The sequence below is a fragment of the Dendrobates tinctorius genome, unplaced genomic scaffold (assembly GCF_039654945.1).
Source record: "Dendrobates tinctorius isolate UK_male_01 unplaced genomic scaffold, ASM3965494v1 ptg000075l, whole genome shotgun sequence".
Lineage (NCBI taxonomy): Eukaryota > Metazoa > Chordata > Amphibia > Anura > Dendrobatidae > Dendrobates > Dendrobates tinctorius.
This window is the reverse complement of record NW_027361743.1, coordinates 47,024,097-47,096,185: the sequence shown is the minus strand read 5'-3', so window position 1 is coordinate 47,096,185 and position 72,089 is coordinate 47,024,097. Positions and strand designations below refer to the sequence as shown.

The 72,089-nt window shown below is 44.9% G+C and overlaps 3 long non-coding RNA genes across 3 annotated transcripts; 1 reads left to right on the top strand and 2 right to left on the bottom strand.

The window, feature by feature from the left end:
• Positions 1 to 4,857: 4,857 nt before the first annotated feature.
• Positions 4,858 to 5,854, bottom strand: LOC141096635 (uncharacterized). Its single transcript, XR_012233739.1, has 2 exons — positions 5,679 to 5,854; positions 4,858 to 5,516 (listed from the first exon to the last, which is right to left on the bottom strand). It is a non-coding gene; the product is annotated as an uncharacterized lncRNA (long non-coding RNA).
• Positions 5,855 to 12,853: 6,999 nt separating this feature from the next.
• LOC141096634 (uncharacterized) lies at positions 12,854 to 37,828 on the bottom strand. Its single transcript, XR_012233738.1, has 3 exons — positions 37,734 to 37,828; positions 15,100 to 15,205; positions 12,854 to 13,741 (listed from the first exon to the last, which is right to left on the bottom strand). It is a non-coding gene; the product is annotated as an uncharacterized lncRNA (long non-coding RNA).
• Positions 37,829 to 61,682: 23,854 nt separating this feature from the next.
• On the top strand, positions 61,683 to 62,685 carry LOC141096633 (uncharacterized). Its single transcript, XR_012233737.1, has 2 exons — positions 61,683 to 61,863; positions 62,026 to 62,685. It is a non-coding gene; the product is annotated as an uncharacterized lncRNA (long non-coding RNA).
• Positions 62,686 to 72,089: the final 9,404 nt, after the last annotated feature.

Genomic DNA, 72,089 nt, shown 5'->3' with positions numbered 1-72,089 from the left:
ATCCGCGTGGAATCATCGAAGGCACGCAAAACGAAGCAGATGTCCTTCATAGAGGCCCACTCAGTGGTGCTGAAGTGTGACCGGCGCACATTGCGACTTGTTTGCGCCTGATGCAGCTGGTACTCCATGACTGCTGCCTGCTGCTCACACAACCGCTGCAACATATGTAACGTTGAATTCCACCTGGTGGGTAGGTCACATATGATGCAATGTTCTGGAAGGCGTAATCGGCGCTGCAGAGCAGCAAGGCGCGATCTTGCCGTGCTGGAACGACGCAAGTGAGCGCACTCTATGCGGACCTTGTGCAGCAGTGCATCAAGATCCGGATAGTCCCTCAGAAAGCTCTGCACGACCAAGTTGAGCACATGTGCCAGACATGGGATGTGAGTGAGGTTGCCTAGGCCAAGAGCTGCCACCAGATTTCGGCCATTGTCACACACTACCAAGCCCGGCTGGAGATTCGCTAGCACAAACCACACATTGCTCTCCTGCTTGATGGCATTCCAGAGCTCCTGCGCTGTGTGGCTTCGATTCCCCAATTAAATTAATTTCAGTATGGCCTGTTGACTTTTGGCCGCGGCTGTGCTCATATCGGTCGTAACAGGCTCCTGCTGCGCTGTTTCAGAGGAACTTGAGTGGGAGGAGGAGTCAATATGTACAGACTGGATTCCTGCAATCCGTGGAGTTGGCAGAACACGTAGAGCGCCACTCTCCAGATCTGTACCCGGCTCCACAACATTGACCCAATGGGCAGTGAGGGAAAGGTATCGTCCCTGTCCATGGTTACTGGTCCACGCATCAGTGGTCAGGTGGACCTTGCTACTGACGGCGTTTGGTAGCGCAAGTTTTATGTTTGCCTCCACATGTTTCTGCAGGGCAGGGACGGCTCGCCTGCTGAAATAAAAGCGGCTGGGCACGGTGTATTGTGGGACTGCCAATGCCATGAAGTCCCGGAAGGTGTCAGTCTCCACCAGCCTGAATGACAGCTTTTCAAGAGCCAGTAGTTTGGCAATGCCAGCATTCAGAGCCTGTGCTCGGGGATGGTTTGCCGAGTATGGCCACCTTTTCTCCCATGCCTGTGCTACCGATGGCTGCCGAGTGGCGTGGGAGTGTGAGGATGACTTGGAACGTGGTGCTGTGGGTGAAATGTCACAGGGTCTCCGGACAACAGTGCCAGAGGTTCTTCCTTGGCGATCCTGTGAGGAAGCCGAACCAGCTGTGTGTGAGCTGGAGGAAGAGGCCCCAACACGAGCTGAAGAGGTGGTAGGTGGTGCTGTACGTTGGCCTACGTCTTCAGTGTGTCTGTGTAACTCCACCTCGTGCTTGGTCCGCACATGTTTCCACATATTAGTGGTATTGAGGTTGCTGACATTTTTCCCTCTTTTGACTCTCTGATGACACAGCTTGCATTTGACAAAGCAAATGTCATCTACAACTGTGTCAAAAAAGGACCACACACTGCAAGTCTTGGGAGTGCCCGTTTTGCCTTTTGAAAGTGGAATGCTCCTAACTAGTGTTGAGCGATACCATCCGATACCCTAAAATATCGGATCGGGTGGTATCGGCCCGATAGTATCGGGTATCGCCGATTCCGATACCGGAAGTCCCATTCATGTCAATGGGACTTCCGGTATCGGAATAAGAAAAGCCCTTTTCTGTCCTTGTACAGCCTATCGGGGCGGTGTACGGACCTTCCGAGGGTCTGTGCGGACTGCCCGGGGGTCAGTGCGGACTGCCGGGGGTCTGTGCTGGCCTGCCGGTGGTCTGTACCGACTGTCCGGGTGTCTGTGCAGGCTGTGGGGGGCTGTGCGGACTGCCGGTGGTCTGTACCGACTGCCTGGGGGGCTGTGCCGGCCTGCCGGTGGTCTGTACCGACTGCCCGGGGGTCTGTGCAGGCTGCGAGGGTCTGTACTGGCCTGTCGGGGGGCTGTGCCGGCCTGCCGTTGGTCTGTACCGACTGTCCGGGGGTCTGAGCAGGCTGCGGGGGTCTGTGCAGGATCGTCCGATGGGACTACAAGTCCCATCGGGTGATGCCTGCTACCATGACGGTGATTGACACATTAGCCAATGATGGGACAGTAGTAGTCCCATCATCCGGCCTATGTGTTGAATGTAAAAAAAAAAAAAATACATACTACATACATACTACATGCTACATACATACTTCATACATGCTACATACATACTACATGCATGCTACATACATGCAACATATATACTACATGCATGCAATATACATACATACTACATATATACCACATATATACTACATGCATGCAACATGCATACTACATATATACCACATATATACTACATGCATGCAACATGCATACTACATATATATCACATATACCGGAGGTCTGTGCCGACTGCCCGGGGGTCTGTACCGGCCTGCCGGTGGTCTGTACCGACTGTCCGGGGGTCTGAGCGGACTGCCGGGGGGGCTGTGCCGACTGCCCGGGGGTCTGTACGGACTGCCGGGGGTCTGTACCGGCCTCCCGGGGGGCTGTGCCGGCCTGCCGGTGGTCTGTGCCGACTGCCCGGGGGTCTATGCCGACTGCCCGGGGGTCAGTGCGGACTGCCGGGGGTCTGTACCGGCCTGCTGGGGGGCTGTGCCGGCCTGACGGTGGTCTGTACCGACTGTCCGGGGGTCTGTGCAGGCTGCGGGGGTCTGTACCGGCCTGCCAGGGGGCTGTGCCAGCCTGCCGGTGGTCTGTACCGACTGTCCGGGGGTCTGAGTGGACTGCCAGGGGTCTGTACCGGCCTGCCGGGGGGCTGTGCCGACTGCCCGGGGCTCTGTACCGGCCTGCCGGTGGTCTGTACCGACTGTCCGGGGGTCTGTGCAGGCTGCGGGGGTCTGTACCGGCCTGCCGGGGGGCTGTGCCGGCCTGCCGGTGGTCAATACCGACTGTCCGGGGGTCTGAGCAGGCTGCGGGGGTCTGTGCAGGATCGTCCGATGGGACTACAAGTCCCATCGGGCGATGCCTGCTACCATGACGGTGATTGACACATTAGCCAATGATGGGACAGTAGTAGTCCCATCATCCGGCCTATGTGTTGAATGTAAAAAAAAAAAAAAAACATACTACATACATACTACATGCTACATACATACATGCTACATACATGCAACATATATACTACATGCATTCAACATACATACATACTACATATATACCACATGCATGCAACATGCATACTACATATATACCACATATATACTACATGCATGCAACATGCATACTACATATATACCACATATAAGCTACATGCTTGCAACATGCATACTACATATATACCACATATACCGGGGTTCTGTGCCGACTGCCCGGGGGTCTGTACTGGCCTGCCGGGGGGCTGTGCCGGCCTGCCGGTGGTCTGTACCGACTTTCCGGGGGTCTGAGCGGACTGCCGGGGGTCTGTACCGGCCTGCCGGTGGTCTGTACTGACTGTCCGGGGTCTGTGCAGGCTGCGGGGGTCTGTACCGGCCTGCGCCGGCCTGCCGGTGGTCTGTACCGACTGTCCGGGGGTCTGAGCGGAATGCCGGGGGTCTGTACCGGCCTGCCGGGGGGCTGTGCTGACTGCCCGGGGCTCTGTACCGGCCTGCCGGTGGTCTGTACCGACTGTCTGGGGGTCTGTGCAGGCTGCGGGGGTCTGTACCGGCCTGCCGGGGGGCTGTGCCGGCCTGCCGGTGGTCTATACCGACTGTCCGGGGGTCTGAGCAGGCTGCAGGGGTCTGTGCAGGATCGTCCGATGTGACTACAAGTCCCATCGGGCGATGCCTGCTACCATGACGGTGATTGACACATTAGCCAATGATGGGACAGTAGTAGTCCCATCATCCGGCCTATGTGTTGAATGTAAAAAAAAAAAACATACTACATGCTACATACATACTACATACATGCTACATACATACTACATGCATGCAACATACATACATACTACATATATACCACATGCATGCAACCTGCATACTACATATATACCACATATATACTACATGTATGCAACATACATACAACATATAAACTACATGCATGCAACATGCATACTGCATATATACTACATGCATGCAACATACATATATACTACATGCATACTACATGCATGCAACATAGATACATACAACATACAGTCATATGTAAAAGTTTGGGCACCCCTATTAATATTAACCTTTTTTCTTTATAACAATTTTGGTTTTTGCAACAGGTATTTCAGTTTCATATATCTAATAACTGATGGACTCAGTTATATTTCTGGATTCAAATGAGGTTTATTGTACTAACAGAAAATGTGCAGTCTGCATTTAAACAAAATTTGACCGGTGCAAAAGTATGGGCACCCTTATCATTTTCTTGATTTGAACACTCCTAACTACTTTTTACTGACTTCCTGAAGCACTAAATTGGTTTTGTAACCTCACTGAGCTTTGAACTTCATAGCCAGGTGTATCAAATCATGAGAAAAGGTATTTAAGGTGGCCACTTGCAAGTAGTTCTCCTATTTGATTCTCCTATGAAGAGTGGCATCATGGGCTCCTCAAAACAACTCTCAAATGATCTGAAAACAAAGATTATTCAACATAGCTTTTCAGGGGAAGGATACAAAAAGTTGTCTCAGAGATTTAACCTGTCAGTTTCCACTGTGAGGAACATAGTAAGGAAATGGAAGAACACAGGTACAGTTCTTGTTAACCCTCCGTCAGGCGCAATATAGATTCTCCTCAGTTCATGCGCAATGTGCCTGACAAGCACAGGTCAGAAAACCACCTATAGTAGCTACATATTTCAATTTCAGGACTATAGAAGTAGTTAGTGACCTTCATAGGAATGTATTAAAAGAGATTACACCAAATCAGATGCAAAAAAAAACATTTATTAACCATAAACTTATTAAAACTAAAAGTACCACTTTTCGGTAGTACCGCCAAATAGGCTCCAGTTATCTTTACTTAACTATTTCTTAAATATAAAATTATGGAAAAAAACTTAAAGGATATTGCACTTAGATGTTACTTAATTATTTTCTACTCATCTTCAGTGGTTTCAATTGCAGCAGAAGCAGCACAGGTACACTTAGAAAAGCAAGGCTGGCAGACGAAAGTTGCATGGGAAAAGCAGATTGATTCTTTACATATTTTGCAGTCATATTTAGAAAGCCTTCTGAAACCAGATACAAATGAGCAGGTAGTACAACTGCGTCTTTTAGAAGGTGGTAGAGTCGGTGTTTGTTCTGGAACGTCCTTGGGACGTCCTTTGTATTTTTATCTTTGCCCAAATAATAAGCTAGATCTGTGTCTGTTTCCTCTATCAGTGTCATCACCATCCTGCTCTGTTCCAGAATCAGTGTTACATTCTGCTACCTCATCTTCAGATGAAATGTCACTAGATTCCTCTAAATCCTCAGTTACTGCTGGTTCTTCCTCATCATCTTCTAACAAAAAAATCTTCATTTCTTCTAAATGAAGGGGTTTAGATGAATCATACTGTTTTCTGGCCATTGCAGCAGAAAATCTGAAGCAAGAGAGAAAGAGTATGTGTTAGGGCGCAATGTGCCTTAGAAGCCACCCTCCTTTTGTCTAAGAAAACAGTACTTATGTACACTAACTTAGCATTAATCCTTCATAAAACAAGCTAAATACACAATCGTGATGAATAAAAAAAGAAAATACTAACCTTTCAATTTGTGTTGAAATCAGGCGCAATGTGCCTGAGAAGCCAAAGTGTTGATATCTGCTCACTAGAAGGTCTGCTGAGTCACTGTGATATCAGGTTTCACAGAGCCTGTAGAGTCAGGAGATAACTAGGAGGGGTGGGGTTTTCTGATAAGTGGGCAAGGAGAGAGAAGTGAAACTAATTACTGTGTGCCTGTCAGATCTATTGCGCCTGACGGAGGGTTAAGCCCAGAAGTGGCAGGCCAAGAAAAATATCACAAAGGCAGAGAAGAAGAATAGTGAGAACAGTCAAGGACAATCCACAGACCACCTCCAAAGACCTGCAGCATCATCTTGCTGCAGATGGTGTCACTGTGCATCGGTCAACAATACAGTGCATGCATAACGCCTTTTTGTATGACCAAACAACTCAATCTTTGTTTCATCAGTTCACAGGACCTTCTTCCAAAATGTAACTGGCTTGTCCAAATGTGCTTTTGCAGACCTCAGGCGACTCTGTTTGTGGCGTGCTTGCAGAAACGGCTTCTTTCGCATCACTCTCCCATACAGCTTCTCCTTGTGCAAAGTGCGCTGTATAACTGACTGGTTAAATCTCTGAGACAACTTTTTGTATCCTTCCCCTGAAAAGCTATGTTGAATAATCTTTGTTTTCAGATCATTTGAGAGTTGTTTTGAGGAGCCCATGATGCCACTCTTCATAGGAGAATCAAATAGGAGAACTACTTGCAAGTGGCCACTTTAAATACCTTTTCTCATGATTTGATACACCTGGCTATGAAGTTCAAAGCTCAATGAGGTTACAAAACCAATTTAGTGCTTCAGGAAGTCAGTAAAAAGTAGTTAGGAGTGTTCAAATCAAGAAAATGATAAGGGTGCCCATACTTTTGCACCGGTCAAATTTTGTTTAAATGCAGATTGCACATTTTCTGTTAGTACAATAAACCTCATTTGAATCCAGAAATATAACTGAGTCTATCAGTTATTAGATATATGAAACTGAAATACCTGTTGCAAAAACCAAAATTGTTATAAAGAAAAAAGGTTAATATTAATAGGGGTGCCCAAACTTTTACATATGACTGTATATACCACATGCATGCAACATGCATACTACATATATACCACATATATACTACATGCATGCAACATACATATATACTACATGCAACATACATACTACATATATACTACATGCATGCAACATACATACATAATACATATATACTACATGCATGCAACATGCATACTACATATATACCACATATATACTACATGCATGCAACATACATATATACTACATGCAACATGCATACTACATATATACTACATGCATGCAACATACATGCATACTACATATATACTACATCCATGCAACATGCATACTACATATATACCACATATATACTACATGCATGCAACATACATACAACATATATACTACATGCAACATGCATACTACATGCATGCAACATACATACTACATATATACCACATGCATGCAACATGCAAACTACATATATACCATATATATACTATATGCATACTACATATATACCACATGCATGCAACATACATATATACAACATATATACTACATGCAACATACATACTACATATATACTACATGCATGCAACATACATACTACATATATACTACATGCATACTACATATATACCACATGCATGCAACATACATATATACAACATATATACTACATGCATGCAACATGCATACTACATATATACCACATGCATGCAACATACATACATACTACATATATACCACATGCATGCAACATGCATACTACACATATACTACATGCATGCAACATACATATATACTACATGCAACATGCATACTACATATATACTACATGCATGCAACATGCATACTACATACAGTATATACCACATGCATGCAACATGCATACTACATACATACCACATATATACTACATGCATGCAACATACATACAACATACATACAACATATGTACTACATGCAACATACATACTACATATTTACTACATGCATGCAACATACATATATACCACATATATACTACATGCATGCAACATACATATATACTACATGCAACATGCATACTACATATATACTACATGCATGCAACATACATACTGCATATATACCACATGCATGCAACATGCATACTATATATATACACCACATATATACTACATGCATGCAACATACATATATACTACATATATACCAAATATAAACTACATGCATGCAACATACATATATAATACATATATACTACATGCAACATACATACTACATATATACCACATGCATGCAACATGCATACTACATATATACTACATGCATGCAACATACATATATACTACATGCAACATGCATACTACATATATACTACATGCATGCAACATGCATACTACATACAGTATATACCACATGCATGCAACATGCATACTACATATATACCACATATATACTACATGCATGCAACATACATACAACATACATACAACATATGTACTACATGCAACATACATACTACATATATACTACATGCATGCAACATACATATATACCACATATATACTACATGCATGCAACATACATATATACTACATGCATGCAACATACATACTGCATATATACCACATGCATGCAACATGCATACTATATATACACCACATATATACTACATGCATGCAACATACATATATACTACATATATACCAAATATATACTACATGCATGCAACATACATATATAATACATATATACTACATGCAACATACATACTACATATATACCACATGCATGCAACATGCATACTACATATATACTACATGCATGCAACATACATATATACTACATGCAACATGCATACTACATATATACTACATGCATGCAACATGCATACTACATATATACTACATGCATGCAACATACATATATACTACATACAATATATTCATACAATACATACATATAGACATACAGTACATATAACATAGAGTACATACTCACCATCACTTGTCACTTTGATCCCTGAAGCCATTGTCATCTATGGAATAAATATTAAAATAACAGAGCACCAATATACTCACCCCTGATCCGCAGAAGTCCACGGGTGTCCCACGACGATCTTGCGTGGAGAACAGCAGCATCAGCTGATGCTACTGTTCTCTATGGGCTCCAGGAAACCAGTGTCGGGAGGTAGGTATCCTTCCGCCCTGTATTCCTCCGCCACTGTAAAAAACAAAAAAAAGTCCCTAGTCTCATTTTATGGCATTGATGTGTGAGAAATTTCCCATGCAGCTTTTGCCATAAAGTGAGACTAGGGACTTTTTTTTTCTTTACAGTGGCGGAGGAATACAGGGCGGAACGATACCTACCTCCCGACACTGATTTCCTGGAGCCCGTAGAGAACGGTAGCATCAGCTGATGCTGCTGTTGTACTTATGTCTATATGTATGTATTGTATGAATGTATTGTATGTAGTATATATGTATGTTGCATGCATGTAGTATATATGTAGTATATATGTATGTTGCATGCACGTAGTATATATGTGGTATATATGTAGTATGCATGTTGCATGCATGTGGTATATATGTAGTATATATGTATGTTGCATGCATGTAGTGTATATGTGGTATATATGTAGTATGCATGTTGCATGCATGTGGTATATATGTTGTATGCATGTAGTATATATGTAGTATGCATGTTGCATGTAGTATATAAGTATGTTGCATGCATGTAGTATATATGTAGTATGTATGTTGCATGTAGTATATATGTTGTATATATGTATGTTGCATGCATGTGGTGTATATATATAGTATATATGTGGTATACATGTAGTTTGCATGTTGCATGCATGTGGTATATATGAAGTATGTATGATGCATGCATGTAATATATATGTAGTATGCATGTTGCATGCAGTATATATGTTGTATGTATGTTGCATGCATGTAGTATATATGTGGTATATATATGATGCATGTATGTAGCATGTATCTAGCATGTAGTATGTATGTATTTTTTTTTTTACATTCAACACATAGGCCGAATGATGGGACTACTACTGTCCCATCATTGGCTAATGTGTCAATCACCATCAATCACTTGTAGTCCCATCGGACGATCCTGCACAGACCCCCGGCAGGCCAGCACAGCCCCCCAGCAGGCCGGTACAGACCCCCGGCAGGCCGGTACAGACCCCCCAGCAGGCCGCTCAGACCCCCGGACAGTCGGTACAGACCACCAGCAGGCCGGTACAGACCCCCACAGCCTGCACAGACCCCCGGACAGTTGGTACAGACCACCGGCAGGCCGGCACAGCCCCCCGGCAGGCCGGTACAGACCACCAGCAGTCCGCTCAGACCCCCGGGCAGTCGGTTCAGACCACCGGCAGGCCGGCACAGCCCCCCGGCAGGCCGGTACAGACCCCCGGCTGTCCGCACAGACCCCCGGGCAGTCGGCACAGATCCCCGGGCAGTCGGCACAGACCACCGGCAGGCCGGCACAGCCCCCTGGGAGGCCGGCACGGACCCCCGGGCAGTCGGCACAGCCCCCCGGGAGGCCGGTACGGACCCCCGGGCAGTCGGCACAGACCACCGGGAGGCCGGTACGGACCCCCCGGCAGTCCGCACAGACCCCCGGGCAGTCGGCACAGACCCCCGGCAGGCCGGTACAGAACAGTCGGCATAGACCCCCCGGAAGGCCCGAACTGACAGCACATCATGATGCGCACAGACCACGCATCATGCTGACGTCATTTCGGCAGCCAATCAGAGCCACAGCAGTGGCTCTTTGCATTATGGGAACTTCCGATTCCGATATCCGATATTGAAAAAATATCGGTACTCGGTATCGGAATTCCGATACAGCGAATATCGGCCGATACCCGATATTTGCAGTATCGGAATGCTCAACACTACTCCTAACGGGTGCCGAAGTGGAGGCTACAGGCAACCAAGTCTGCCCCCTCCCTCTCCCTCCGGTTTTGGCCGTTCGGGGAATCTCTTCCTCAGAGCTGCTCCCACCACCTTCCTGTCCCTCATGCCATGATGGGTCAAGGACCTCATCATCTACACTCCCCTCTTCAAACACCTGCTTCTCCTGGGTTGTCTCGCCAGCACCGTATGCACCAGAAAGTGGTAACTGAGTCTCGTCATCATCTGATGCGTACTGAGGTGTGCTGACCATAGGCACTGGCCCACCCGCCTCTTCAGATTCAGAGGGACAAAGAAGTTGCACATCACTGCATACTCCCTCTTCTTCACATTCTGGAATGCTGCTTGGCTGGCCCCCTCTTTCCAAACCAACAGATTCCGAGAACAGAAGTAGAGACTGTGATGGCTCCTGTCCAGGGCTCTCTGACTGCCTGGGCACTTTGGCAGGTGGTGAAGAGACAGATGGTTGCTCTTCGGTGCTCTGGCCCTGAGAGGATGTGGAAGTAATTGAAGTCGATGCGTTAGCTGCCATCCATCCGACAACGGCTTCAATTTGTTCCTCCCGCAGCAGTGGGATACGGTGAGGTCCTACAAAGCTGCACATAAAGGACTGTTGCCTGCTAAAACTGGGGGATGCTGACTCACTGGTGCCAACAGCAGGCACAGAATCCCCATGTCCTCTCCCTGCAGAATCCCCACGTCCTCTCCCTGCAGAATCCCCAAGTCCTCTCCCTGCTGAAACTCCACGCCCACGGCCACGTGCCTTACTCCCTGCCTTCTTCATCTTGCTAGACTGAGAAAGATAGGCAGAAAAGTACAAAGGGGGGCCTTAGTGTGCTTATTCCTGAACAGCTGGTTACAGGTATAAGAAACACTAATTTTATGAAGTGTGTGTGTGTCGACTACACTTTAATGGGAGCTAATGTGGCCTACACAACTTTCAAATGTAGTGTTTGGTGAACTTTGTTGTTTTTTTGGGGGGAAAAAAACTAAAAGGATGTGACCAAAGATTTGAAAGTCAGAGTATCACCAACTTTCTGGAGCTATTACAATGCAGGCAGGTAACCTACAATGCAAAAGATGAGGCTCCAAAAAAATTGGGTAATACTTATCTGGCTGCAACTGAAGGGCACAAGCCAGAAAAAAGGCTCCTCTATCTACTCCTATATAGTGTTTGCAACCATCCAATGTAGATGGATATGGATGGATGCACACTAATAGGAGAAGAAAAAATGAGCTGCAATTAAAAAAAAAATATGTGTGAGGCAGTGACGCACGCTGAGCAGCCTACAACCAGACTTAGCTGCAGGACACACTACTCAGCGTGAACTGCACTCACACACAGTCAGAGACCTCTCAGACAGCCGTGAACAGTGCAGCTAAGTGTGCACTAGCACTGAAAGGCTGCAGAAAGGCTCCGCTGTCTACTACTAGTGTTTGCAACCAACGTATATGGAAGCACACTAGATAGAATTTTTTAAAAATAAGCAGCTCAAAAAGAAAAATATGTATGAGGCAGCAGTGAGGCACGCTGGGTGGCCTACAACCAGACGTGGCTGCAGGACCCACTCCACAGCGTGAGCTGCACTCACACAGCCCTTGCAGACAGCTGTGAACACTGCTGCTAGGGAAAAGAAAGTTACAGTGGTGGTTTATGTAGCCTGGGTAAAGCACAATATTGTTTTGAGAATCGCTATTTCTAACTGTCCCTCACAGTCTTCAACAGCAGCCTGTCCCTAACTGAATTCACAGCAGAGTGACCAGAAATGGCGGCGGCAGTGGCTTTTATAGTGCATCATGACATCATTCAGCAGCCGATCACAGCCATGCCAATAGTTAACATGCCTACATGCCTAACAGGATGTGCCCACACCTCTGAGGATTCCCATTGGCTGAATCAAAGCGAGCGGGCTGATAGCATTATGGGAACTTCCGATGCCGGTATCCGATATGAAAAAAGTATCGGAAGTCAGTATCGAAATTCCGATACAGCTAATATCGGCCGATACCCGATACTTGTGCTATCGGAAAGCTCAAGCTCAACACTAATTACCATTATTGATGGGTCTATTGTTTGAGGGATTCATAAGGAACTTGATCTTTGTTTTTAATAAATTCTTAAACTAAGGCAATGTGTGTGTTAATTTATAGTAAATAAATAAACAAATAAAAAAAAATTGTTTTAATTATATACAATATATATACATGGTATTCTCAAAAAATGGAGAAAGGCACACATATTAATGTGCTTTATGTGTTGTTATTTGCACAAAACAAAAGCAAATCTAAAGAAATTATAAGCAAGAGTACATGTGCAGGGATCTGGAGGGGAGGGGGGCCTGCTTGAAGCGCTTGGCTTGCTTGGTGAGTATGGTCTAGGCATATATGAAGATGAGGAGTGGCAAGGGTAATAAATTTGATGCAAGGGGGGTGGCTGCGATTGAGCAAAGGGAAATATTTCACTTTCCACACTTGATGGGTCATGGTGGGGGTGATGAATGTGGAAATGGGCCATTTGCCAAGCACTATAGGGTTGTTTGTTCTGCCCTTGGTGCCACCCTTCAGCAGGGGGTATGATGTGATGTCAGCTTTGTTGGGGTGCAGGATTAACATGGGATGGTGGTATTGTTGTGAGAGAGCTCTGGACACTTGGTGATGGTGGTATCATGTTGCCCCTTTTCCTAGTGAGATTCTGAAGGGTGTCAATCGCCTCCTGTGTATCACTGGGTGGAATAGAAAAGTCCAGAAGGTAGAGAATAGCGGCCTTTATGCTGAGCTGCTTATCTGCAGGCACCTGATGCAAATGGCATGCCAGGCTGCGGCAAAAGTCCTCTTCCCCATCGTCATTCAATGTGCGAGATACAGTAGATAGTCAATGACTCGACTATCTTCCTGGCAAGGAGTTTGGTGGCTGAGGACCTCCATCCTTTTCCGTGCCCTACGTGGTATGGCTGCAGCCTGGGTGGAGGTGGGTCCACTGCTCCACGCCTGCTCTTCCGGTCTTGCTTCTTCAGCAGATGTGCCGCCACCTCCTCCTTCTCTTGCCCTTCACCAACTTCCAATTCTGAGGGTGTGTCTGTGTCCCAATTGTTGCTTCTGGTACTGAAAAGATAATTTTATATTTTATGATATAAACATTTGTTAGTTAAACATACAAAAGGAACATATTCACAAGGGTTGAAACTTACGGCCGTAAGTACATGATTGGGGAAAGGAATTTGAGAAGGTCATAAATAATAGAGATATGGCCTCTTCCTACACACAGCATCTCCAGTATGACCACACTGCTGCCTCTCCCTCCTATATTGGTCCCTAGCCCTGCCGCTTCACCACCTTCTGGTAACATCAGTCACTGTTTGGTGGATAAATATTAACAAACTTTATAAACAAAAAAATATAATGTAAAAAATAATAATGCAGACTGTATGGCTAAGAATACAGCATATTTGCTATTTACAATATTGTGTTTGCATACATTATAAGCATTGAAGCGGCCTCAATTATGCAAATCTGTTTTCCAAAAAAACAACATGGAATTAGCGATTACAGACTTTACATACACTGTGCATTTACACTGAGAACACACACAGGTTGCTGTGACATTACTAAGAATTATATTAAAAACAAGCTGCAAATAGCTGCATTAAATACATATTTAAAACTGGGCACAAAAATGAAGAAGCAAAGATGATGCAATTTGTAGCCAGATTTTTGTTTTCTGCACGTGATGTAACTCTGTGTTATGTAACCTATTTTTTAATATTTGCAAATAACAGAAAAAGCAAATAAAAAATTCCTTGCTGGATAATGAAAAATGTTATGAAATAATGTAGAGTTTAAACCATGACTAAAGTGATCAACTAGAGCATAACAAAAGACCACTGAAGCCTAATGCCAAACTGAGTTCCCAAGATGTGCAATAATCAGTCAGTGCAGCCAGCTTTTGTGGAAAAACGTCCAATCCAGTATTTTACAAATTTGTGCAGAGACATCACAAGGATATTTTCTTCAGGTGACCACAAATAAATCCCATCTGACCAGTTTCAGTGTTTTTTTTAGACGTGAAACATTCTATGCTCTCCTCAATGAGAAAGTGCAAAAGTGCTACAACAAAGCCGCAATTTTGCACTATTTTTGCTGCATTTTTGTTGAATAAAGTCTTTGCCTCCACATCACGCTGCTTTCAGATTACATGGTAAAGTCATGCTGATAGATTAATTTTAAACAATGTTCCATCAATCTATATGGGACTGTCAGAGGGTCAAGTATAGCACTTGGCGTTCTTCACATTTGTGTATTCTCCAATTTTAGTGCATGTTACTTTAAGGACTAGATCTTATATGTTGCTGGAGTATTGAAATTATTTTAGAGAATTTGTTTTGTTAACAATATACTTTACTTATTCTAGAAACTTAAAATGATGGACATTTGTTTTTCGGCTGAATTAAAGAACAACTAACCTTTTAATATTTGTGGAACTTCCCTCTTTCATCTCACTGTCCATTCAAAAACATCAGGTTTTCCTAATGAATGGTGATGGGCAATTCTAGAATCTGAGCCAAAAAACTGAAAATATAAAAATATGATTTACACAATGAAAATTTAATGCACATGTAGGTTTGAGCTATCTGGTGTGCTTCTATTGTTTCCCTACCAGCAGCAAAGCAACAAAAAAATGAAAAATGTTATTTTATCCCCTTAGTGACAGAGTCAATTTGGTACTTAATGACCAAGCCAATTTTTACAATTCTCACCACTGTCATTTTATGAAGTTATAGCTCTGGAACGCTTAAACATAACCCTCTGATTCTACGACTGTTTTTTTCGTGATATATTTTTGTTCATGTTAGTGGTAAAATTTCTTTTATACTACTTGTGTTTATTTATGAAAATTTCGGAAATATGGAAAAAATATTTGAAAATTTTTCCATTTTAAAACTTTTAATTTATGTACCCAACTAGAGAGTGGTGTCGCATAAAATAGTTAATAAATAACATTTACCACATGTCAACTTTACATCAGCACAATTTTGGAAACAAATTTTTTTTTGTTAGAACGTTATAAGAGTTAAAAGTTGACCAGCGATTTCTCATTTTTCCAACAAATTTTACAAAACCATTTTTTTAGAGAACACCTCATATTTTAAGTGAGTTTGGTGGGTCAATATAACAGAAAATACCCAAAAGTGACACCATTCTAAAAACTGCACCCCTCAGGGTGGGCAAAACCACGTTTAAGAAGTTTATTAACCCTTCAGGTGCTTCACAAGAACTAAAGCAATGTGGAAGAAAAAATGAACATTTTACTTTTTTCACAAAAAATTTAATTTAGAAGAAATTTTCTTGTATTTTCACAAGGGTGTCAGGAGAAAATGGATCACAAAATTTGTTGTGCAATTTCTCCTGAACATGTCGATACCTCGTATGTGGGGGAAAACAACTGGGCACATGGCAGGGCTCAGAAGGGAGGGATCACCAAATTTTTGAATGCAAAATTGCCTGGGATCAATTGTGGGCGCCATGTGGCGATTGGAGACCCCCTGATGTACCTAAACAGTGGAAGCCCCCAATTCTATCTCCAACACTAACCCCAACACACCCCTAACTCGAACCCCAACCCTAACCATAACCCTAACCTCAACACACCCTTAACCCTAATCCCAACTCTAACCATAACCCTAGCCACAACCCTAAGTCTAACACACCCCTAACCCTTATCCCAACCCTGACCGTAATGCCAACCATAACCACAACCATAACTCTAACCACAACCATAACCCCAACACACCCCTAACCCTAATCCCAACCCTAACCATAGTCCCAACCCTAACCACAACACTAACCCCAACACAACCCTAACCCCAACCCTAGCCCAAACCCTAACCCTAGCCCAACCCAAACCCTAGCTATAACCCCAGCCATAACCCCAACCCTAGCCCAACCCTAACCCTAGCTATAACCCCACCTATAACCCCAACCATAACCCTAACCCTAGCCCAATCCTAAACCTAGCTATAACCACAACTATAATCCCAACCATAACCTTAACTTTAGCCCTAACCGAATGCACCATGCTGGTTTTTTTGTGCGCTTGGAGCACCGTCAAAAGGGCGCAGCGCACGCAAAATTCTACTAGTGCACAGTCAGTGCACAGTCTGCGCACCCTATGCTAAAGATAGAGTGTGCAGATCGCATGCAGCCGTGTGCGATACTAGGCGGAGATGACCGTAGGGGGCAGGCAGGGGGCGGGGCTTAGTAGCGGTGTGCACTGCTGGCAAAAAATGCTAGTCTGAAAGTAGCCTTAGGGGGTGATAAAGGGGGGTTTAATTTACTATTTTTTTTTACTTTGATCACTGTGATAGACCCTATCACAGTGATCAAAATGAACCAATAGGAAAAATTTGCTATTGTTGCCAGGTGCCGGCCGGGAGATCTCTGCATGCACACTGCGAATGTGCCCGTCATTTTCTTCCCAGAAGAAGACGCTGGAGGCCAGGGGACAGGACCAAGCATTGCAGGAGGGTCCAGGGACACCGGAGGTACTGGGGGGATCAGGGGACCCCATTTCTCTCTCCTCTGATGTGCTAGATTATATCAGAAAAGAGAGAAATTAAAAGGGAAGTCAGACTTTTTTTTTTTGCAGTCGCCGTTATTCCATGATTTTGTGAATAACAGTGATTAAAACATTGGAGTCGGTAAAAGCCAACCCGAATCATGTTCTCCGGGGTCTCAGCTAAGACCGGTAGCTGAAACCCCAGAGAATTTCCGACGCTGGAAGGCGCTATAACCTTATTTCTCAGGGTCGTTAAAAAGCGGTGCTGAGGAATAAGTACCCTTAACTGCAGTCATTAAGGCATATCAGCAGTTGTTAAGGTGTTAAAGTAAATTCTGTCATTGAGCTCTTGTGCCAGCAATGTTTGCAAGCCTTACGGTAAGTGCACACTGCATCATTTTCAGGCTGGTCCACTCGAAAACCCACTTAAAAAAAATATCCAGAATATGCTGAAAACAATGAACATAAGAATTTCTAGATAAAAAAAGCTTGCTTAGCAAATGCTCAGTCTTTTCAACATCTTTTAACCCCTTAACACCCAATGACATGCAGTATCCTTCATTGGGTGCCTCCCCTTGTTTGGTGCAGGCTCCGGCGATGAGCCCACACCTTTTGCAGCACATGACAGCTGATCTGATTGCAATCCACCCGCGGCTATTAACATGTTAAATGCTGCTGCCAATGACTCACCGACACCTGCGCAGAAGATCGATGAAGACTCTGCCCATAGAATAGCGGATAAGTTTCACATAACTGCGCAAGTGGACAGCGCATGCCTGTGATTACAGCGTTGCAACTTAATGTCACAGGTCAGTGTGGCGTACATGGGGGGTGTGCCATTATAATGAGGAGAGGAGGCAGGGATTTCTTCCAGGCACCACACACCATGGAGCCTGGAAGAAATCATTAACATATAACATTAAAACTGCTTTTCTGCTTTTCTCAACTACACTGCAGCTATGAGACATACAGATAAGACTGGTTAAGCCATTCTATTATCTGTCTGCCCATAGTCATAGCTTAAATTGTCCAGGAGTGACAGATTCTTTTTAAAAGATGCCAGGGTGACATTTTGAGCATTTTGCCAGCATTTTTGTTACAAAAAAACACTAGCGGTTTTTGCATTATTGAATACAGTTTTAAAAAAATTAGTAAAACACCAGTAAAAAAAAGACAGTGCAAAACTGCTGGAAAAATGATCTGACCATCCTTTCAACAATTACAAACATCAACAAGTGCTCAGGAAACATAAAAAAGCCCTTTAAAAAAGACTCTTCCTGATACCTCTTTCTATTGAAAGGCTTGTCAGGTTTGCCTGCCTGAAAAAGATGTCATGTGCACATACCCTTCCTCTCTTATAAGCTTATTTATGACCAAATAAAAGTTGTGCTCAACTTTGATGTGGTCATAAATCAGCTTAGCAACTGCAGTCAAAATAGATCTCTGACAGCTTTCATGGTGAACTCATTCTGACGTTAATTATTTTCTGACATATATAGAGGTTGTAGAAGCTAACTGGTCCAGATGTTTTTACAAAAATCCGATTACAAAATTTATTTTTAGCCAAAAATGCAAGTAAAAATAAGGTATAGGCATCCGAGCATAGGCATCCATATCATTTGAATACCAGGTCCCCTGATGCTTTCAAGCTGCCCCCGGTCAGAAACTGGTGAGAGGAGAAAAATACATTAAAATAAGCACTAGAGATGGACAAGAAGTTCAGGCATGGACCAGGAGGAGAAGCAGCCATCTCCTGCTGGCAGAGGATAATCTGAGTAAACTAAACCCTGAAGGATACAACATGGTTAAATTCCAGTAGGATTTGGCTGTATGTCCCTATAGTTAGGTGGAGAAATATGCAGCAGCGTTGGAAGTGCTGCATGAGGTTTTTAGCATGGCTGCCTGACACGGGAAGGAGCAGAGCAGTAAACACAATGAGTAGCACAGCGCTGGGAACATATGCAAGTTACCGCCGTAACTGCACTCCCCTTTATGTCCCTCACTTACTTGGCCAGACTGATGGAGAAACCTATCCTATAAGACAGAGCGACATTTGTTCTCTTCAAGCTCCCAGGATTTCTCTTCGGGGCCAAAGCTCTTCCAGTCCACCAGATAGAACATCCTTTCCTGAGAAATCTTAGAATCCAGGATGTCCCTAACCTCAAAGACATCCAAGGGACCCTCAGGAACAGAGGTAGCAGAAGTAGAATGGGATGTGGACAAGCAATTCGCTTTAGGAGCGAAACATGAAAGGTGTTTGGTATCTGTAGATTCTCTGGGAGTTGAGGACAGTAGGTCATCGGATTTAGTTGATTAAAGATTTTGTATGGACCAAGGTACTAGTGATCGAACTTGTATGTAGGCATCTTCAGGAAAATATTACGGGATGACAGTCATGATCTCCATGATCTCCAGGGTGATACTGAGGCTGCGAACCTCTCTTCTTGTCCGCATGAGACTTCATCTGAGACATAGCCTTAAGAAAGAAGACCTGAATCTGCCACCAGATCTGTAGGAAGTCACCATTAGAGGAATCAGCTGCTGATACCCTGGAGAAATCGAACATAGGAGAGGGCATTTGAGGATCCTGGGGGCACACAACAAAAATTGGAGATGCCCAGGGGAGTAGTTGTACCCAATCATCCTGATGAGCAGAGATGAGTGGTGAAAGTAGTTCGCAAGGATCTGATTAACCCCTTCCATTTGCCCATTGATCTGCAGATGGCAGGTGGAGGAAAAATCCAGCAGTACATTCAGCAGCTTGCAAAGAGCTCTCAAAAATTTCAAAGTGAACTGGACTCCGTTATTAGAGGCAATATGGAGAGGAAGACAGAGGAGATGAAACATAGAAACACATTTTGCAAAAATTGTATAGCAAGCTTGGGCACAGAGGGAACACTGGACAGAAGAATGAAGCAATCCATCTTAGAGAACCAATCCACAATGACCCAGATGATACCATAACCCTCGGAGAGGGGCTGCTCCATGATGAAGTCCATAGCAATATGTTGAGAGGGCGTGGAAGGAACTGGCAGAAGCAGAAGGAGATAAGCAGGCATATTTCTGGCGCACCATGGGAAAGCAATTACAAAGTCCTGAACCTTTTGTCAGTGAGGGTCAAAAGAAGTGTCAAGTAATCAGTTCACTAGATTTGCGTGTGTCCACATGGCCGGCTAGCTTGGATTTGTGTCCCGAAAACAGAATTCTCCTTCTTCCGGGCAGTAGAAACAAAGGTCTAACCCCATGGAATACGTTTCAAGATAACAGAGGCTCCATCAACATTCCTGGCCGGGTTGATGATGTGCTGTGACACCTCTATGGAATGAGTTACGTAAAAGGATCAAGACAGGGCATCTGCTTTGACATTTTTTTCGCAGGATGGAAATGCAACTCAAAGTCAAAACTAGAAAAGAAGAGTACCCACCTGGCTTTACGAGGATTTAACCATTGGGTGGACTGTAGAAAGGTCAAATTCTTATGCTCCATGTATAAAATTACCGAAGAACAGGCAACTTCCAGTAGATGTTGCCATTCCTTGAGTGCCATCTTAATGGCCAGTGGCTGACGATCCCCAATAGTATAGTTTCGAAAACAGTGTACAGAAGAAACCCCCAAGAAGTTCTTTGCAGGAGAATTACCCGAGCACCAGTAGAGGAGGCAATTACATCGAAGAGAAACTGCTTGTTAGGATCAGGTGATGCAGCAATGGCAATCACAAAGGCCTCTTTCACATACTGGTGGGCCGACGCAGACGACTCAGGCTAGACCTTGGCATTAGCCCGGGGCGGACACTGAAAGCTTGGGACCCCTGTGCAAGAGATGTGTCTGGGCCTCTCTCCCTGCGGGGTACACTGCTTATGATGAGAGCAATCTGACCCCTTGAGCCGCAGCTCCGAGAAACAAGCCAGATCAAAAGTTCTATTTGGAACTCCTCACACTTCTAAAAAATATATCTATTTATATTTCTTCACCGAGATGGAGACATATATGCTGCATGTATGTGGGTAATTATATATATATATATATATATATATATATATATATATATATCCATTAGCATGTGGTTCAGCTAGTCCAGCACAGTCATACTTGCAGTCAAGTGACAACTAGTGTCCGTTAAGCTTGTGAATAGGACACTACAGATGTGGCTGACACTCTAGTTGGCACATGACAGCTAGTGTGCAGAGTGCCTCTTCATGATTACTGCTGGAACTGGCATAGCCCATCCATGTATATATTATATTACATTATATGTCTGGTATCTTTAGCATCTAGTAACTGCTCTATTCATTGTCTATGGAACTGATGGAAATAGCTGAGCGCAGTGCTCAGCAGCTCTATAGATAATGAATAGAGCAGAGGCCGAGCATCTGCTCTATCTAGGACGAGACTGCAGACCCCTGTTCTCAGAATCTCTGGTGGGCCCATTGGTTGGATACATACATACACACATACCGTACATACACACAGATACACATACATATACCGTTAAAAATACATACATACTATATGCTTATATAATATACACATATCGTACACAGATATACATACACATATATCGTATATACACACACACATACACAGATGTCAAGACACATACATACACACATAGATACACACATATACTGTACATAGATACACAAACATAGATACACACATACACACACATAGATACACATATACCGTACATACACAAACATGCACATACCATACACACTTACAATGTACATACATATACTGTACGTACATACATACACACATACCATACATACACACAGATACACATACATATACCGTACATACATACACACTTATATACTTATATAATATACACATATCGTACACAGATATACATACACATATATCGTATATACACACACACATACATAGATGTCCAGACACATACATACACACATAGATACACACATATACTGTACATAGATGCACAAACATAGATCCACACATACACACACATAGATACACATATACATATAATGAACATACATACACACACAGATGTACACACATATATAGATACACACATATGCCCATGTGTTTGTGTCTAATTGGTTTCATTTTTCGGGGGAGGTTTCCATTACTCCCTCATGGGCCATGCACACAAAAGCCATCTTCCATAGCATGTCCACATCGGACATTACCTGCCTGAATTCGGCTCATACAGGTACTATACACATGATCAGGTTTTTAAATACATCAGTTAGGTACTGCTCTGAGATGGGTATACCTTGACATTTGGTAGAGCGGCTTAGTATACATTTTTTGCAAAAAACGTATCAACCAAATACCCTGTTTTGGTATCATCTTTTTACTAGCACTTGCTGTTTACTGTCACTTTTTTACAACAGAGTATTTTTATACGTTTGTTTTACTGTGTGTTTCTGTGGTTCATAGATACACACATGTACATATACTGTACGTACATACGCACAGATCGATACACACACATACTGTACATACACAGATGCACACACACATACATACATAGATGCACCCACATTTGCTGTACATACATACACACATATACAGTATATACTGAATATGCATCTACATACACATACATACTAATTTATGGCCTCAGGTATTCAGCTGAGCCCTGGAGGAGGTCAGCCACATAGTGCAGAGATCAGCTGGAAAAGGCTGCGAAACCCACTGTGGGGGATGGGGACACAGCAGAGGACTGATATTTGCTCCTTGCTGCTGCTGTGCTATCCTGTGCAGTGAGCCTCCTCCCCCGACCTCTTCTCCGTAGGGAGATGTTGTAGCCTGCTGGGAAAAGAACAGTGGAGGGAGCACAAGACACAATGTAAGTCCTGCTCTTCCTCCACTGTTATCTCCTGTGTGCTGTGCGACCCGGGCCCCCTGACTACAGGTGAACATTGACCATTATAGAATCATAGAATCATAGAATCGTAGAGTTGGAAGGGACCTCCTGGGCCATCTGGTCCAACCCCCTGCTCAAAAGCAGGTTTCGCTAAATCATCCCAGACAGATGTCTGTCCAGCCTCTGTTTGAAGACTTCTATTGAAGGAGAACTCACCACCTCTCGTGGCAGCCTGTTCCAATCATTGATCACTCTAACTGTCAAAAAGTTTTTTCTAATATCTAATCTGTGTCTCCTCCCATTCAGTGTCATCCTATTGCTTCTAGTCTTTCCTTGTGCAAATGAGAATAAAGATGATCCTTCTACAATGTGACAGCCCTTGAGATATTTGTAGACAGCTATTAAGTCTACAAATATCTCAAGGGCTGTCACATTGTAGAAGGATCATCATTGTGAAGCACCAATCAGAAGGAGAGAGATGGCAGCTAGTGAGCACTCTCCTTAATCTGGTGAGGAAAGCTTAATTGCCCTTTTTGAACTCCTGCACTCTACTCGCGCTCTCTCCACGGTTCTGGGTATTTGTATAATTATGGAAGGGAGTGAGAGGGGCCCAATGCTGCATGACACTGGGCCATAATCTTCACCCTGTGGCCCCATAGCAGCTGCATACTCTGCAGGAACCCCCCTCACCTTCGGGCACCAATGCAGTTTCACCGGCTGCACCATCAGTATGTCCGCCCCTGAACTAGCCTCCTTTTTAATTAAGGCAGAGATTGATGCTGTGAGGGATGAGAAGTACTGAATAAATTGTCTGTAGAAGTTGGAAAAATCCATGAACAGCCGGATGGCCAGCAAGCCTAGGGGCCAAAGCCAGGAGTGGACAGCAGAAATATTTTCAGGATCCATTTCGAGACCCTGGCTGGAAACAATATAGCCGAGGAAAGGCAAGATGGGTTTCTCAAAGACACATTTGGACAACTTGGTAAACAAATTATTCTCTCGTAGATGCTGCAGAACCTGATGGACGTGCCTTCTATGGGTAGGTAGATCAGGAGAGAAAATCAGAATTTTGTCAAAATATATGGCCACAGAAACTTAACCCCTTCCTGTCATGCACTGTACAAATACTGCTCTTTGGGAGGTATGTTCCCACAAAGAGCAGTATATGTACAGAGGCAAGACTGCACGGCCTCACGCTGAGCGCTGAGGCAATCACGTGCAGGTGTCAGCTCTATGTGACAGGTGACACCCCGCAGCAATGCCCACGATTGGTGCTCGCACCAATTGCGGGAATTTAATCCCTCTGATGCCGCTGTCAGTAGTGACAGTGGCATAGAGAAGCATCGTGAAGGGAGTGGGCTCCCTGTGCTCTTCCATAAGAGCAACAAGATGTGAGTGCATTGTTCTGATGGTCTCCATGGAGACCCCCGGCACCAAGAAGGCTGCGGGATCCTTCCGGGTCCTGCAGGGAAAGTGGCTTGTGAGTGCCTGCTGGGAACAAGCACCAGCATGCCTTCTTCCCTGCCTGTCAGATCTGCGATCTGCTGTAAAATAGTAATGTCCCATACTGGGACAATGTAATAAAGTTAAAAAAAATATTACAATGTGTAAAAAATTTTTTTTAAAGAAATCCCTTAAAAAATAAAAAAATAAAATAAAATACATTTATTTATGTAAATAAAAAAACTATAAAAGTACACATATTTGTTATTGCTACATCCAAAACAATCCGCTTTATAAAACGGTCTCACTAGTTAACCCCGTCAGTGAACACCATAAAAAAATAAAGTAAAACATGAGGCAAAAAACAATGCTATATCATCTTACTGCTGAACAAAAAGTGCAATAAAACGTGAGAAAAAAGATGGATGTGAATAAAAATGGTACTGCTGAAAACGTTATCTTGTCCCGCAAAAAACAAGCCACCATACAGCTCCATCCGCAGTAAAACAAAAAAAGTAATAACTCTCAGAATAAAGTGATGCAAAATTTGATATTTCTTCTTTAAAATAGTTTTTATTGTGTAAAGGCACCAAAACATAAAAAGTATAAATGAGGTAGTGCTGCAATCATATGACACAAAGAATAAAGCTGTCTTACCAATTTTACTACATGCGGAATGCTATGAAAAGCAAAAAAAAAGCAAAAAGCAATTCCTGAATTGCTGGTGTTAGTTCATCCTATCTCCCAAAAATCAGAATAGAACGCGATCAAAAAATGTCATGTGCCCAAAAATGGTACCAATAAAAGACAACTCGTCCCGCAAAAATCAAACTGTCACATGATTCTGTCAGCTGAAACATAAAAATATTATAGCTCTCAAAATATGGTGATGCAAAAACTAGTTTTCGCAATAAAAATCAGCCAAACATAATGAAAACCTGATTAAATCTGGAATCCCTGTAATTGCATCGACCCCAAGTACAAAGTCACTTAATCACTTATTCTGCACGAGGAACGGTGTAAAAAATAAATAAAACCAAATCTTCACATGCTGTTGATTTTTTCATTCTGCCTCCCAAAGATCGCAGTAAGGCTCGGCGCACATTTATCCTGTGTTCTGCACTGAGCGCTTACACGGGGGATTTCCTTGTAAATCTCTGAAATACGTGATTCAGACAGAACAAGGTTTCACTTGTTAGAGGTTTCCACTGTTTAGGCACAACAGGGGCTCTCCAAACATGACATGGCGTCAGCTAATTATGCCCACAAATTTTACATTCAAAAGTGAAATGGCGCTCCTTCCCTTCAGAGCCCTGCCATATGCCCAAACAGTAGACTTCCCCCACATATGGGGTATTAGTATTATCAGGAGAAATTGCACAACAAAATAAATTGTCCATTTTCTCCTGTTACCCTTGCGAAAGTGAAAAAAATTAGGTCTAAGGGAAAATTTTTGTGAAAGAAAAGTAAATGTTTATGTTGTCCTTTCACATTCCAAAAATTCCTGTGAAGCACCTGAAGGGTTAATAAATTTCTTGAATGTGGTTTTTGAGCACCTTGAGGGGTGCAGTTTTTAGAATGGTGTCACTTCAAATGTGATGTGGTACCTAAAAAAATGATTTTGCAAATTTTGCAAAAATGAGAAATCGCTGGTCAACTTTTAACACATTACTTCCTAAGAAAACAAAAATTCTGTTTCCAAAATTTTGCTGATGTAAAGTAGACATGTGGGAAATGTTATTTATTAACTATTTTGTGCGCTATGACTCTCTGATTTAACGGCATAAAAATTAAAAGTTTGATTATTGCGAAATTTTTGCCACATTTCCACTTTTTTGCAAATAAATGCAAGTTATGGCAAAGAAATGTTATCACTATCATAAAGTACAGTACAATATGTCACAACAAAACAGTCTCAGAATCACTGGGATCTGTTGAAGAGTTCCAGAGTTATGACCTCATAGTGACAGTGGTCAGAATTGTAAAAATTGGCCTGGTCAGGAAGATGAAAACAGGCTTCATGGCGAAGGGGTTAAAGGAGATCCTGGTAGATGTCATTAACCCCTTTCTGACCATGGAATAGTACATCCGAGGTCAGATCCTCTGCTTTGATGAGGGATCCGGCGGTGAGCCCACATCAAAGCTGGGACATGTCAGCTGTTATGAACAGCTGACATATGTTCGCACTAGGCGCAGGTGGAATCGCAATCCACCCGTGCCTATTAACTAGTTAAATGCTGCTGTCAATACTGGTAGTGACCTTCACGGTTATTAAACGCCATTTTCCATTCATTGTCCTTACTGATAGGGATCAAGTTGTAGGCCAATCTCAGATCCTATTTAGTCAAGACCTTTTCTTCATGGATTCTGGCCTACTACTATCCGAACTACTATGACTAAATAGGAAAAAAGTGGCAGTTATAGTTGCGATTTCCTATACGCATTTGGCAGAAGAGGGTGACAATCCCATAAAATAAGTAGCCTTTTATTTGTTGTCACAATGCTGAATAAAATATTTTTTTTTAAATGACCAAGGAAAACCATATATATATAGTTTTATTTTTTAAAAACTTGTATTACAGAAGCAGCATAGAAACTGATGTGTACAATAAATTTCCATTTAATTTATGTCTTAACCAAACGGTATCTTAACTTCAACTAAAAGAACATTTCTCCTAAAATCTGTGAAGGACCGTTTAAATCATTTTAAGTACGTTCTTGACACTTACAGTACAGCAATAATAATTAAGATACTAAAGCACATTTAATGCACATCATAAAAGTATATGATCGAGTCCTTCACATTCTACTGTCTGTTTGTGCCGAAAGTGCTTATGTTCATTTTTCAAAATAGCAAACATGTTGGCTCAGCAAATTCTGTATAGTGGGATTCTTAGAAAGTGAATATACTGTAGGAAAAAAAGAATTTATTAAGAGAATCATAACTTTATGATTACGTTTATGCTTGCCAAAATCAGTCTAATATAATTATACAAATTTTGGAAATGTTCACAATATGAAGCAGATGTGTCGCAAAGGGTCTGTTTTATAACACTTGTAATAAGTTCTATTATTTGCAACATTTGGGAAATAGTCCACTACATATTGTTTATTGCTTTGATGGGGAATTGCTAGTATTTAAAATCAACAGTCAGAGATATAAACCATATAAATGTGTAAAGAGATTTCTGTTATTTGTAGAAAAAAATCTGTCAGAATAAATCTTAGAATTAGCACATCACCCAATATTCCTATGCGTAAGGGCCTCGTTACACGCTTCAATGTCCCAGCGATCCCACCAACGATCCGACGTGGATCGGATCGCTGGGACATAGATAGCTGATCGCTGGTGAGTTGTCACATAGGCAGACTCACCAGCGACCAGGACCAGCGAGCAAGCTGGTATCCAAGGTAAACAGCTGGTAACTAAGCACCGCGCGGCGCTTAGTTACCCGCTGTTTACCCTGGATACCCGATCAGGACAAGAGAGTATGCTGGTATCCAAGGTAAACAGCGGGTATCTAAGTGCCGCGCGGTGCTTAGTTACCCGCTGTTTACCCTGGATACCAGCTCCCAGCGTCTACTGTAGGGCGCTGGTAGCTCGCTGATCATTGGTCTCTCGCTGTCACATGCAGCGATGTGTGCTGCCCAACGGGAGACCAACGATAGATTTATGGCCCAGACCATTAGGCAATGATTAACGATCAGTCAAACTGGTGACGTTGCAACGATATCGTTCACAATATCGTTGTGTGTAACGGGGCCTTAAAGACATTGATCTGGTTCCATGGCTCATTATAGTCTTTATCAGTGATTATGTGTTGTCACAGACCTGGCCGTGCTTAGGACTTTGTCCATGATTAAGGATAAGTTTTCACATATGTTGCTTTCGCACACATACCACTAAATGCTGACACACTTGATGGAAGCAACCATAGTCTTCCCTATAAAGTGAATAAATGATATCACCTTATAGTGTGTGTAGCGTATTGCTGCCAAAATACCAACTAATGACACAATCTAGTACACGTAAATGACTCTGCCAAGCTGTACAAATGTATTTTAAATTTTACACAAATTAATTGTGTACACATAATGAAAACCAGAGTTCCACGGTTTACAGAATCATTCACATGCCTTACTAAAGAGGATGTGCCATAAACAATATTTATTACCTGTCCACAAGATAGGTGATAAATGTAGACTTGCCATGCGTGGGGATGCTGAGACATCCACTGACCCTGAACATAAGGGATAAAAACTTTTCTCCGTGAAAGAAGTGTTGTTGAGCATATTACCTATAACTCCTACACACGTGACCAGCCTAGTTACATTGCTCAGCATAAATGAGCACATCCCAATTGAAAGTATAAAAAAAATCACACTGAATACAAAAACAAAGACTTAGTTACATAGAAAATTTTTAAATTCATTACATGAAAGTAAGGTTATTAATAGAACTTTCATTATAAAATCTTCAGTTTTACTCAAATTAGATGGTGCAAAAATGAATACACCATGCATGAAAAACTACAAAATCTAGTATTTTGTTTGACCTTCAAGATTTTTAAAAAGGACCAAGTTTTCTAGGCACTGAATGAACAATTTGGCATTTTATCTCAGGACAAAATGTGTGGAGAAAGGCTAAATCCATTCTCCTAGGATATAAAAGATAGCCTCCTGTCCACTTAAATATATATGGGAGTTAACAGTTGGGACTAGCCCAGAATGACAGGTGCTAAAGTGAAGGGACAGTAAAGAGGTTCTTGTCAAGAGACAGATAGGGCCCAATCTGCAGCAGATGCAGACTTAGGCTGGGTTCACACGTAGCGGAACTCTTGCGGAAATTACCGCGAGAATTCCGGAATTCCATTCCACGGGAAAATTGCATTTTAAATTCCCGCGATTTTCCCGCGGAAAAACTAGCATTTTGCAAGCGTAATTAGCTTGCAGAATTGATAGCGTTTTCCAAGCGATCTGTAGCATCGCTTGGAGAACTGATTGACAGGTTGGTCACACTCGTCAAACACAGTGTTTGACGAGCGTGACCAACCTTTTACTATTGTGGCCGCCTATGCGGCATCAATGGTAAAAGATAGAATGTAAATAATAATAATAAAAAAATATTGTTATTCTCACCTTCTGACATCCCGCGCAACCTTCCCACCTCTCTCCACGCTCCCGGTCCCAGTAATCCTTTGCGACAATTACCATGATGGTGTCCGTTCTCCCGGGATCGCGACGTCTCGCGGTCATTCGCGATGACGTCGCATAAATGACCGTGAGACTTCGCGATCCCACGAGAACGGACGTCATCGCGGTAATTGGCGCAAAGGATTACTGGGACCGGGAGCATGGAGAGAGGCGGGAAGGCTGCGCGGGACGTCGGAAGGTGAGAATAGCAATATTTTTTATTTTAAATTCTATTTTTTACAGGGATATGGTACCCAAAGCTCGGAGGACAGTCTCCTCTCCTCCGGACCATGGGTACCATCCGCAAATGGTCTGCTTACTTTTCGCATGGTGTGCACAGCCACATGCGGAAAGTAAGCAGAACAATGCATTCCTATGGGTGCGGGATCGCTGCTATTCCGCGAAATTAATGAGCATGCTGCGTTTTTTACCGCGAAGTAATTCCGCTGCTGTAAAAACCGCAGCATAAGCACAGCAGTGCGGAATCCCATAGGAATGCATGGGATGCTTATTTTTTGCGGCAAAATCACGCGGTTAAAACCGCCGTGGAAACGCGAAAAAAATGCCACGTGTGAACTCAGCCTTACAGTCTGAGAAGCAGAAGTAGGTGTCTCCAAAGTGAGCGAAGACTGAGGCAATGGATAGCTTGATCTAGAGTAGAAGAGTAGAAGTAACTGAAAAGATTTAGGAGGTGTGGGGAATTCTCTTGAAGTGGGGCCTGGGGGCAGGAAGCCTAGTGGGATGGTACAGAGTTATTTGTCAAACCAGAAAGCACCAAAAAACAAAAACCCCTTAAAAATTAACTTTTAATAGAGTAATTAAAACAACCCATAAATGAATGTCTGAATATACCAGGGGGTCAAAGGTCAGTTATTTATATAGAAATTTTTTTTTTACCATATATGAACAGGGGTGAAAAAGCTAGATTGCCCTATTAGGCCCTATAGTGACCCTTCCTGACCGCGGAGGTTGGCACCCTAGTTGTAGACGATATGGCGCCCCTGCTCAACATCGGCATCCCTAATTATGCCCTAGACCACCCTGCGTATACAAAAAAGGACACAAAAAATTAACACACACACACACCTACGGTACCGAAAAAAAAACAAACAAAAATGGAGAGACAATAAGTCTCAATATAAAAGTCCTATAGTTCTGTAAACCTTATCTCGTAGTATGAATACAGTCTTTATCTCAAAAATTGAGGAATTGCAGCTTTAAAGGGACTTATCTCGTAGTCAAAAATACAGCAAGCTGCCGTAGATGAAAAATACTTGGGCTTAAATAACCTATTCAATAATTTATAAAAAAAAAGTCTACAAAGGGGTTAAACCACAATTCACACTCGATGCAGCTTCCAATAGAACTTATCTCGTAGTAGAAAACATCATAAGCTGCCACCAATTAAACCTGGGTTTAATCCCCCATCAACTATAAGAAGACTGTGAAGCTTCAGCAGCACAAATAGTACACATGTGTAAGGACGCACATTTAAACTTAAATATACTGCAGTAAGAGAATTAATAATATAAATGTGCTCTCTGCATCACATCAATCATCGGGACAGCCAATATATATAGTTGCTCAATCTTCTATGCAATGAAAAAATGACAATAAATAATAGCCTCATCAAATGTCAACCAGATACTCTCTCCGCCAAATGATACCAGACGCAAAGGCAGACATATTATTATGCATAGACTATGCAATGTTGCTTCTAAGAGAAAAAAAAAAAAAAAAAAAACCATGTTTCTCAATACATCTGTTCCATCATGAGTAATTTTCCCCAGCGTCCATTAATCATCAGTCTGCAAGATATAATGTACAAAAAAGGTACTTATCAGCCATTCAGCCATTGGTGGAAATGAGTTATTTGACAGTCAAGTGATGGAACAGCTGTAAGGAGGTCGATCGGACCACGGGTACCTGCATGCCGGGTCCGGAACTAAAAAGGCTGCATCCTCTGTTCCCTGGGGAAGGACTGAGAGAGGCGAACCTTCCCCTGTTGCTGGGGGGAAGTCAGAGTGAGCCAGACCAACCTCTGAACCCAGGAGGGAGAGAACCTAAAAAGGGTGCGCAGCATCTGAATCATAAAAAGAGAGAGCGCGCGAATCAGGGGTTCTGGTGCCGGCGGAGAGAAGTGCAGAGGATAGCACAGTGAGCAGTGCGCTCTGTTTCACCCAGCAGAGCAGAGCCGTGAAGAGCAGAGCCATGTGGAGCAAAGTCATGCTAGCAGAGCAGAGCGGTACCAGCAGGGCAGAGCTGTACAGAGGAGAGCCATGTGGAGCAGAGCCGTGCCAGCAGAGCAGAGCCATGCCAGCAGAGATAGCCGCGCCAGCAGAGCCATGCAGTGCAGAGCCATGCGGAACAGAGCCGTTATAAAGTCAGGTGCCAGATGCTTCAGGATTGTGAGTATCATGCGCAAGCTGCCTGAAAGAGACTGGGAACATGACCATTATCCTCACCCCCTACTGTGCTAGAGAATACTGCCCAGACTAGGGATGAGCGAGTACTGTAGTATTCGGACTCGCTGTACTCATTACGAGTACCTCCTAATACTCGGGTACTCGTAACGAGTCCAATGTAAGTCTATGGAAAATGCGATTAATGGGCAGGGACTGTGATGGACAGGGCGGGAACTTTGCGAAGACTGCCAGGCTATGTGGGACTGTGCTGGCCTGTGCGGGGACTGTGTCAGGCTATGCGGGACTGTGCTGGCCTGTGCTGGGACTGTGACAGGCTATTCGGGACTGTGCTGGCCTGTGCGGGGACTGTGCTGGACTGTGCAGGGCTTTGCAGGTGGGACTGTGGTGGGCTGGGCTGACTGTGCGGGGACTGTACCGTGATGTGCAGGACTGTGCAGGGCTGTGCGAATCCTCACGAGTATGCTCGCTCATCCCTAGCCCAGACACGTTTATCCTGACTTTACAGCGCATATTTTGCGGAGCCACATTGGGCTCCTATAGGACTGTGGCCCTCACCGTTTTTTAGCCACTGCAATATATGGACTAGGGGCAGTGGAAGGTACCAAAGACTGACCACTGTCAATGGAGGATGGGGTATTGTTGTTTGCCGGACCCCAATAGAAAAGATACCGCACCTGCCGTTGCTGGCGCTACTAATTTCGCAGCAGGAGCTGCAGTGATAGGACTTCTTTATACAATTTGGTAGAAATTGTCATTATTTGAACCGTTGCACTTCACTTTGCCATTTATACTGTTTAACTTTTTACCTCCCTGCATGGAGTATTCCCCTGTAAATAAACCTGTTAATGCTTGCTCTGCCTCCCATCCGTCACTGCATTCCATGTTCCTGCGATCTCTTCACTTGGCATAGTCGGCAGGATGCAGTCTCCGGACACAGGGATGGCAGACCAAGCCGTCAAGGGTGCCACAAGGGTCAGTATAGGAAAAACCGAAGTGGTCCCGTGAATTACGGCAAGGAATGCAAAAAATATCTGAAGAAGTTGAAAGCCTGAAGAAAACCCTTGCTGCTGTCTTGAGGCCCAGCGTCATACCCCAAGGTAATTCACGGCAAAGGATAGAAGAAGTTAGGAGAGGTGTGGAGCATCAAAGGTACCCCAGCAGTCGCCCCGAAATTTGCTTCCTGGTCGTGGATTGAAGAGCGGTCGCAGATGGGATACGCTTCCCGCAGAGGACGATGATCCAGAAGAAAGTGCCCAACAGACAGGCGCAGAAGTGAGTGCTGGACATGCGGAAGAGTGGGAAACCTGTTCAGAAATTGTCCTACCCAAGACCGAAGACGGCGAAGATTTACTCACCTCTCCGAAGGTACTGATATATTTGGAGAAAATGCCGCCCCTGGGAGAAATGTTATGGCGAGAGGAGAGGAGCCGCACCTAGAGCCAGACAAAGTCACAATGATGGACACCGAGAAGAGATGGAGAAGGTGTTGACTGTCCATGGTGAGATGTCTGCGCTTTCCAGGAGTGTGGAGGCAAGTCTGGTGGAACTCCAACCTGGATCCCAAGGTCCTGTCTGTGAGATTCGATCCGAAGGAGAAGAAGGGACGTCTGCCCAAGTGATTCACCAGAGTAAATCGCTACCTTGCCCACCACAAGCTTACAGAGGAGAGAAGGTGACAAGTGTTCCTGAGACACCTGCTCCTACAGTTCCCGTTTATGAGATGGAAGAGCCACAAATTTTGTCCTCTGAAGTGGAAAGTTTGCCGCCCGCCATCTCAAGAGACCCTGATCCATTAGAAGAATTGCAAGATACCCCTGAGGTACCCCTACCAGAAGTAGTAGGCTGTGAAGAGGAAGAAGGTCCTGAGCCATTGCCTCTGGCAGCTATTGTTGATGAAGAGGGAGAATCTCCCGACCTGCCATATGTTGAACCAGAAGAAGAACAGACCCCAGAGATGGCTGCTCTGTTAAACCAGGAGGAACTTCCCTTCTCTGCCACTCCACCCGAAGATTGAAGTACCTTTAACCAGCCTTATTGGCAGAAGATAGAGCCAGGGAGGCAGGAGTGGATGCGAAAATTCTGGGCATCTGTCAGCCCTCAGAAGAGCATGGTAGAGCACGATGAGTTCTCACCCATGGAATGGTGAGCTAAAAGAGAGGCATAATGTAAGGAGGTCGACCGGATCGTGGGTACCTGCATGCCGGGTCCAGAATTAAAAAGGCTGCATCCTCTGTTCCTGGGTGAAGGATTGAGAGAGGCAGACCTTCCCCTGTTGCTGGGGGAAGCCAGAGTGAGCACGACCAACCTCTGAACCCTGGAGGGCGGGGAGAACCTGAAAAAGGCACCCAGCGTCATAAGCTTAAAAAGAGAGAGCGCGTGAAGCATGGGGGTCTGGCGCCAGCAAAGAGCAGTGTAGAGGGCAGTACGGTGAGCAGAGCGGTGAGTGGCGCGCTCTGCTTCCCCAGCAAAGCAGAGCCATGCAAAGCAGAGCCATGTGGAGCAGAGCCATGTGGAGCAGAGCTGTACCAGCAGAGCAGAGCTGTGCGGAGCAGAGCCGTGCTAGCAGTGCAGAGCCATGCCAGCAGAGAGAGCCATGCCAGCAAAGCAGAGCTGTGCCAGCAGAGCAGTGCAGAGCAGAGCCGTGCCAGCAGAGCAGAGCCAAGCCAGGTGCTGCAGCAGCCAAGGAGAGTAGTGCGCCGTCCAGAGAGAATCAGAACACAGACCAGCAACCGCTGTTACCCACTGTCAACAGTGGGGACCAGAGAGACACGGGCAGTGTGTGCCCGATGAACGTCATAAAGCCAAGTGCCAGATGCTTCAGGATCATGAGTATTGTGCTCGAGCTGCCTCAAAGAGATCAGGAGTGTAAACGTAATCCACACCCCGACTGTGCTAGAGAATATCTGCCCAGACACGTTTGAACTGACTTTACCAGCGCATATTTTTAGGAGCCACGTTGGGCTCGTATAGGACTGTGGCCCTCACCATTGTTCAGCCACTACAATATATAGACTAGGGGCAATGGAAGGTACCGGAGACCCACCACTGTCACTGGAAATGGGGTATTGTCGTTTGCCAGACCCCACTGGAAAAGACACCGCACTCGCTGTTGCCAGTGCTATTAAGTTCACAACAGGAGCTGCAGTGATAGGACTTCCTTATACATTTTACTACTGAACTGCCGTTATTTGAACCATTGCACTTCACTTTGCCATTTATACTGTTTAACTTTTTACCTCCCTGTGTGGAGTATTCCCCTGTAAATAAACCTGTAAATCCTTGCATCCCTGCATCCCGCGTTCCTGCGATTTCTTCACAGCACTGAGAAGGAAAGCGGGAGGCATGAATTGAGAGAATGCCCCATGTAGTAATTCCAAGGTGTCAGCTACCATAGAAGCAAAGTAATGGCCATAGTGGCATACATAGCTTCCCTTAGAGGGAAATGACAAGGAACCGAGGGTTGAACAATAGGACTCTCGCTTACCGGTTAGAGATGCTGTTGTTGGAGACTAGGGAAGCTCCAAAAGTGCTTTACTGGCTGGTGGTGAAGCTAAAGCGAGAGTCTAATGGACAGAGGCAGAAAGAGCTCAGGAAGGATCAGAAATGTGTATGAAGGTTGTCTATGTTATAAGAGAAACATATATGAAGTTATAGACCTGTACATACTTCCCACTTTATTGTTCAGTAAAAGACAGTTTATTTTTGAGTGGTGGCCTCCCTCATTGAACCTTTCAACATCTGATACTGGCCAGCAGATATCAACAGCATCATGCGATCTGCAAGAGAATAGCACCTCCACAACTAAAGGCCCTTTTACATTTAGCGATGCACCAGCGATCCGACCAGCGTTCCGACCCGGTCAGGATCGCTGGTGCATCGCTAAATGATCGCTAGTGAGCTTTCATACAGAAAGATCTCACAGCGATGCAGCAGCGACGCAGCGCACGATACTCACCTTTCACACACAGCGATCCTGACGTCCTCCCGCCCGCGTCCACGCGTCGCTAGTCGTCACAGCAGGAAGTCTCAGCAGGAAGCGCCCGACGAGAAATGGAGCCGGACATTCTCGCGCAATCAGCGATGGACAGCGGGGGAGCCGGTCGTTGGTAAGTATCACACATAGCGATATCGCTAGCAATATCGCTATAACGTCACAAAACCAGTGACGTTTTAGCGATATTGCTAGCGATATCGCTTAGTGTAAAACCCCCTTAAAGTCCACACACCCAGCAAGGACCCGCATTTTCAAGTAGCGTGTTGGGGCGTGAAATACAAGTACCTCACCCATGGCTGCCGCCCCACACCACATTACATCCCCATAGAGGTCTAGTGTCTGTATAGTGCTTCCTATTTCTACTTACATTATTTAGACTTAGGCCCAGAATCATTGGGGGCAGAGTGGAGTGTGAGGCACCTGTTCCATTAAGAGGCGCATGCACTTCCATGTGCGCTTTGACACAAATATTACTTCAGGGACTGGAGTAAAATTTGTTGCATAAGGAATGCCGTTGCTTGTCATATATTTCAAAATTAGTCGTCACCGTGTCTTGTCACGCCCCATCCCAATTTTGTCAGAGCTGGGTGATTTTTTTTTTGTGTCAAAACTCACAATATCTTGGTACTACCTCATGTTGCAAAAAAAATTTGCACATTTTTAAAGGTTGAAGATAAGTATATGATTGACACCAGCAGGGGATTGTAACGAGCAAGGAAGCGTAGAGTCAGAGATAGCATACTGTTTAATATAGCACTGTGAAAGGAGTAGAGGCGCTTATGTTGGGTCCATCCCGTGATTTTCATTGTGTTTGTGTTATACATTCTTGCAGCCTCTGTCATGCCAGTATGCATTGGTATTTGTTTTACTATTCTATGGAATAGAGCGAACAGCTGTGGCATTCTATAGTGATGTATCCAATGAAAAACCTATAATACTCAATGACTCATGGCAGGTTTGCAATGTTTGGGTTTGGGTGAGAGAGGGGGTCGCACAATTCTCTCAAATTCACAGAAAAAACTCAAATACAAAACAAAGATGTGGAAATCACCTGGAACATAGGCAATGCTTGTAGAGTGAAATAATTGACAACACAAAATGTAAAGTAATTGAACTGCCTTGACAATAATTCCCAAATGAAAAGGTAAAATCATGCTTAGTGTTAAAGGGGTTCTCAGAGAAAAGTAACAAATTAAGAAAATAAAATGCATTTAAATATTGAACATTTTTAAATACCTTTATTTAACAAAAAGGTATGCATTAACTAGTGCATTCTATGTCAGGATTTTAAAGATGGCTGCTGCCACCTATTTTAGTGTGCAACTGATCCCAGAACTCGCAGTAGGACAATTTGCATGAAGAACGTCTGCTTGATACAGACATCAAGTCATAGTAGGGACCTATCAAGCATCGTGAACAGTGCACACATTCCTCTGTTCAGTCATCCTACCTGACAGGACAAGAAACAGACTAAAGGAGAAGAAAAACATTCATCTCAGTCAGCCTGATAGTTTTAGTGCAGGGTACGAAGGAAAGGGATGGTGGTGTAGAGCAGACTGAACAAAAGTCAGAAAATCTCAATGTATGATTTTAAAATAATTAAATTGCATTTTATTGCATGAAATAAGTATTCGATCACCTACCAGCCAGCAAGAAATCTGTCTCTCATAGACCTGTTAGCTTTTCTTCAAGAAGCCTTCCTACTCTGCATTCATTTCCTGTATTAATTGCACTTGTTTGAACTTGATACCTGCTTAACCCCTTAACAACCGCCGATACACCTTTTAAAGGCGGCAATTAAGGGTACTTAGGCTTCAGTGCCGCTTTTTAGAGAAATAAATGTATAGCGCCCCCAACAGTCATAATTTCTCTGGGGTCTCAGCTACCGGGGGTAGCTGAGATCCAAGAGAACATGATTCGAGTTGTTTTTTACCGACCCCAGTGTGGCAATTGCCGTTATTAACAGTATAATGGCGACCGCAAAAAAAAGTCTGATTATCCACTTAATTTCATTCTCCTCTGATGTGATTGCATATCAGAGGAGAGAGAAATGAGGTCCCTCAATCCTCCCCTGGTTCCTCTGGTGTCCCTGCAACCCCGATTGAAGTCCATCGGTCCACTGATGTCTTCTTCCAGGAGAAAATGGTGGGCGCATGCGCAGTGCACCCACAGAGATCTGCTGGCCGGCATCTGGCAACAATAGGAAATTTTTCCTATTGGTTCATTTTGATCACTGTGATATACCCTATCACAGTGATCAAAATAAAAAAAATTGTAAATCAAACCCCCTTTATCACCCCCATAGTTAAGTAAAAATAATAAAATAAAAAAAGTTTTTATTTCCATTTTTCCATTAGGGTTAGAGTTTGGCTAAAGTGAGTTGGGCTAAAGTTAGGCTTAGGGTTGGGCTAAAGTGAGTTGGGCAAAAGTTAGAGTTACAGTTGGGATAAAGATAGTGTTAGAGTTGGGCTAAAGTTAGGGTTAGGGTTGGGCGAGGGTTTGAGTTATGGTTGGGAATACGGTTAGGGTCGTCGGGTTCATATGTCTCAAGAGGAAAGACGGGGTGTAAGTAGTCTTTTCATCAGAGTTGTAATACAATTTTTTTTTCAGTTTTACTTAAAATTCTTTTTTTCGATTTTATCTATAGGTTTCACAATGGGAAGAAGCCACACTGGATATAGACAACGAGCAACTTATTCACCTTGTGCAAGAGTGAGTACCATTGTGGGACACCCGTGAGTGTCAGCACTCTGACAAGGTGATGATTCGATGTCTATGGGAAGAAGTGGCAACATCGCTACTGCCTGATTGGGATCGTGCCACACCGCGTGCCAGAACTGATTTTGGTAAGTATTGCAATGTGGTCTGCTGCGGCAGTGGACCTGTTAATGTATGTGCATTGTTTTCAAATTAATTTTGTGCTTTTTTCCCCCTTCACAGTGAAGCAAATCAATATCCGTTGGCACTCGATGAAAGACCGCTTCAACAAGCACATGAGAGAGGAGATTTGGGTTCGAAGTGGTTCTGCTCAAAGGTTCCGGAAATACAAGTACCACCGGAAACTTGCCTTTCTGAGGCCTGTGCTTGCTTACGATGGTTTCACATTTGCGTTTTTTAGCGCTGGAAAAAAACGCATATGTGCGCATGCGTTTTTTTCCCTATATTTAACATGGGTGCGCATACCTGCGCGCTTGTAAGCGCATGTATGCGATTTTCATGCGCTGCGTTTTTTTGGGGTGTGCGTTTGTATTTTCCAGACGCAGCATGTTGCATTTTTTGGCCCTGCAAAAAAGCGCATGCGCACATATGCGCACGTTTTGCGCTAAAAAAGGCCATTATAGCCTATGGATGCGATATGTGCGCACTGGCATGCTCATGTATGCGTTTTTTTGCATATGCGTTTTTTTTTTTAACCATGGAATTTAGGGGTTTGGGTTAGAGTTAGGGTTAGTTAAGGGGGTTTAGGGTTAGGGTTAGGGTCAGGGTCAGGGTTAGGGTTGGGGTTTGGGTCAGGGTTAGGGTTAAGTATGGTTTGGTTAAGGGTTAGGGTCAGGGTTAGGGTCAGGATTAGGGTTAAGTATGGTTTTGTTAAGGGTTAGGGTCAGGGTTAGGGTTAGGGTCAGGGTTAGGGTTAGGGTTAGGGTCAGGGTTAGGGTTAGGGTCAGGGTTAGGGTTAAGTATGGTTTTGTTAAGGATTAGGGTCAGGGTTAGGGTCAGGATTAGGGTTAAGTATGGTTTGGTTAAGGGTTAGGGTCAGGGTTAGGGTTAGGGTTAGGGTTAGGGTCAGGGTTAGGGTTAGGGTTAGGGTCAGGATTAGGGTTAGGGTCAGGGTTAGGGTTAAGTATGGTTTTGTTAAGGATTAGGGTCAGGGTTAGGGTCAGGATTAGGGTTAAGTATGGTTTTGTTAAGGGTTAGGGTCAGGGTTAGGGTTAGGGTTAGGGTTAGGGTCAGGGTTAGGGTCAGGATTAGGGTTAAGTATGGTTTGGTTAAGGGTTAGGGTCAGGGTTAGGGTTAGGGTTAGGGTCAGGGTTAGGGTTAAGTATGGTTTGGTTAAGGGTTAGGGTCAGGGTTAGGGTTAGGGTTAGGGTCAGGGTTAGGGTTAGGGTTAGGGTTAGGGTCAGGGTTAGGGTTAGGGTCAGGGTTAGGGTTAGGGTTAGGGTTAGTTAGGGTTTAGGGTTTGGGTTAGGGTTAAGTATGATTTGGTTAAGGGTTAGGGTCAGGGTTAGGGTTAGGGTTAGGGTCAGGGTTAGGGTTAGGGTTAGGGTCAGGGTTAGGGTTAGTAAAGTCATGGTTTGGGTAGTGTGAGGGGCCACCTAAAAATGTTGGAAAAAAACGCAAACGCGGTAAAAACGCACTAAAAACGCATACAAACGCATAAAAACGCTGCGTTTTTTTTCATGCATGCTCATAAAAATGCTTGAAAAAAACGCAGCAGTTGTATGCTTTTGTATGCGTTTTTTCAATGCGTTTTTTTGCGGGAAAAACGCGCTGCAAAAAAAAGCAAGTGTGAAACTAGCCTTAGCGAATGCAAGAATATATATATTTTTTTTTATTTTCTTTTTAATAATGTTTTATTTTTTTTCCCAAAACAAAACCTGGAGCACCACAACACAACCAGGATTTTTTCACTAATATTTTTCTCTTTTTCACACAGAACCTGGTGCAGCACAACACAACCCGGATCATCCTCTGTTGAAGCGGCCCCTCATCTACCAGCCACTGAACAGATGCAGTCCCAATCATCCACCAGTGATGGAGCAACCTTGCAGGCTTCACAGGCTGGGGAACAGGCAGTCGGTCCATCAGGTTTTCCCCTCTCCCAGCCCTCTGCCGCTGCTTTTGGTGGGGGTTCTTGTCAGCGGCAGTGGGCCTGGGAGAGGTCAGGCATACCCGAGTTTAGGTTGATTGCCGACAGAGTGAAGAATGGGTTCAAGGAAGTCAGCAAACACCTTGACCACCTGGAAGCCGACCTTGAGAGACCAGCACATTTTTTTCTGCAATAGAGTGGAGCGTGTTGGAAAACATTATACTCAACTCCAGCTGAACATCATGCAGGCCTGCCAGGCTGCTTACAGCCATGCATTGCAGCAGCAGCAGTCCCAGCAGCAGTCACAAAGCTACAATCAACAGGCCAAAGGATATTACCAGCAGCCAATCTATTTTCCAGCTCCCACAGTACCGAACTATCCGCCACCACCACTGTCTCCAGTTCACAGAATGACCATGCTGCCAAGTTCATCCACCCTACAGCCGGCAGCATCCACCATGCTCCAGAGTCCAGCACACATGCAGCCAGCAGTATCAACTATGCTGCCCACTCCAGCACCCCTGCCCAGTCTTGCACCCCTGCCCAGTCCTGTACCCCTGCCCAGTCCAGCACCCCTACAGCCAGCAGTATCCACAATGTGGCCCAGTCCAGCACCATGCTAGACGACTGCTACCAAAGCCACCACTCCCACTCGGCCAAGAAAACAGAGGTCCAAAACACAAAATATTTCCACCAGGACAAAAACCAGGAGCCAAAATACTATTCCCACATTAAACCCACCACCTCCACCCTCACCTACCAATTTGTCAATACCTTCCCTTGTGTCTCTGTCAGTTCCTTCCAGTTTGTATATCGATTCCCAGGATTCCACTTTATCATCTATCGCCAATGTCTCCACTGCCATCCCTGATCAAATCCTTCAATTTGTAGCCCCTTCCCCTGTAGACCCTTCCCCTGTAACCCCTTCCTCATCAACTACCATGCAATCCTCACAGCTGCTCACCCCCAAGGTCCACCCCTTCTCACCCTCACGCAAACCCTGACGCAAAAACCAATCACCCCAACCTTAACTCTTCTTTTTTGTTAAAATTTGGAAAATAAAAGTTGTATTTTATTTGTATCTTTATGTGCCGCCGCCACAAACACACTTTATTTTTGAGGGAAGGTATTTTATTATAATGGGACCTGTTGAAGTGCATTGTGCACAAAACGGCTGTCGTCCGTCTTTTTGCATTTCTCCCATGTCATTGCCTATGCTTTATTAATATGAAATAAAGTGAATCATTTCAAGAGAATGGTGAGTGCCATCCTGCTGTCTTTTTCCACTATGATATTTTATTATTTAACTCAGCAAACATTAAGGGAAAATTTTAACATTACATGTAAATTTTTACATCACAGATACATTTAAACATAACAGGTATGTAATTTTGACATTACAGGTAAATTTAAAAATAACAGGTACATTTTATTTAGCGGATTAAATCATTTCATCTTGCCATGCCACACATCCATTATCTGAAAAAAAGTAAGCAGCAAAATTATCCCTTATCTGGGCAACTTCTACTGTGGTTCTCAGAGCGTGAAATTGGGAATCATGCAATTTAACAGCTTCATCAGGTTGCAAGTTTGGTCGCTCTTTTACCAGGATGTAGTTGTGCAGAACAACACACACTTTCACAACCTCATCAATAGTGTAAATTTTTAGATTATTGGATGTGCACAAAATGCGCCATTTCGATACCAGCAATCCAAATGCACATTTCACGGTTCTTCATGCCCTTGTCAGTCGGTAGTTGAAAAAATATTTTTTGTGTGATTTAAATTCCGACTTGAGTATGGTTTAATGAGGTTGGCACACATTTGGAACACCACAGCCCCAACAACAACAAAGGGCATTGGCGATCCATCAGTGTTGGGAAGAGGTTGTGGTGGCAGAAAATTAAAATCTTTCCCATACAGACGTTGGCCCATGTCAGAGTTTTTGAAAGTCTGCAAGCCATTTCCTAGTCTAAATGAGCCAATGTCCATGGCAACAAATCTATACTCGGCATCTGCAATAGCCATTAGAACAATGGAAAAGTATTTTTTATGATTGAAGTATTCAGTTCCACTTCTAGCTGGTTTCATAATCTTAATGTGTTTGCTGTCCACAGCCCCCACACAGTTAGGAAAATTACAAATTTCGTGGAATTTGGAAGCATTTTCAAGCTAGTGTTCAGTTGTGTGTTAGAGGAGGAATTCTTGCTGCAGAATGTCACCTAAAGCACAACAGGTGTCTACAATAATCTCAGAAAGGATGGACACTCCAATCCTGAATTGAAAATGGAGTGATAATAACATCTCTCCGGTAGCCAGGAATCTGTAGAACAGAAAATGCGAAAAAAGAAATCAGTACATGGCTTTTATAGCAATGATATTACTGGCAGGTGTTTCTTTTTCCAAATTACATACCTCAGGGTGACCAAAAGACGTTCCTCAGCAGGAATTGATCGACGGAGCTTTGTGTCCTGCCTGGCGATGGAGCCTTGGACACGTAGCAGCAAGTCATGGAAGCTCTGTTGCGACATCCTCGTGTAGTCAAAAAACTTCTCCGGGTTTTGCTGCATCTCTGTGTACAAAGAGTAGTAGGCTGCATGGCTCTCTCAGGGTGTTGCCAATAGTGACGACGACGTCTTCTCCATCTTTCTCTTCTTTGTTCTTGACAAGCAAAAGCAAAGGCAGCAGCCAGTTTCAGTTGTAAATCCAGATCTTCTAGGAATCTGTCCATGTCAAGATCCATCTTGCAGCTAGATACAGCAGCCAAAAACGAGGATTTCCTCAGTGCAGTGTGGCAGTGTGTCTATATATATATATATATATATATATATATATAAATACCATGAGACACACCTACTGGGTGTCTGATGTCAAGGAAAAGCTACTGCAAAGCATTGCAAATTTTTAACACATGTGCTTAAACAACGCAAACGCATGAAAAAACGCATACAAACGCATGCAAATGCAGCATTTTTTGGCATCATGCATAAGACTATGTGAATAAAAAACACTGCGTTTGCATGTGTTTTTGCATGCGTTTATGGATGTGGATGATACGTTAAGGACTCAATTGCTAATGTGAACCTAGCCTTCGTGGTGGGTCTTTGTGTTCTTTTAAGCAAAAAGATTTAGGTCTGGTTTGGGAAATCCAGTATATCACATGTTTACCACAGCCCCATGTCTCCCATGATGTCTATTCCACACCTCAAGTCTCATGTGATGTCTATGCTAAAGTCGCATGTCTCCTGTGATGTCTATACCGCAGCCCCCATACTTCCTGTGTTGTATATGCTGCAGCCCCATGTCTTCTGTGTTGCATATGCTGCAGCTCCATGTCTCTTGCGATGTATATACAGCAGTCTTTGAGTTTGCTGTGGTATGTATACAGCAGTCTTGGTGTCTCCTATGTTATGTATATACTGCAAATATCCCACAGCTTGAGTAATTTTCAAGTTGATTATTTTGTATGGCCTCTGAAGGGTGGTATAAACATCTATATGGCCCTTTGCAGAATAAATGTTCCCCACTCTCTATTCTAGGTAGTGATGGAGGAACCCCTGAAACTCTTCCCACTTGCCCTGTGGGGTAATATTTGTGGGGTTGATGTCACCTTTGTATTGTCAGGTGACATTAAGCCCACAGGTTAGTAATGGAGAAGCATCTATAAGATGCCTAATGATTACGAACCTCATAGTCATATTTTAAATAAAATTCTTAAAGTCCTTTATTTGAAATAAACATCCACAGTTTTACGACCGTACTTAAAAATAACACACAAAGTTGTACTCACCTTGCGCCCATTCATTGAAGCCCTTGTGCCCTGTAAAAAAAGAAAAATAATTAACAACATATCCCTCACCTGTCTAAAGTGGAGACATACTGTAATCCATGTATGCGATATGTGGTTGACAACCTGGATGGTACCATGATGCGACCGTCCAGGCTGAAAACCACAGGAGAATGAGGTGCTGTGAGTGCATCTACAGTGACTAGTGACATCACCACGGTTACCGGCAGTGTTCCTACACTTCACTGTTAGCCGGGACAATGACCTGCGGTGACATCATTGATATCACTAGAGATGAGCAAACTTGTTCTGAAAACATTCGCCAGTCTCAAATTCGGCACGAACGTAGCACATTCAGATTCGTGTTCAGTTTCCCGAGCATTTTTACTAAAAGTCGGCAAAATTCGGTGACAGTTCAGTAAATTGTTTCGTTTCCATTAATGCTTTTGTTATACTGTACCTTTGGCTAGCATAGTGGTGCTGTATGATTAGTGGGGGTGACGTGGAGACATATTTGATGAGGGGAGGGATATGTCTAGGTCAAATGAGCTGCAGAATGTAATTTTTTTTTCATTTTTTAAATTATTTTTTTCTGTAATAACTTAATGTGCGTACATTCCGGCAGTCAATAAAGGTACAGAAACCATCCACAATATCATGACACAAGGTCTTCTGTGATTGGCTGCAGAAGTCACATGTCCCTTTCAATATAAAAAGTGGACATCTTGTTTTGCTGGTGCCATTTCCTCAGTGTCACAGTGCAGAGACCAGCTCCTGCTGGTGCTCCTGCTGATGAACGTGAACTTGTCAGTTAGCTAGATGGTGTTCTGTGTGAAATTGATCTTTCAGCATCTAACTATATTCTGCTAAAACTGTGTTGTAGTCTCAGTAGGCCTCATTTGCTAATCCAAATCATTTGTGTAAAAATTGTGTTTCAGTGAGAAATCAGAAGGCCAGATTTTCACTTAAAAATTGTTAGGTCTAATATTGGGGTGCAGCCAGGAGGCCAAATTTGCGATTCCAAATAATTTGTGATAAAACTGTTTCAGTGAGAAATCAGAAAGCCTTATTTCCTCTTAAAAATCACTAGGTATAACAGTGTTGTTCAGTCACACTATCTAAGAAAATAAATTATGATTGTTCATTTAGCGAAGGTGACTGACTGCTGTGGGCCTTATTTTGTGAACCAGCAGGTTACAAAAGAGGAATGGTACACAGCATGAGTGGGGAAAAAGCGAGGGGAAAGGGGGAAAGGGCTTAGTGTTTGACATGTGCATGGAGTTAGGTGTTAAAGTTAATGAAAGCTCAACTGAACAAACACTGTCTCATCCCATCCACTGAAAACATTTGTTACTGGATGGTCTATCCCAATCCCTTTCTTTGGCAGCTGCACAGCAGTATGTCTTGTAGATGAGGGCCAAAAAGAGCATGTGCTACAGTGGATGGCAAGCACTGCATCAAGTGGCCTCTCTTCCTCTTCCTCCATCTTAACATCACACACAGTACAATCTTCAGAGGTGGCACCTCAATCATCCTTATTTCCCCCCACGTCAAATATTTCACCTAACTAACTGTCGGGAACCACAGATGGGCCATTCTGCAAATTTGTTAACACATTCTATTCCATGAACATCAGAGGTCTACTCCAAATATTCACAGAATCCGGAGGAGGAAAGCATCTGCACTGATACCCAAAATTTTTTCCTGTTGGAGCCGGGTCGGACTAAGTAGGGTCTGAGCAGAATCCCGACACTTGGCACCAGACGTTAACCACCAGGGGTGGAGGTGATTCTGATAAGACTCAGATACCAGAGGCATACTGTGCTGTACTGTCGTGTCAGGGCAGGAAGAGGAGGAGAGTGAGTGAAAGAACAGAGTGGATGACGATGAGGTTATAGATTCCACTTGATGTGAACCCAGAAGTATGCAGGCGAGTAGCTCAACAGAGGAGGTAGAGGAGGAAGATGAGGAGGATTAGTTATTGCTTCCCACATAAACACAAAGTGATACAACAATGACAAGCACTGCATCCTCAGCCCCAACTTTGCTGTGGCCAGCTCCGGTCGCAAGTGTGCAGTTCGCAGGGGCGGCAAGGGTAGCCAAGCCTGGGCATTTTTTGAACCCACAAAGGATGAACTAACTCATGTTGTTTGCCAAATTCGCAAAAAGACACAGTAGAGGCAAAAATTGCAATAATTTGACAGCTACATGCATGAACTGGCACATGCGCAATCAACATGCCTTAGTGTGGGAATCTCACTGCACTAAAATGCCAACTAGAGGGCCTCGACAACCACTGGCTGTCCCATTAACCACATTGGTTGCTTCTTTTTCTTCCGTCACCATGCCAAGTCATCTCACTCAGGTCTAAGTCATCTCGCTCAGGTATATGACCACAGAAACTCCACTTGTTTACCCCCTACAGTTGGGGTGAGTAAGAGCCCATCAGCTGCTATGGAAGTGAACATGCCTGCTAATTTTGTGTCACCTAGCACAACACACCTTTCTCAATCCACCATAACATCTCTGCCTGCACCTCACTCACAGTCAAGCAGTTTGTCCTGTTCACTGTACTCTACCCTCTCTCAGCACTGCAGCCAGCCGTTGGTACTGCAGTTGTGGTTACATAAAAGAATGTTCCCTCGTACACATGCTAAAGATAAGAGCTTGAACTCCACCATCTCCAATCTGTTGGCCACGGAAATGCTGGCTTTCCGTCTGGTGGATACAGATGCTTTCAGAAATTTGATGGCCAATGCAGTCCCCCAGTTCCAGTTGCACAGTCACCAATACTTCTCTACGAAAGCTGTGCCTGCACTACACCAGAATGTTGCAGACAACATCAGCCATTCCCTGAAAAAATCTATGTCTGCCAGAGTGTAATTTACCACTGACACCTGGACGCGCAAACATGGTCAAGGGCATTAAATCTCGCTGACTGGGCACTGGGTGACTCTGGTGGCTATGGGGCAGATGGTGAAGGGGCTGCTCCACAAGTCTTTGAATCTCCAAGGCTTGTTGAACAAACCTCTGTATCTAACACTTACTCCATTGCTTCTGGCTCCTCCGCCTCCACTAGGGTCTCCACCTGTGCCCTCAACCTCTCCCTTATTCAGACAAGAGTTCCAACAGCGCAGATAGAATACCCCCCACCTCCATGTCTTGGAGACAGCAGTCACACAGCTCAAGAGTTATGCCGATGTATCTAGGCCGAGATAGAGCAATGGCTGTCTCCACTGAACCTGGACCCAGAGACCACCATGTGCGATAATGGTCCAAACCAATTTCTCCACCACTATATTGGCCTGGATGTGCTGCTGCAGAAAGCACAGTCGCTGTATGCTCACTTCCGATGATCGCACCCTGCAGGTCATTAACTTGCATTGCTGCAGAGGTCTTTCGGCCTACCAGTTAACCGTTTGATTTGCGATGTTCCTACATGGTGGAATTCCAGTCAGCACATGTTGCAGTGACTGAGGCAGCAGCAATGAGCCTTGGTGCACTATGTCCTTTTGCATAGCCGGGGCTAATGCAGTATGGACGTGGTGCAAATCACGCTTGCGGAGTGGGCACAAATGAAGGACCACTGCACCCTTCTGTACAGTTTTGAAATTGCTACTAAGATGGTTAGTGCTGATGATGCTGTCAACAACATCACTATTCTGTTCATCTACATACTGGAGAATACTTTGTACTTTGAATAGTCTGCAGGAGCAGGTGATGGTCCCAGAGGAAGAGATGGAAGCATAGGAGAATGCGGAAGGGATAACAATATCTCAAATTTCCAGACTGTCATCGCACAGCCAGGGGCCATGGGAGGGTGGATTCTAGCGATTGAGGGTGGCTCATAGTACCACATAAACTGTTAGTGAATGTGCAGGAGCCGAGGAACAAATGGAGGAGGACGAGGAGGAAGTGGTGATGGTCGCGCAGCAGTCAGGAGATGAAGAGGATAATTATCCCCTCCCTGTTGTTTGTGGTAGACGAGAATGGATGGAGGAAGCAACCTTGAGTGTTACTCCACCGACTAACACACCATGGACTTGGATCTCATGGAATTGCCAACACATTAGCGCCTTCTTGATGCACTATCTTTAACATGATGCCCATATTCTTAGTATTAGAAATAGTGCTGACTACTGGGTTGCTACTCTGTTAGACCCATGGCAAAACAGTAAATTTAGCCAGATGCTTCCCCAGATGCACGCATGCTGGATTATCGAAAAAGGATTGTAGACAATCTTAAGAGTGGTTTTCCCCAAGACAGCAGTGAGGCACACAGTATGCATCTAAGCTCTATACGTACAACCCCTGGAACGTCAAGGTGTCATCACAAAAACATTAGCAACAGTAGTGTAAATGGCATAAGCAATTTCTGTGAGTCGTTTTGCATATTTTTTAGACCAGCCCGTGAACCAGCAGAAAAGAGTTCAAGTGTGACACATTGTGAATGACTACAAAGGACGGTGCAGGAATATCTGGAGCTCAATATCAGTGCCATCAGGGGAAGGGGGTTTGGACACTTTAGCCTTTTGGTCTTCAAAAATGGAAGCATGACTTAAGCTCGCCTGTCATGCCTTGGAGGTTTTGTCATGCCGGGCAGCCAGTGTTCTATCAGAACGTGTCTTCAGTGCTGCTGGTGGTATCCTGATGTATAAGTGCATTCGGCTGTACCCTGAAAGTGTACACTGTGTAACTTTCATCAAAATGAACAAGTCATGGATCTCCATGTTGTCTCCAGTTGCAGACTGTGCAGACTAAGCCATGGTGTTGTTTTTAGTGCCATGCATTGATATTGCGTTATTGCAGTGTATGACACCTTTGTTGTGGCTTCATTGCCTGCTGTGACTACTGCTGCTGATGTTACAAACAATTTTTTGAAATGTGGAGACTTGAAGTTGGGTCTCCATCTGGTGGGTTGTCTGTAGTGGAAGGTGTGTCAGAGGCCTATTATTCTATTTCTTCGCTGTGGAAATTGATGTCACTTTAGTGGTGTGTGACAATAATTTTTTGAAATGTGGAGACTTCAAGATGATTCTCAATCTAGTGTGTTGCCTATAGTAGAAGATGTGTCAGAGGCCTATTATACTATTTCTACTTTGTGGAAATTGATGCCACTTTAGTGATGTGTGACAATAATTTTTTTAAATGTTGAAACTTCAAGTTGGTTATCCATCTGGTGGGTTGCCTGTAGTAGAAGTTATTCCAGAGGCATATCATACTGATTCTACTCTGTGGAAGTTGATGCCATTTTAGTGCTGTGTGATTGTGACTGGGAAAAAAAAAGAAATTGTAACTGTTGTACAGTATATGGTGTCAGGGTTCCCATCTAAGAAGGCTTACACTGCTCCTTTAACCAGCAGGTCCTTATTGAAACTTCAATTCAAAGTTGGAAATGGTGGCCCAGACCTTGATACCTCATGCATAGTCCATGGCTGACTACTGCTGTGCCGTTTGCCTATTTCTACTGTGGGTGATTTGATGCCACTTTTTATGGTGTCTGCCCCTAACTTTAGCTGTTTGTCACCCCTTAAGGCATTGTGTATACGTTTGGTTTGGCCTCCTGTTAAATCTAATGTTGTTTAGGTATGTTCGTCGAACTATTCAGCAAACATCTAAACGTTTGGCAAATTGAACTAAACCTTGAAAGGTTCACTAATCACTAGAGATCACTGTGAGCTGGGGCGATGAACTGCAATGACCTCAATGAGATCATCTCGAGCACTTCATGGTTCATCCTCCCAGATCGCAGTGAAGTTTGGGAAGGCAACTTCAGTGACTTGCGGTAACCTCAATGACACCGCCGCAAGTCACTGAGGCTCATTCTCTCGTGGTTTTCAGCAGTCCTGCTTGCAGTTCAGTTTTCTTCTTTCCGCTCCTGTATCTTTGACCTGTTCACTTGCGACCAAGCCACAGTAACTGGGCTTGTCACTAGGCAGGGACGAGAGCTGAGTGACAGAGGTTTCAGATATATGCACACTAGTTCTTGAGCTTCATTTGCATATCTATTCAAACACTAATTTTTGAGTAATGGACCAGTCATGTGAAGGTATTGCTGATCTTGTCTTTGAAAGAACTACATTTGCAAAAAAATTGTTTGGAGCATGACAACCTGCTGACAGATTCCCTTTATGTATAAATGCAGTAAGAAGCAAATTCAGTGGTAATTGATCCCTGTCTATAAAAGGCTTCTTGTTATTTGCAGGGTAGACAGCTTCCACAGCCAGGTAGAGGATTGTCTCCAAACCACAAACAGAACATAGTTCCACATAAATACTGTACATCAGCACATTCAGTGTGAAGCTATTCATTCCGAGACCGAATCTTGTGGCAGAAGTTCTCAGCTTGGACTAACCTGACTAATATGGATAATTTTCCTCCACCATAATGTTCTTTTCTGTTGAAGTGCTTAAATATTTTATTCAGATAGTTTTATGAGATACCCAAGAAACTTGCACATTTTAAGTTGCTGGGTAGGGATAAGCGAGTAGTGAAATACTCGGACTTGCTGTACTCGTTACGAGTACCTCCTAATACTCGGGTACTTGTAACAAGTAGCGAGTCCAATGTAAGTCAATGGAAAATGCGAATAATGGGCTGTGTGTGTGTGTGCTGGACTGGGCGGGAACTGTGCGAAGACTGTGCCAGGCTGTGCGGGACTGTTCTGGTTGTGAGGGGACTGTGCTGGCCTGTGCTGGGCTGTGCAGGTACTGTGCGGTGACTGTGCCGGGTTGTGCGGGACTGTGCAGGGCTGTGCAGGGACTGTGCTGGGCTGTGCAGGACTGTGCTGGGCTGTGCAGGACTGTGCTGGGCTGGGCGGGGACTGTGCTGGCCTGTGCGGGACTGTGCTGGGCTGTGCAAGTACTGTATTAAAAACACACATGTGACATGCACAATGTGAACAAGTCTGTTGGACCATGTTCACACCACCCTGACTGATACACAAACAAAAAGCACAGAATGACAAATGTGCCAAAATATCTTGCAATAAGACATATAACAGTAATCAGCAAATGCTGATAAAAGGTAATAACAAACACAGGGCATTTAGTCGATACGTTTTTTTGCAAAAAAAAGTATGCCAAGCTGCTTCACCAACGTCAAGGTAACCCTCTCTTGGGAACTGGGCTATGCAGGGACTGTGCGGGCTGTGCCGAATATTGCGAGGCAAGTAGTGAAATACTCGCCAGAATTCGAGTACCACGAATACCGCATTACTCGCCGAGTACCGAATCCTAACGCGTATACTCGCTCATCCCTATTGCTGGGAGATAACAATTAATGACTGCCAATACAGTGTGCAGAGGTGGTGTCACCATTTTCCAGACAATAAATTACTATACAAATAATGTTTCACTGCTATTGCACTAGTTTAGAGATTGGTCTTTTTAAATACAACCTGCATCAGATGACGCACATGATAGGTAGCAGGAGATGGGGGTAAACAAGAATAGGTATCCTCATTGTTGAATATGTTAAACTAATTAGGCATTTGTTAGGCTCACTAGATGAGGTGGATTCACCAAGCCCAAGGTCCGGGTAGGTGTCGTCCAGCAGTTAGGTGGGGCATGACGGACACGGATAGCCGATGGACAGGAAACCGCAGGTAGGTAAGATGAAAGAAATCACAGGCAGGCAGACGTTCCAGAAGGCCACAGACAATCATAATGAAGATGTCAGGAAAGCACAGACGGGCAGGCAAAGTGCAGGAAACCTCAGGCAGGTGGAGGATGTCAGGAGACCACAAGCAGATGGAGGACATCAAGAGACCTCAGGCAGGTAGAGTGCAGAAATTCGCAGGCAGGCAGAGTGCAGGAAACTGCAGGCAGGAGGAGAACTTCAGGCAACTACCAGCAGACAGGCGGAGTGCAGGAAAGCAAGGTTCAGAAACAAAGAAGTCTTAATGCAATATCAAGACAGAAGGGTGTGTCTCAATGAGCCTTTTGTAGGCCCAGCTGATGCTAGTGTAGGGAAGGTGACCTGACGGATGGATGGACTAGTCAGAGAGAAGAAGGAAAGGTTTGCACAGTGTAGGTAGGTGTCAGTTATTACAGTGGGAAACAGCTAGGAAAGTGTAGTGGACGTGCAATACCTGGGTTGACCATTAGAGGGCAGGGAGGAGTGTGAGCAAATGACTTGACAGCAGCTTAGGGCTTAGGAAACCGTTGGTCATGGGGGCGGAGTTACAGGGAAACGGGTTTGGTATAAATACTGAGGGAGGGTTCCAGAAAGTTCCAGTCCCCAGGGGGAGCTCGAGTGACAGGAGAACTGCGACGGTTTGTGCACTCTGAGGAAAACCAAGCCAGGGGGACTGAGAAGAGAGAACGTCAGGGGGGTGGTCCTGACAGGAAAGTACCACTGAATAGAGGAGGCAGCGAGGTAAAGCATACCGTACTGAAAGAGACTACTGTTCAGTGAGAGTACTGTTGGTTACAGGCCTAAGGCGGCCACAGTGACGGACCTGACAGGAGTGTCAACGAGTGAAGAGAGGACAGTGTATACATACACGTCCCCAGTGTGAAGTACGGTGTGCGGGAAATGGCTCTGGAAACGGAGGGCCGACAAGTGAAGCGAAGTAAAGTGAATTGCTTTGAAGTGCGGTGTGCTGCGGAGGCTGTCAAGTGGGCGGCCAAAGAATAAAGCTTGGACCTGTTGTACCTGACATCTGCCTCCATTGTCTCTGTTACAACTCTGCACGGTATAAAGAGGGACCACCCCCCAGCTTGACCCAGAGGCCTCTACATTTGGCATAGTCGGCAGGATCACCGCCGCTAATACCCCATCTTCTGCGGCAGGCCTGCCTCAAATAATGGAAAGGAACTTGGACTGTGCTGCTTGGAATAAAGACACCTGTTGATTAGAAATAACTGACCTGTGGAATATGGATTGGAAGCGCTGTGACGGATCAGCGTGGTCAGCAGAGGATCCTGGGTGGTACCAAGTACTGTGCAGTATGGCGGTGTTGTTTCAGCGCAGAAGAGAGGTCCGGGTGTTTGCAGTTGCTCAGAATGGACAGGGAACCCCTCCAACGTACCCCAAAGGGAAGCAGTCTGTGCCCAGAGACCGACGCTTCCATGTATTGGACCCCGACAGGTGGGTGAAGAGGCCTGTCGATGCCCCACCCCACAGAGGGAGTGACACCAAGGAAAAGCAGGGGTGCGTCTGCTTGGCGCCATTTGATTGCTGCCCACCGGTCGGTATGAGACGCTGCGGGTGTTGGGGCATCGGCCGCCTGGAGTGGCAATGGCGGCGAGAGAATGAACTGCGCCAGGAAACGTCATCCTCGGGTCCCTGGGCAAGAAGCGGAGCTGGTGCGGAGCCAGAAGGAGCAGCCGCCATTGATACCGGCGGAGTACTTCCCTGTGGAGCTCTTGAGCCTGGAGGCTAGGCCTGCTGAACACCGAGTTGGAGAGCGGAGACTGCGGGAGGAGCCGCATGGTGATGTGACGGAGGCCGCAGCGCCGGGGAAGGTGAGAGTTCCCCCGGCTCTGCCAGCGGCTTCACAAGCGGCCCCTATCATTCTGCCACAGCACACAGTCTCCAGCATACCGGAAGGTCTGGCAGCAGAGGGCCCTATGGTACACGCAGAGTTGAGCAAGGCCCCTGGCCCCATCCCTGAGCCATCCCGCCCGGAGTCACCTGGGCGGAGCTCGTTTGCAGAAGATGCGGCTGCGCTCCCTCAGCCAGAAAAAGCTCCATCACCAGAACCAGCCGTCACTCCGGCTCTGCTGGAAGTTTTGGATGCGGCCTACCCTGCGGCCACGGTTATGCCAGCGTTAGAACCGGCTGTAGCCTGTTTGACAGGCCCTGTGGACCAGCCCTCCGGAAACACGGCTGCTCCCATCCGCTATCCAACCCCAGCGGCTGCTGGGCCGCAGAAACCATCGGCTGCCTCTGCCCCACGCCCTTTCTCGGCAAGGTCCCGCCCACCGGACTCTGGGACTGGATCGACACCCTCCGTTTGGGTTGTGGAGGTGATAAAACAGAAGAAGATCCTGGAGCGGGAGGTATGGAGCCTGCTTCACTCAAAGGGGGAGGTTGGCATGGCGGTGGAAAGATCCCAGGGACGGCTGGTGTACACCAACATGGACAGGGGGTACGGTTTAATTCGTGACCAGTCTGGCCAAAAAGTGTATTTGAATGTAGCCTCCATACGTCATGGCCGGGCCCTGAAAGAAGGGGACTCCGTCTCCTACTATAAAGAATACTGCCCCCGCGGATATTATGCGGTGGCAGTACTGGCGGAGCCTGAGGAAAGCGAACCCCCGTGAAAAGGACTTGAATGGACACTCTTGGTTTCCCCAGGAGTTCCACGGCTGTGGAGCTCTCCCCTCTGACCACTGAGAGTGGGATAGACTGTCAGGAGTTCGATGCACTGATGTGCAGGTACTATGGACAGCTGCGTTGAGAAAGAATTTTGTTGTCGTTATCTGTAATTTTGTTTTTTCTTTCTCTCTCTTCGCTGTGTCCCTTTTAAAAAATATGTGCGAAAATATGTTTGCCTGACAGAGTGGGGATACAAAGAAGCGAGAGAGTGTCCAGGTCCTAGAAAGGGGGAGAAGAACCTGTAATGTTTTACTGTTGTAAGTTGATTTTGAAGCAATGAGAAAATGAAAAAAAAAATATAAAAATGGGGTACTTGTGGTATTGTAAAGTTATTATGTTGTACATGTTATAAATGCAACAGGTCCGGGTTAGGGAAGGTCTGTGGGACCAAAGGAAAGTGTGAGATCCGGAAGGGGTCTATGAGTTGAGAAGGTCTGGGAGACCAAGACGCCGACCATGACATGTAACTGAAAGAAAGATAAAAGAGATGGAAGACGTGAGAGAGACAGCAGTCCTAGGCCAGGTCCCCAACACCACGGACACCCCTGAAGGAGGAAGGCGGGCGCTGGTAATGATCTGGTAGGTGTGAGACCTCGATCATGGCGTACCGAATAGTGGAAGGTGACAGCAGGGGAGAGTAGGGGAAGATACATGCCATAAAGAGAATATGGGTGTACCTAGCCCAATTTGAAAGACGTTGTCATGTGGCGTGCGCGCTGGTGAGTAGCAGTAGGCTGCTCAGAGCATGGTGCTCCCAGTATGGTTCAGCCCCCGCAGGAAGTGGGTTTGGCCCAATAGCTGGTCCGACAACAGAATGTAGGTGAAGCTTCAGAACGATGAATGCAGGGATGACGATTGTTGAGGACGACAATGGACAAAGGAAGGGAGAGTGTAAGGAAGGTGACCTGACGGACGGACGGACTAGTCAGAGAGAAGAAGGAAAGGTTTGCACAGTGTAGGTAGGTGTCAGTTATTACAGTGGGAAACAGCTAGGAAAGTGTAATGGATGTGCAATACCTGGGTTGACCATTAGAGAGCAGGGAGGAGTGTGAGCAAAGGACCTGACAGCAGCTTAGGGCTTAGGAAACCGTTGGTCATGGGGGCGGAGTTACAGGGAACCGGGTTTGGTATAAATACTAGGGTTCCAGGAAGTTCCAATCCCCAGGGGGAGCTCGAGTGACAGGAGAACTGCGACGGTTTGTGCACTCTGAGGAAAACCAAGCCAGGGGGACTGAGGAGAGAGAACGTCAGGGGGGTGGTCCTGACAGGAAAGTACCGCAGAATAGAGGAGGCGACGAGGTAAAGCATACCATACTGAAAGAGACTACTGTTCAGTGAGAGTACTGTTGGTTACAGGCCTAAGGCGGCCACAGTGACGGACCTGACAGGAGTGTTAGGCTACTTTCACACATCAGGTTTTCGGCGTCAGGCGCGATCCGGCGTCGTGCCGGAACGCCGGATCCGGCAAATGTTTAGTAAAACCGGATGTGACGGATCCGGTTTTCTGCCGGATCCGTCTTTTTCTTGACAGACAAAACCGGATCCGTCTCATCCGGTTCATCCGTTTTTCTATCCGTTTTTCGACGGATTACGCCGGATCCGGTTTTTAAAATTGACCCTTGTGGCCTTCCGAACGGGATTGGCTACTGGAAAACTAGATATAGCATGTTCCTACAGCCCTTCTTTGACAGGTTGTAGAGAAGAAAGTGCAGGTTGGAGAGAAGAGCAAGTTACTGGCGAAGATGGATGTTGTCATTGGAAATATTACCACTAGAAGTTCTGTAACGGTTTCAGGGACAATTTTCCACTATACTTTATGTCACCTCAAGGCAGAGTACACTGGGATGACAGAGTGTGAGAGATTTTTGCCCTAAACTTGTGTACCTTCTGGACCAACAGTATATACCTTTGCCAACCAAAGTTGGCTATCTTGTCATGGTCTTACTATTTTTACCTTTAGGCCACAGGTGTGTACCTGGTTGTGTTTTATGCAAAGTATTTCACCTTTTAACAAAAGTTGTGTACATTGGTAGGAAATCACCAACAATAAACACAACTTTTTAAGTGAAATACTTTGCTTCAAACACAACCAGGAACACAACTGTGGCAAAAAGCTAAAATTTACCCACAGTTATACCTGGTTTTGAATACCTTTTTACCTTTGAAATACCCTGTATTTAACCTTTTTTTAAAACATAGTTCGCCGCAGAAAGAAATGACAGACAACCATTGTGAAACGATAATTTAACTTTTATTTAAATTTTTTTTTTTTTTGTAAAATGTTTTTAAAGTGCAAAAAAACTTTTTTAGAAAGGTTTTAAACCCAATGGGCATTTTTATTACAAAAAACACACATTACAATTCTGTGTACTGTGGGGTGGAAATACTGCTGGAGGGGCTGCGGGACACTTCGACACTGGGTGTGTGGAGAGAGGACTGGGATCTTGGTGGGGAAGGAACAGTTAGAGGTGAAGGTGTGGAAAAAACTACAGAATGGGTGGACATGTGGGAAGCAGAAGAGGTGGTGGGTGGTGGAGTGGAGGGTTGGGCAGGGACTGTAGGAGCAGATGATGTTGATGGAAAGTTGTATGGGGAAGGAGTTTGGTACGGGGAAGGAGTTTGGTACGGGGAAGGAGTTTGGTACGGGGCAGGTTGCTGGAAGTGGGGAGATGACTGGTACTGGGGAGGTTGCTGGTACTGGGGAGGTTGCTGGTACTGGGCAGGTTGCTGGTATGTAGTAGGAGGGGGAGGATGAAAAGTGGCTGGAGGGGGTGCAGATGTAATAGGAGGGGGAGGATGGAAAGTGGCTGGAGGGGGTGCAGGTGGAGGAACTACAGTGGTGGGAGGTGGAGGTTGGGAGGTAACCTGCTGTAGAGCACCGTGGCACGAATGCATTACATGCATCTGCTGGGCAGGAGAGAGCGTTTCCATGCGCTCCACAACAGACCTGAAAAAGGTGTGGTTTGGCGAAGATCTTGCTTCTGAATGCATGGTTTGCAGAAGTGTCTTCACCTCCAGAATGCTGGAGTTGATCTGCTGAAAGCCTGCGGAGATTTGCTCTGACAAGACTTTGAGACAGTTCTGGAAAGATGCATTCAGATGCAATAACTCTTGCGCATAACTCTTTTCCTGACCCCTCTGCCGCTGTCGCCCAGTACCCGCAGGTGTACTAGAGGCGGCAGGGGCAGAAGGGTGGGGTAAAGGGAAAGCGATCTCCTCACCAGCAGCTTCATGTAATGTAGGCGGCCACGATGCTCCTGTGCTGGTGGATGGGACAGATGGGTCGAATGTGTGGGAAGGCAGGGAAGGTGCAGATGTACCGGGGCGGTCGAAGTGTCCCTCGGTGCCGGTCTCCTCAGGGATCGCCTCAGAAGGGTCCAATCGTGCAGGCTCCCGAGTGCTGCTCACCGTGCTGTGGAATAAAGAGAAAAAAAAACAATTAAAATACTGACATGGTATGGCCCTGGCTGAAAAAAAAAAGTTACATCTAACATTTTTTTCACATGTGGTGTGTAATATTTACCTTCTGGTGAGCATTGTTTCCCAGAGGAACGACAGGGCTTGTGCGTACTTGTACTTGCTCCTGCGTCCTCCAGATCCACTCGGGGCCCGCATCTCTTTATTGAACTCCTTCTTGAAACGATCCCTCACAGACCGCCACCGATTCACAATTCTGTTCCCTGAAACGAGAAAGGAGTGGTTAGTATACAACATCAGTGTTTCACAAACTCCAGTCCTCATGGTCCCCAGGGGTCATGTTTTCAGGATTTCAATAGTAAATAGAAATCCTGAACACATGATCCGTGGGGACCACGAGGACTGGAGTTCGGGAAACACTGGTTTACATCAAGCAACCGTTACTGTATATACTTACGCTCTTTAATCTGGTCCCGAGCTTCGAGGTCCTCCCAGCGGCCCACAAGGAGAGAACAGATTTCCTCCCAGAGTCGTCGGGTAATGATCAGGTCAGCGTGGCGGCGGTCAGCCATATTCCAGAGCGGCTCCCTTTCTCTGACGAGATCGATGAGGCGGTCCACATCAATCCCTCCATCCTCACCGTCAGAGTCGGGAGCACGCTGTGAAGGCTGTTAAAGAAAAAGACAAAAATAACATAATTAGCCTCCACAAAAGAAATGAAATAAAAAGTGCAAAAAAACAAAGCAAAAATATTTATACTTACACGCTGGTGACCGCCGCGTTGCTGTCGCCGACGACCCTGGGAGGCACTGCGAGGACCTCTTGGCCGAGCACCAGATTGGGAAGACTAGAGAAGAAAACAAAAAATGTTATGAGTTTGGATGTAGGCATTTGTTTGCTGTGTGTGGTCTGCAGAACATTGTTTTCTATGTGTTGTGTGTAGTGTGATGTTGTGTTTCTGCGTTTGATGCAAAAAACTTACGAATTGTGAGCCCACTCCAAGCGTCTGTCCACCCCTTCCTTCTTCTTCTGGGAGCTCCTCTTCATCTTGTGATTCCTGTTTTGAAATAAAAGGCAATGAATAGACATATATTACAGAGATGATGGATTTTGGAAATAAAAACTTACCGTCAAACGCTGACGATGCGAGGGAGGGCTCCCAGAAGAAGATGTGCTGTCCTGTTGATGGCCAGACTCCATGGCTGTGGGTATTGCTGCTGCCAGTGATGCCATTTCTGCTGCTGCTGCATCTCTTTGGCGGCTGTTGAATAAAGAGAAACAAAGGGCCAATGAATATCTTGATATTCCATGGCCCTAGTTTGGAGGAATGGGGGATTTGATAATTACCGTCTCTCATCTGCTTCTGGACTCCCCTCCCGTTCAGCATGCTGCTCCATTTGGGGTGGTGCTGATGGTGCTGCTGCTGCATCTCTTTGGCGGCTGTTGAATAAAGAGAAACAAAGGGCCAATGAATATCTTGATATTCCATGGCCCTAGTTTGGAGGAATGGGGGATTTGATAATTACTGTCTCTCATCTGCTGCTGGCCTCCCCTCCTCAGCATGTTCTATTTGCTGCTCCATTTGGGGTGGTGGTGGTGCTGATGGTGCTGCAGTGGTCTCCTGCCTTCTCCTGCTTCGCTTGGTTGCTTTCTTGGGTGGCATGTTGGGTGTGGCTGTGGGTCCCACTGTCTTGCTTTTATATATGTCTTGTGGGCAGAGCTACTGAGCATGCTCAGACTAAAAAACCGGATCCGGCCGCCGGATCCGGCTTTTGCCGGATCCGGCGCATTGCAGCGCTCATAGGCTTTCATTGTGTAAAAAAGCCGGACGCGCCGGATCCGGCGTGTCCGGCTTTTTCGCCGGAGACAAAAAACTTTACAGTAGACGTTTTTTCCAGACGCCGGATCGCGACACATTGCGACACATTGCCGGATCCGGCGAAAACCGGATGAAACGCATGGCCATCCGGCGCGATCCGGCGCAAATGCAAGTCAATGGGGGTGAAACCGGATCCGGCATTGCATTTCACCGGATCCGGTTTCTGTCAAAAGCGCCGGATCGCGCCTGACGGCGAAAACCTGATGTGTGAAAGAGGCCTTAACGAGTGAAGAGAGGACGGTGCATACATACACGTCCCCAGTTTGAAGTACGGTGTATGGAAAACGGCTCTGGAAACGGAGGGCCGACAAGTGAAGCGAAGTAAAGTGAATTGCTTTGAAGTGCTGTGTTTGCTGCGGAGGCTGTCAAGTGGACGGCCAAAGAATAAAGCTTGGACCTGTTGTACCCGACATCTGCCTCCATTGTCTCTGTTACATCTCTGTGCGGTATAAAGAGGGACCACCCCCCCCCAGCTCACGCCAGTGGCCTCTACACTCACATGGGAGTACACAGAACCACCTGCAAAGCCTGACGTGGAGGATCACAAATTTTAGCAGACAGAGAAATACGTGCTGATAAATTTCAGGATATATCCGTACAAGAGCTAATGCTTGTCTTTCTATCACAAAGCTTTAAATAATTCCCCTTCGCACATGTCGGGGAGGCTACCGGAAAACAAGGAGACCTCCTGAGCTTGGTAAATTCCATGAGTATCAATGAAATCTCATAAAAAGCATTACACTGGAATCCAAGTAATCATTCAATGGCAGCTAAAAGTCTGCTGAAGGGGCATAGAATGGATAATGTAGTTGAAAAAAGAAGAATGTGCTCATAAACAAAAATTACGCAGAGCACTTCACGCACTGCCATCAGCAAGCTCACAGACATCATTTTCTAATAGTAGGCAATTGTGATCTAAATACTTGCATTCTAGTTTTTGCAGCTACCACTATGGGGTCTTTCAGCGCTTACTGCATTCAGTTCCCATTCAGTTGAATGATAAACCAGTGTGCAGGACGTTCCTAAGCTCCCTCTAATGGTGGCTAAAATAATGTTGTATAGAGGTTGTTAGAAATGAGCATATTGATTCACGGAGGATCGAGTTAGAGTTGAATTTCCTGAAATTCACTGTTCCACGTGAGATAAAAAACTTGCCCAGCATCATTTCGCACACATATAATCATTGTCCCAAAATCATTAGTAAATACATAACACTTCACTAAATATATAATAACTAGCACCCATGATAAAATAAAGAGATTTATGTCAAAATTTTTAATATTAAAAATGTAATTTTATTGAAAAAATACACAAAAAAATCCATAAAATAACTTAACCCTCCGTCAGGCGCAATAGATCTGACAGGCACACAGTAATTAGTTTCACTTCTCTCTCCTTGCCCACTTATCAGAAAACCCCACCCCTCCTAGATATCTCCTGACTCTACAGGCTCTGTGAAACCTGATATCACAGTGACTCAGCAGACCTTCTAGTGAGCAGATATCAACACTTTGGCTTCTCAGGCACATTGCGCCTGATTTCAACACAAATTGAAAGGTTAGTATTTTCTTTTTTTATTCATCACGATTGTGTATTTAGCTTGTTTTATGAAGGATTAATGCTAAGTTAGTGTACATAAGTACTGTTTTCTTAGACAAAAGGAGGGTGGCTTCTAAGGCACATTGCGCCCTAACACATACTCTTTCTCTCTTGCTTCAGATTTTCTGCTGCAATGGCCAGAAAACAGTATGATTCATCTAAACCCCTTCATTTAGAAGAAATGAAGATTTTTTTGTTAGAAGATGATGAGGAAGAACCAGCAGTAACTGAGGATTTAGAGGAATCTAGTGACATTTCATCTGAAGATGAGGTAGCAGAATGTAACACTGATTCTGGAACAGAGCAGGATGGTGATGACACTGATACAGAGGAAACAGACACAGATCTAGCTTATTATTTGGGCAAAGATAAAAATACAAAGGACGTCCCAAGGACGTTCCAGAACAAACACCGACTCTACCACCTTCTAAAAGACGCAGTTGTACTACCTGCTCATTTGTATCTGGTTTCAGAAGGCTTTCTAAATATGACTGCAAAATATGTAAAGAATCAATCTGCCTTTCCCATGCAACTTTCGTCTGCCAGCCTTGCTTTTCTAAGTGTACCTGTGCTGCTTCTACTGCAATTGAAACCACTGAAGATGAGTAGAAAATAATTAAGTAACATCTAAGTGCAATATCCTTTAAGTTTTTTCCATAATTTTATATTTAAGCAATAGTTAAGTAAAGATAACTGGAGCCTATTTGGCGGTACTACCGAAAAGTGGTACTTTTAGTTTTAATAAGTTTATGGTTAATAAATGTTTTTTTTTGCATCTGATTTGGTGTAATCTCTTTTAATACATTCCTATGAAGGTCACTGACTACTTCTATAGTCCTGAAATTGAAATATGTAGCTACTATAGGTGGTTTTCTGACCTGTGCTTGTCAGGCACATTGCGCATGAACTGAGGAGAATCTATATTGCGCCTGACGGAGGGTTAATTCTGGGGTGGCTGAGAGCTGATGTTTGTAGTCTGGGCCACATCCAATATCCATGGCTGCTCCATAACCTATTAATCTTAGCCATCAGCTGTCTTCCTAGCCTTTGCTGGTTATTAATTATAGGTTTTGAGTCTGTCGCTTGGCAACTTGGAGCTCCAACTCCCTCCATAAGGTTTCTATGGCATTAAAGTCTGGAGACTGGCTAGGCCACTCCACGACCTTAATGTGCTTCTTTTTCAGCCACTCCTTTGTTGCCTTGGTTGTATGTTTTGGGTCATTGTCTTGCTGGAAGACCCAGTCATGACCCATTTTAAATGTCCTGGCAGAGGGAAGGAGGTTGTCACTCAAGATTTTATGTTACATGGCTCCATCCATTCTTACATTAATGCGGTGGAGTAGTCCTGTGCCCTTAGCAGAGAAACACCCCAAAGTATAATGTTTCCACCTCCATGCTTGACAGTGGGGACGGTGTTCTTTGGATCATAGGCAGCATTTCTCTTCCTCCAAACATGGCGAGGTGAGTTAATGCCGAAGACCTCAATTTAATTCTCTCCTAACCACAGCACCTTCTCACAATCACTCACAGAATCATCCAGGAGTTCATTGGCAAACTTCAGATGGGCCTGCACATGTGCCTTCTTGAACAGGGTGACCTTGCGGGCATTGCAGGATTTTAAACCATTATGGCGTAATGTGTTACCAATGGTTTTCTTGGTGACTGTGATCCCAGCTGCCTTGAGATCATTAACAAGTTCCCCCGGTGTAGTTTTAGGCTGATCTCTCACTTTCGTCATGATCAAGGATACTACTCCACAAGGTGAGATTTTGTATGGTGCCCCAGATTAAAGTTGATTAACAATCATTTTGTATTTCTTCCATTTTCTTACTATTGCACCAACAGTTGTCTCCTTCTCACCCAGCGTCTTACTTATGGTTTTGTAGCCCATTCCAGCTTTTTGCATGTCTATGATCTTGTCCCTGACATTCTTATAAAGTTCTTTGGTCTTGCCCATGTTGTAGAGGTTGGAGTCTGACTGATTAATTGTTTCTGTGGACAGGAGTCTTTTATAAAGGTGACAATATAAGACAGCTGTCTTTAATGCAGGTATCGAGTTGATTAGGAGCGTCTAATTAGTCTGTAGGAGCCAGAACTCTTAATGGTTGATAGGGGACTAAATACTTATTTCTCACTGCAAATGCATATAAATTTATATAATTTATACAATGTCATTTTCTGGATTTTATTTTTGATATTCTATTTCTCAATGTTAAAATTAACCTACCCTTAAAATTATAGACTGTTCATGTCTTTGTCATTGGGCAAACTTACAAAATCAGCAAGGGATCAAATACTTATTTCCCCCACTGTATATCTGTGCAATACATTGACCCCATCATAGGGCAAGTACAATCTATGGCTGCTCAAAATTCTCCTGACAATACTATGAAATCAGCAGCAGCCAGACAAGGACCAGCAGCAGCATTTATTTGCTCAGCAGAGCAGTTTCATAAAAGAGGTGATTTTCTATATTAAATAGCAACTTTCACTACATTGGAGAGGAAAAAATAAATAGTCATGGACTCATGAACCAACAAACTTCAAATTAATTCAATAAATAAATAAAGGCGGAAATACTGAAAAACCACAAAGAAGTTATCTATAAGGGTCCCGTTACACTAACCGATGCACCAGCGATCCCGACAACGATGCGACCTTGTCAGGATCGCTGGTGCCTCGCTACATGATCGCTGGTGAGCTGTCACCCACTGTGTACCTTGGATACCAGCTCCCAGCGCGAGCACGCAGGTATCCAAGGTAAATATCGGGTAACTAAGCGCGCGCATGGCTTAGTTACCTGCTGTGTACCTTGGATACCTGCGTGCTCGCACTCGGAGTTGGTATCCAAGGTACACAGTGGGTAACTAAGTGACGGGCGCACTTAGTTACCCAATATTTACCTTGGATTCCAGCTCCCAGCGTCTGCTTACAGCACTGGGAGCTGGCTGATCGTTGGTCTCCCCTGCCACAAGCAGAGATGCGCGCTGGCCAGCGGGAGGCCAATGATCAAAAAAATGGCCCAGGACACTCTTGCACAATCAGCGATACCCGGCGGGGGGGGCGGTCGCTGATTCGTGTCACACACAGCGATATCGCTGGTGAGATCGCTGATGTGTCACAAAATCAGCGATCTCGCTATGTGTGACGGGGCCTTTAGTCAAGTAAATCACACAGTGAACTTAGTATAGAATTAATAACGATACCAGTCATTGTTTACAAAACAGAAGGACACAAAAAGCAAAAACATGGCTGGGAAATCATTATTGAAGTCATGCTTTATGTTATACGGAGAACAGGAAATCAGAATTATTACTGAATTTTGGTCTGTAGCAGATTAGTAACATGGCTTTGAACTTTGTACTATAGGAAGGGCACAGACAGACTTCAAGACCGAGTGGCAAATGCCCAAGAATAGCCTACACTTTCTTCTTGAGTTTCACGCGTCAGAGAACTTATACTGTCTAGACAACAAATGCCTTATTGTGTTTTTTTGCATAAACTGACTTCATATTTAACTATTGAACTACTAAAAGGATATGAGATGAGCATTTCCATTAATTTCCAAACATGTCTTAGACTGAGTTATTGTATTTAAGTTAAGTGAAACTATTTGTAATGTCCACATACTTAGAATGTAGGTTTTTAATGTAAAATGGCACATTTTCCTAAATCCAAGAATACCAAGAAGCATTAATCTTTAAAGATTACCAAATAATAAAAAAAGTTAAATGGAGACTGACTGAGAAAAATGATTGTTAAAACCAAGAACATCTGCTCGGTGCACGCTAGCCATGGCCAAACAGTTGGGTGCACCTTTCCACGGACCTCTTTTGAATCTATTTCCACTCTTCTCTGGCTTCTGTAAAACTAGAATTGTCAAGTAAGGAAGATGGGGAACAAGAAGATGGGAATGTGCAAGGACTGCCAGTGCTTGGTTTTAACAGTTCTTTTCTACTGACAGTCTCCATTTAAAGGGAACTTGTCACCCCCCAGGGCGTTTTTAAGCAAAATAGCCACTTTCAACAGTACTGCATTCTATGATGGTGGCTCTTATGTTTCTGATCTCTAGTAACACTGAAATATTGACTTTTATAAATTGCTCCCCATACCAGTATTGAGTCCCAGAGGTATGGTGTCTCCCCCTGTATCAGCCGCCTCCCAGCCGTCCATCTTCCCCCTCTTGCATCTGTGCGCCACCTCCTCCTGTGTTGCTGGTACATGCCGGTGCCTGCCCGGGAACTGACATCAGGTTATCATGCCTGTGTGTTGCGCAGGACCCAGATCCGGCCCCACAATGTGTTTTGATGTATTCCCATGAAGGTGGCTCTTTTACTTAAAATGCCCTGGGGGGTGACAAGTTCCCTTTAAAGTTTTGTTCACTTCATATCTGTCATGTGCATTTCTATAAATACTGCTCTCAGCAGTAAATTCTGTAGTGACTATAACCCTCTGTTATCCAAACATTTATGGTTTGTATAGTTTTGGAATCATTCGTGTTACAGTGTTAGCAATCTGAAACAAGAGCGGTTCATATTCGCTGTCTGTTTTGTTAGTAGTAGGGATGAGCGAGCACTTCGGGTTATCCTTGACACTGATCTCTCTTTCAAACCACATATCCAAGCCCTTTCCACTTCCTGCTGACTTCGACTCAAAAATACTTCACGGATCCGTACATTCCTCAACCAAGAATCTGCAAAAACCCTAGTCCATACCCTCATAATCTCCCCCCTTGACTACTGCAACCTCCTGCTCTGTGGCCTCCCCTCTAACACTTTCGCACCCCTCCAATCTATTCTAAACTCTGCTGCCCGACGAATCCACCTGTCCCCCCGCTATTCCCCAGCCTCTCCCCTCTGTCAATCCCTGCACTGGCTCCTCATTACCCAAAGACTCCAGTTCAAAACCCTAGCCATGACATACAAAGCCATTCACAACCTGAGTCCTCCATACATCTGTGACCTCAACTCCCGGTACTTACCTGCACAAAACCTCCGATCCTCACACGATCTCCTTCTGTACTCCCCTCTTATTTCCTCTTCCCACAATTGCATACAAGATTTCTCCTGCGCATCCCCCCTACTCTGGAACTCTCTTCCACAACATATCAGACTCTCACCTACCATGGAAACCTTCAAAAAGAACCTGAAGACCTACCTCTTCCGACAAGCCTACAACCTGCAGTAATCACTGATCCACCAAACCGCTGCACAACCAGCTCTTCCCTCACCTACTGTATCCTCACCCATCCCTTGTAGATTGTCAGCCTTCGCGGGCAGGGTCCTCTCTCATCCTATACCAGTCATGACTTGTATTGTTTAAGATTACTGTACTTGTATGTACTATGTATACCCCTCCTCACATGTAAAGCTCCATGGAATAAATGGCGCTATAATAATAAATAACAACATTCCTAGAAGACAACCACACCAAGTCACCGACACAGGTCCGAACCCACCAAACGTCTCCGACCAGCCACACTTTTATATTGGGGTCCCATATTCCTCAAATTATTAATAACCCCCTGACATATGGATGTAGAAGATGACAAAAACTGTTCTTCAGGTAATCCAGAAGGACAATTTTTATTAACCCCTTTCTGACATCAGGCGTAATAGTACGCCGATGTCGGACTCCCTCCCTTTAATGTGGGCTCCAGCATTGAACCCACATCTTTTCCGGCACATGTCAACTATTTTGAACAGCTGACATGTGCCTCTAACAGCTGTGAGTGGAATCACAATCCACCCATTGCTGTTAACTAGTTAAATGCCGCTTAAACAACAAATAAGTGAGATAAAATGCACTCAATATAGAATATAATATTCACCGATATGACATATCCTATCAAACCTGCTCAAGTAGGTGAATATATTGACAAAAGTTCAAAAGTGGAAAATTCATAAAATATTTTATTGATTATGAAGTGGAAATTTTGGTTGGGTGACTTTACCCCTGTGCATACTGTGACCTGTCCTGATTAGACAGAGTCTTATTGAGCGCTCAAAGGAAAAGAGGAAGCTACACTTAGTTAGCAACAACTCATTCCAGCAGAACTCTGGAAACTTTATTCATATTCATGGTCTTTTATCAGTTCGTATAAAGGAGTGGTTACCCATTAACATAAAGGCTTTACTTCTTAGCTAATTGGTCAGTTTAAATGCATGAACATATATGGGTGTCCGACCTGGGGTTATTTAGACACCACGTGATTTACTGTCCGGAGTCTTGCACTTGTCAGAAAGTCTCCAATATCGGCTGGACCATCTGGCCTTGCTTCCTCATTCCCTATGTCTGCTAGATATTTCTCAAGTCACAAGACAATGAGATGACTGGGTAGCAGGTTATTTCCACCAACTAGTTACAAGGTTCAAACTGTGAATATGTATCTGTGTGCATATAAGAATATATAAGAGTACATAAGTATATAGCAGTATATGGAGTATATAGCCTATAGCAGGCAAGTGAGATCTATATGAAATACATATACATATATATTTCCATAACAATCCCCCCTTAGATATCACTTGCCCTAAAATCCTGCTCCTGGCCCAAAGCGCTGCAACTCTTTTATGCTGCCAGTGGACTGACATATGCCTAGTGCATACATCCTCCTCTGTACAGACTTTCGCAAATGGGCGGTCAGGAGATCTGTCCCTAAAGGGGGTGTGGTGCAATGTGATCAAAGTCTCTTAGTTAACAGTCTATGCAGTCAGTGCATGTGTATTCTCTGTCAGGTAGGTAATTTATTCAGTCAGGGAGGTCATCCACAGCATCATTCCAGCTCAGGTGTATCTTCTGGTTTGAAGGCCTTTTCGTGCAATGCGATGCGTGGATCCAGGTGGGGTTTTCTCTCCAGGTCGGTGGCGTCAGCACTTGGAGAAGGGCCATCAGATCTGGGATCGAGTGCTTCTCTTTATGGACTTTTTCCACCAACACTCAGCAGTCTCCTGACTTCAGGGCGTGCATATCAGGGACCGAATCTGGACCTGACAATGAGGGAGAAAAACTCGAGAATGGACATTAGCAAAATTCTTGATAAATTCAATTACACATGCAGACAAAGTATCATATTGCATAGTCAACTGCTAAGTGAAGAATACCCCTAAACTGGGTCTTTTACCCAAATAAAGTTTCATATTGGTGACAGCTTTTTCTGAGCCTATGGGAGTGTCTAATGCCAGGGTTTGTCTGTATCTTGGGCAGATTTTTCTTTAGCATGCTGCTCCTAAGTGTCCCACTTAGTCTATGGTGTGGGATGGTGGGTAGTGTGTGTAGGCCTAAGTCTGACCCTACTGCTGATCAGATCTCTTGTGTCAGGTTTGCTGTGTATGTGGGTCCCTGATCACTTGCTATTGCTTCTGGAACCCCCATATCTGCACGCTATTTTTGAGAGTAGCTTCTTTGCGGTAGTCTTCGCCAACCGGTTCCTTACTGGGAAGTCTTCAGGCCAGATGATGTGGGGGAACTTTTCCCGCTTGTCCGATGTTGAATTTTGTCGGAGGCCAAACAGCTGCTGGGAATCTTTGCTGTTAATGTGTGAGTTGAGTCCAATCAGGTCATTCGTCTGTGTCTTCAATGCTGTGTGGGGGCCATGTGCCCATTGAACCACCGTAGGGTACACACTTTGAGATAGACTGGGTCTGTCTTGAGGTAGACGTTTTGAGGTAGACGGTTTCTTGGAGCCCAGTGCTTTTGGCCTTCAGCATCCAGCTTTCCTTCTCCTCCTTCCGAGTCTGATCCTGTTACTTCTTGTACAGGTTTCAGGAAGTCATTTTGTCAGGTTTAGTGACTAGGTTGTGTTAATTGACATTCTTTGAGCTGATTGTGGGATTTTAGCTGAGGTTTCGTCTATGTCCGCGCCTCCCTCTGTATGAAGACTCGGGTTAGACTGTGTCAGAGGAGGACTTGGGACTCTTTGCATTGGTACAGATCCAGACAGTATTCTCCGGGGATGAGGGGGAAGGTCAAAACTGTTGTAGCTTTGGGATGCCTTCGGACTCATGCAGCTCGTCTCGGGGAGTGTTGCCGTGGACTGCCAATCGTAGGACTGTGCTGGAGAAGAAGCTTCCCCACGAGAGGGTGGTGGAGGACAATCTTCTGCAATGTTCTCCATCAAATACGTCCTTTCTGGTAAAGGTGGGCACCATTCTTCTGCCTCAGAATTTATATCCACGTCAGAGTCTTCATCCTGGAAGTAATTCAGCTTGTTGGCTGGTGGAGGAGGAGGCAGCACTTCTGTCCAATTCAGAGATGGCATCATCAAAGGTTTTCCTATTGACTTCTGTTTGCCAGGTTTTTTCGTCTTCAGTCGTCATGTAGTAGCCGTCCGGCTCTACGACCTCTCCCATTTCCATATTGTCTTCCTCCGGCTGCTTTTTTGGCTGCCACGTTTGCCATGTTGATACCCCGTGTCTCTACTGTGTTCAGTTTTCCGTGTGCCTTGACCTTCAACACTGCCACCACTTTTAGTAGTTGAAAGGCATCCAGCAGGTCTCTGATGGCTCCATGGTGCTTCACGGTCGATCCGCTTGCTGTGATGAAGTTTCTTGCAGCGCAGATGGGTCCGAAGTCGGGTGCCATGTCATGCGAGTACCTGGAAGATTTTGTTCTTAGCAATCTGGCAGGTCTTTCGTCAGCTCTATTAGCTCCGCTTCTTGGGCTCTTGGGCTGACAACCTTCTGGACCATAGAATGTCTTGATTGCTGGTCGCTGCACATGTGGAACCTTCCTTCATCATCTGCAAAACTGGAGCCATCTACGGTATCTGGCAGATTTTTCATCTGAGGGTCCGTATCCGCATCCCCCCTTGGGAGTGGGAGTAGAGACAGGTAACGGCTGAGAGCACTGAAGAGTGGTGCAGAGCAGCCTTATCAGGAGGGCGTGTGCTGCGGGTATTGTTTTCATGCAGGAGGGCCCCCCCTTGCAACTGGATCCAGGCCGGCTGAGAGGTAGTCTAGAGGCCTCTGGTTTTCCTCCGTGGGTCTGTTTTAAGCCTGGCCAGTAGCATGACCTTCTCCATCTTGGTCCTTCTTTTTCCGTTTGGTCAGGATGGGATGGCTTCTCGTACTCAGTGAGGCCGAGAGTTGGCGCAGAGACTATGAAGTCTTTCAGTTTCCTGTACGAGATGACAGTTGCAATGCGTTGATGCAATTGTACAGAGGCTGCATTAAGCCTGGAGCACCAGGGATCCAAGTTCTGCAGTACGAGACTAGACTAAGGAAGGCCTGCATCTTCGGAGTTGTTGAGGGAGCCATCTTCTCCTCCGCGGCCCTCCGGTCATCTGTCAAGTGTTTCGTCTAGTGCGCAATACGGTGTCTTCAGGAACTTGCTTTTGACAACCACTGGACTCTGTTTTGCAGAACTTACGTTGCTGCTCCGTCAGGCAGAGTAGAGGAGGCATGGAAAGTGCTGTGCGGGTAGTGGTGTCGATGACTTCTGCATGCTCCGCAATCCAGTTGATGGGGACGGAGGGCAATGCTCTGGCGAGCTGTGAAAGGCTGTTCCGGGCCCTCTTGGGCCTCACTGTTCATTTGTTCCGCACCCCCTTGTGCGTTTTCAGGAACTGGTCGTCCAGGTGAGGGGGAACATTGAGGGGAGCTTCGGGCAAATCCATCACCATGAGCACCGTTGCTGTGGCTGGCACGTTTGTCAGCAGAGTGTGCAGATCTGGCACAACTGGGGTTTCAAACACGGTTGCTTCGCTCACAGCCCTCAGGTTATGCACCATTCAATCTGGTCTGGTTCTCCTTTCACAGTCTTCCTCTTGATCGAGAGAAGCTGGGACCGCATGATGATTCCCGTGGGTGAGGCGGCGCAATCTGGCCTTGCTCTTCACAGTGCCATGAGTGACTCCCATCTTCTGGCACAGGGCTGGCAAGGAACCAGCCATTTGCTGAGGTCCTCTTCATCAGAGATGACATCCAGCTGAGCTTTCTTGCTCTCACAGGGGGTCTTTTTAATGGGGCATCTTCTTTACCAGCCAGCAGCAGTTCCTTTCACGCAGCTTGATTTCAGGTCAGCATCTTGTTAACCAATTTGAGGAGCTGAGTGGCTGTCTTCTGGTCCAGGGCCTAGATTAACTTCAGGGAGCACCTTCAGAATCTTGTCCAAGATGATCCTCTGGCGCTGGAGCCGGAAGCAGTGCAGCCATTTCACGGAGCGGGTGTGGTCTCTCTGGGTTG